General features: G+C 41.9%; 2 protein-coding genes and 1 non-coding gene across 6 annotated transcripts; 2 read left to right on the top strand and 1 right to left on the bottom strand.

The window, feature by feature from the left end:
- Positions 1-22,209: 22,209 nt before the first annotated feature.
- On the bottom strand, positions 22,210-34,971 carry LOC129082566 (zinc finger protein 583). Of its 4 annotated transcripts, none has more exons than XM_054588275.1 (5): positions 34,824-34,971; positions 33,272-33,372; positions 27,283-27,409; positions 26,898-26,996; positions 22,210-24,055 (listed from the first exon to the last, which is right to left on the bottom strand). In XM_054588275.1, the coding sequence occupies exons 2-5, from the start codon at positions 33,278-33,280 to the stop codon at positions 22,578-22,580; spliced, it is 1,713 nt and encodes a 570-aa protein (XP_054444250.1). In that variant the 5' UTR covers positions 33,281-33,372; positions 34,824-34,971; the 3' UTR covers positions 22,210-22,577. The 4 variants fall into 4 exon arrangements, 3 of the variants coding, with proteins under 3 accessions (XP_054444250.1, XP_054444251.1, XP_054444249.1); XM_054588276.1 differs by lacking the exon at positions 34,824-34,971 and adding an exon at positions 34,099-34,416; XM_054588274.1 differs by lacking the exons at positions 33,272-33,372; positions 34,824-34,971 and having other exon boundaries at positions 26,898-26,993; positions 27,283-27,564.
- On the top strand, positions 26,211-26,343 carry LOC129082639 (small nucleolar RNA SNORA71). The gene has a single exon (XR_008530433.1). It is a non-coding gene; the product is annotated as a small nucleolar RNA SNORA71 (small nucleolar RNA).
- Positions 34,972-40,408: 5,437 nt separating the features above from the next.
- On the top strand, positions 40,409-49,241 carry ZNF582 (zinc finger protein 582). The gene is made up of 5 exons (XM_054588279.1): positions 40,409-40,563; positions 42,304-42,392; positions 42,907-43,033; positions 43,289-43,384; positions 47,558-49,241. The coding sequence occupies exons 2-5, from the start codon at positions 42,384-42,386 to the stop codon at positions 48,877-48,879; spliced, it is 1,554 nt and encodes a 517-aa protein (XP_054444254.1). The 5' UTR covers positions 40,409-40,563; positions 42,304-42,383; the 3' UTR covers positions 48,880-49,241.
- Positions 49,242-71,853: the final 22,612 nt, after the last annotated feature.

The raw sequence follows: 71,853 nt of genomic DNA, 5'->3' as shown, positions 1-71,853 counted from the left end.
TTAAAGCTCTGTGATGGCAGGCGGGTCGTCTTCCCTCTTACCCTCACATTCGCTGGAAAACATGAACCTGGTGTGTCTGGCTTCCTCTGAAGATGAAAGGAGATCATGTGATGCGCATAGAGTGCCCAGCTCAGCTCTCACCCTGGCACTTGCCGTGAACCAGCAGGTGGCGTTGCCAGCTGGGGTTGACCACATACCACACACACGTACCACAACGCTTCTGCAGAGACGGACAGACAGCGCTCAGCACTGGCCCGCCACACTGGTAGCCACAGTGAGGACCGCAGCCTCCCCTCCCTGGGCAGTTGCCGTGGTACTGCCTTCGCTGCTCACAGCAGCAGCTGTCGCCTTTTCTTCGCAGGCGAGGGCATCAAGCTAAAGGCCCAATAAGTTCCAGTAACCTGCCCAAGGTCACACAGCCGCACACAGGCACATCAGTTAGCGCACAGTGTCCAATGGAGGATAGAAGTGGGGTCGCAGCATGTTTCCTGTGTGACGAAGTGGCACCCAGTGCAGGTCAGGGGGCTGGGACGGCTCCTTGAAGAAGTCCTGGTAAGGAAGGCATTCCCCGTCGGGCCATTCAGTCACTCAGAGCAGCCGTTAGCCAGCCCCTCCGTGTGCAAGCACCGGCCCAGGGCACTGGGGGTGCAAACTCTTGGCAGGTTTGCACACCAGCTGGTGGAGAGAGGCCATAATGTGGAGCAGGCACAGTAAGGAAACAAATTACGTAGTGTTTTGAGAAAAGCTCAGCCTTTTTCTTTTTTCCTTTTTCCTACAAATACTACCACTCAAAGCAGTTCTGACACCGTGTGTGGGAGTTTTCTCCACACCAAGCAATTCTGCGACCCTAGGTGGATGTCCTACAATTTAACTCAGTTCTGACACGGTCTACCTGGAAACAGCGTCAGATCCCACAGGTTCAGGGTCAGTCCTACAAGATGCCAGTCGTGAATAGTAGGTCTCCAGGTGACCCACAGCTTCCATCTGATTTGGCTGCAAACCAGAGATTCCTGGGACCCCCTATCTGTGTTGGATCAGGTCGCTGGAGCGGCTCACAGAACTCAGAGAAACACGTTCACAGTTTGTTACAGGATGTCTTAAAGGACACAGATGAGTGATCAGATGAAGAGATACTCAGGACAAGGTCTGGGAGGGTCCCGAACACAGGAGCCCCATCCCCGTGGAGTTGGGGTGCGTCACCCTCCTGGTACGTGGATGTGTGCACCAACCCAGAAGCTTCTGAACCTCATTCTTTTGGGATTTTTGTGGAGGCTTCCTCACATAGGCATGATCAAGCATTAAGTCCATTTCCAGCCCCGCCCCCCTCTGGAGCAGCTGGGGCTAGGGTTGGGGGCTGCGGGGGGCTAGGTGAAAATTCCAGGCTTCTAACCATGGCTTGGTCTTCGCTGAGCAGCCCCCATCCAGGAGCCATCAGTCTCCTCATTAGAACAAAAGATGCTCCTGCTGCTTAGGAATTTACAAGGGTCTGAGGAGCCCTGGGCCAGGAGCCAGAGCCAGAGCCCAGGATATTTTCTCCTATTATTTCACACATGGCATGTTAGACAGCAGTGAGAGCTGGGTGAGGGAGACTGGGATGGGCGGACAGGCAGGCCAGTGGCAAGTCGCAGTACTAAGTGGAATGGTTACAGTGAGCCTGCGCAGAAGGTGTGATTGGAGCAAAGGTAGAAGGACGTGAGGGACTGAGGCGGGGGAAGGGCCTTGAGGACCTGAATTTGTAGTACATGAGAGGCAAAATAAGGCCAAACATCACATACCAGCTCTTACTTCATCCTCACAACTCCAGAAGTAGTCCTGTGTGGTCCTTATTTAACAGGAGGAAACGTGGCATTGGGAGGTTAAGTAACTCGCCCAAGGTCACATGTTTAATTAAAATCATCGTCACACCCAGGTGGTCCCACCCCAGAGCGATGTGTTCAACTCAACACCAGGCTGCCCGCTCTGCCTTTAAACCCAGATGGTTATCCAGGAGTCTAGGAGCCAGTATCCGGGCCTGGATCCTGGCTCTGCCACTGTCCTGTGCTGGGGCCTTGGGCATGTGACTTCTACCCTGTGCATCCCTCTCCTTATCTGGAAATGGCATTGATAATAGTGCCTGACCCAGGGTCAGAGTAAGAATTGAACAGTGTTCTGCATGAAGAGGCACCTGGCCCATGTAAGCACTCAGGTTTATTCATCTTATTAAGTTAACCTGTTAGTTAATTCTCTTATTTACTACTGCTGTCCTCTTTGTAAACAGAGACACAGAGTAAGCCTGGCTTCCCTTGAACACTACAAGGCCATCTCATGATTCACATTCTGAATCGGAACATACTGTTATCTAACTCGGAACTTAATTACGATCTTGGTTTGAGTCCTCGTCCCTTCCCGCTACCCTCAGGAGAGAAAAGAACTCAAACATTGAGAGAGGGAAACATCTGTAATTCCATTTCCCAGACTGCCTCCAGCTGTACCTCGCTCATAGAACAACCTCAGAATGTTCTATGACGTGTCCACTGTTGTTTGCGCGGGTGTAACGATGGCACTCTCCATACATGTGGGCTGAAGCGTTGAGGGGTGAGCTGCCATTGTGGCCACAACTTACTTTGAAATACTTTTTTTTGTTTCCTTTTTTCAATTTTTTTTTTAAAGTAAGGAAAATATGAATATTGGGTGAAGAGTGGCCAGGTGTTCATTGCACTATTATTTTCTCTGGATTTCAGATTTTTCAATGAGTGTAAGGAATAAAAAGTATACCCCATGTTTGCCTTTTGCAGACCGGCCCTTCTGCAAAAGGCAAGTTTAGAGGGCTGAGGGCAGAAGTGCTCTGTGAAGCAGTGTGCGCATGGTGCGGTTGACCCTGCCACTCACCACCCATGGGCTGGAAATGTCTGGCGCTGGTCCCTGAGTCAGTCCACACGGATTCCCTGCACACCGCTCTCAACCCAGTAGGGGAGGGCAGTGAGCAGGAGTCAGCCTCCTGCCTGGTGGAGTGCTTCCTGGTGGGGACCCGTGTGACTACACACATAGACAGGGAGCCGCAGGTCCTATGATCAAAAGAGAGTGGCGGAATGGTGTAGGCTCCATAGGACGGGGCAGCACTGTCCCCTGCAAACAGTGCAAGACAGTTGAAAATTTCCAGGAGCTACGTGGAGAAGAGTAAAAGACAAATTAATCATTAAAGTTAATTTAATAATACATTTTATTATTTAACCCGGTACATCTGAAACATTACAATTTCAGCTTGTACCCAATATAAACAGTTACCAGTGAGACAGTTTACATGCTTTTTCTCATATGAGTCTTCAAAGCCAGTGTGTGTCTTACACGCAGTAGTCATGTTCACTGCAGATATTGGATCTGTATTTAAATTTCATAAAAGTTGATCGTTAGAGACGTAGATTCACATCCCAGTTGTTCTGAACCTACCATAAATTTTTCCAGTCACTGAATTGAGGATCCATTTTCAATTTTAGATAAGATTAAAAATTTTAATCTTATAATTTTCATATTTTAATAATAAATCAATGGACATATCATAAAATGAAACACTCCATTTCTCAGTTGCATGAGCCTTGTTTCCACGGCATACTTGTCACACGGGCTGGTGGCACTTGTGCAGTTCTTGTAGAGACTCCAGGGCCACCCAGAAGGCCAGCGGGCCTCCTGACTGCTCTCCTCCCGCAGCCCCACCTTCCCAGAACACTGCCCCTCCCAGACGAGGACACTTAGAGGGGAGGAAAGGATGCCTGCCAGGGGGCGGAAGGCGAAGGCCAAGGCAAGCAGCCCTTCGTCTTCCTTCTTTCAGGAAAGTTCCATCTTGTGAGCCGTGGACCATTTGCTTTCCCTCCAGACACACTTCCTGCCCAATGGAGACCCAAGACCCAGTCCTCAGTTCCCTCCCATCACCACAGAGGGTGGGAGCTGAGAAGGGCCCACTCTCCTTTTCTCTCAGTGTGCACGTGACCACTGCCCTGTTGGTTCAGCGCCTCGAGGGGCCCTGCCAGCAGCATTGGGAGAAATGCCCTCCCCAGAGGAAAGGTGACAGCCCCCAATTTCCCGCGGTGGAGATGCCCACCCAGGCGGGACCCGCTGAGGCAGAGGCGGATTCCATGTTGCTCCCCAGAGCTAAGCTCCTAATGTCGCTTTGTTTTTACATGTACAGCCCATTTCACGGGGAGGAAATCTCTCTGACTCTCAGGGACTTGCGTCGCTGTTCAGGCGGAGTACGTGGAGCCAGGCTGGTGAGGTGGGAGCATCAGCCTCCTGTGACGAGCGGGCTTCCCCACTCAGAACAGCCTACGGATTTTCTGCACTGTGTGTCCGGAAGGCACTTTCTCTTGACAGACAGCTCCGCCCTCTGAGTTAGGCGGATAAGTATTCGTTCCCTGTTGCTGCTGGTTACCGACAGCAGGCATTTACTATCGCCCAGGTGTGGCCTGAGTTGGGGCTCAGGCAGGCATGGCTTAGCTGGGGACTCTGCTTTGGGTCTCGCAGGCTGAACTGAAGGCGCCGCTGACTGCAGCCTCACCTTCTCCCACTTTCCATGTGGCCCCTTTCTCCACCTCCAGACCAGCAGCAGGTCAGACCCCGCTCACGCCTTAAACCCCCCTGACTTCCCCTTCTGTCCTCTTCTGCCACCAGCTGGAGAAAAGTCTGCTCTGTGGGCTCTGTGGTTCCCTCCGGCCCACCCAGAGATTCCACGCTCATCTCCCTGCTTGAAGGGCCACTCAGTGGTAAAGTGTCCATGACGTCGACAGCGTCTTGCTGTGTGTACTGTGTTCACAGGCCCTTTAGGGAGCGAGTGGTCGGGAGTCAGAGCCAGGCTGCACAGCGCCTCCATTTAGTAGCTTTGAGAATGTCAGTAAATCCCCGCATGTCCCTGTCCTCCCTGTCCTCATCTGTCACAGTGCTGTCATCCTCTCAGCAGTGCTAGTCTTTGCCCATCTGAGCACTAAACGGGCCAGTGCATTGGGTGCGTAGGAAAATGACTGGATTCAGTCAGGGCCCAGTAAGTCCAAGGTGATAGGTTTTATGCAACACAGTGTTAAATATCACACCACACTGTGTTCTACTGATTTTAATATACCGGCCCCTTCTGGCCTCAGCACCCCCAGGTGTGTCCTGAGTAGCTCCCTGGCCCCTTGTCTCTCCCGTGTTTGGGACAAGCCCTCTGTATGCCCCAGGCACGTGGGAACACGAGCCCACCGTGACAGGACGTGGGATTTTCCATTTCAGGCACCAGTGACATTTGGAGACTTGGCCATCTACTTCTCCCCAGAGGAGTGGAAGAGGTTGAGCCCCACGCAGAAGGATCTGTACGAAGACGTCATGCTGGAGAACTACCAGCACCTGGCCTCTCTTGGTAGGGCTCCCCGACAGTCCACAGCTGCCGTTTGAGGGATGGGAGGCAGGCAGTCTGGCCTCGAAAACAGGAGCCACTCCAGTCTGGGTGTGTTTTCTTTTCAACGCCTTTATTGAGATATAATTCACATACTACAGCTCACCCATATCAAGTGTCCAACTCAGTGGTTTTAATTGTATTGGCAGAGTGTGTGTCCCTCAGCACAGTCATGTTAGAACGTCCCGCCACCCCCAAAGAACCCCATGCCCATTAGCATCGCTCTTCATGACCCCCTGCCCACTAACCCCACCCAGATGAGGCAAACACTCCTCCACTCTCTGTCTCTGTGGATTTGCCTGTTCTTGGCCTTTCGTAGAAATGAAGTCACACAGTATGTGGCCTGTGTGTTTGGCCCCTCTCACTGAGCGCCGCGTTTTTGAGGTTCATCCACATGCACTGTGTGTGAGTGCCTCATTACCTTTTATGGCCGAGGAACATTCTGCTGTGTGGATGGACCGCATTTGTTTACCCATCTGTCAGTTGATGGGCATTCAGGCTGTTCCCACTCCTTAGCTCTTAAGCATACGCCGCTGTGAACACTTGTGTATGAGTTTTTGTACGGATGCATACTTTATTCTCTTGGGTATGTACTATGAGTGGAATTGCTGGCTGGTCATATAGTAGCTGTGTATGTAACATTTTGAGAACACCTCGCTTGTGTCATGATAGAGAATTTAATATCAAGCATTGACAGGTATTGGTAAAAGGTAATTAGTGGACACTAGGGTGACGCAGAGATGGTGACACAGGACGCAGCCCCCCTCCCAGTGCAAGGAAAGAGTCTGGGGCTCCCGGAACTCAGAGGCACACAGCCTGTGCAGGAGGAGAGGGCCGTGCTGCCTGGTTCTCTACTCCCGATGGGGCCAGACGAAGCTGGCCCTGGGGCGGGGGGATGGGAAAGAGGAAAGCAGAACCTAAAACCACCGGAGCCCCTCACGGTGGACGCTCTCAGGGCACAGCTGGCGAAGGAGACGGGTGGGATGCGGAGCCCCTGCGCCAGAGACAGCTCAGAGAACGGGGTCCGGACTTGAAAGGCGGCAGCTCAGCGACCAGCCTCAGGAGCTTCTCCTGCTTTTCAGGAAAACAGTCGGCTCTGTAGAGTTAGGAAGGAAAAACCCTGGGGGCTGGACCTGGATGTTCACCCCCTGGTTCTCCAGCTGCCCTTCCAGTCCTCTGAGCACCCTTTATGCTGGTGGGTCCCCATTCCGGCTGTTGACACAGAGCTCAGCTCCAATGTCATGACGCCCACGTCACATTTAACTCCCTTATTTGTCCTGTGTGCAGGACTTTGCTGTTGGAAGCCAAATGTGATCACCTTGTTGGAGAAGGGGAGAGCTCCCTGGATGGTGGAGCCAGCGAGAAGACGGGGGGCCTGGGTGAGTGACAGAGCGGGGCTTAGAAGTTCTGTGTAAGAGCATGTGCCACTGGAGGGGGCCACCCCATGAGATAATACCTGAGAGCCACTTCCCCACCTCCTGGGCAGAAAACTAAGTCTCTGCGGTATGGCCCATCCCCACCCCAAGGGACAATAACTAACATTTTATAAGCCTTTACTGGGTATCAGCCGCCCTTCTAAATACACATTTCTCTCAACAATGCTATAAGGCAGGAACTAGTACTCCTGTTCTATAGACAAGGAAACTGAGGACCAGAGAGCTTTAATGACTTGCCCAAGGTTGCCCTGCTAGGAGGTGGCGGCAGAGCTGGGTGTGAACCCCAGTTTCTGGTCTCAGGAGCTGAGATCCCAACACTCTCATCCCCACCTGCCACTTTCTGTGCCTCAGCTTCCATATTTCCCCTTAGAGAAGGTGCGCTCCGACCTCTTTTATGATAGCACCTCTAATGGTAATGAGCCAATGTGAATTTTCTTTGTCCCTCAAAAAAAATTAAAAATCTTTTCCATAACTGTTCATTTTTACTACTTTGTTAGAACTCATTCCCTTTTCTAACAGATTCCTCTTTGGCTGGTCAACTTGTGTGGGTTTGGTTTTGTTTTGTTTTGTTTACACTTCTGTGAGGTTTTTTAATTGTGGTTATAAAAAAAACAACACAGCATAACATTAAGGATACAATATGAACTATTTTTAAATGTACAGTTATGTATTCACATTGTCATACAGCAGATCTCTAGAGCTTGTCCATTTTGCAATACTGAAAGCCTGTGCCCTTGGTCACCAGCTTTTTTCTCTCTGTTTCTACAATTCTAACAACTGTGGAAACGTCATATGAATAGAATCACACAGTATTGGACCTTTTCTGACTGGCTTTTTTACTGAGCTTAATGTCCTTGAGGTTCATCCATGGCGTAGCATGCGACAGAATTTCTTTCTTTTTAAAGGCTACATAATATTCCATTGTATGTATATTTAGCCGGCCTTTCGTATTCTGTTCCACATTCATGCACTTAACCAATTATGGACTGAAAATATTTGAAAAATATGTAATTAGGCCTCCGATGGTTGCATCTGCACTAAACAGTGCAGACTTTTTTCTTTGTCGTCATTCTGTGAACAGTACAGTATAATAACTTCACACAGCATTTATGTTGTTTTAGGTATAGTATGTAATCTAAAGGTGATTTAAAGTGCACAGGGTGATTTTATAGGTTATATTGCAAATACTGCCATTTTATATAAGGAACTTGAGCATCCATGGATTTTAGTGTCCTTGGGGGACCCAGGACCAATCCCCTGAGGATACTGAGGGATGACTGTACCACTTTTTAAGTCCATTCATCTGTCAGTGCTTCCACCTCTTGGCTATTGTGAATAATGCTGCAGTGAATGTGTGTGCAGATATCACTTCGAGATCCTGACTTCAATTCATTTGGATATGTACCCATAAGTGGGATCACTGGGTCATATGGTAGTTCTAGTTTCAATTTTCTGAGAAACTTCCACACTGTTTTCAACAGTGGCTGCACCATTTTTCGCTTCCACCAGTGGTGCTCAAGGGTTCGGGCTTCTCATCTTGCCAACAGTTATTTTTTGTTGTTGGTTTTGTTTTGTTTATGGTGGCCATCCTTACAGATGTGAGGTGATATTGTGGGTTTGATTTGCATTTCCCTAGTGATTAGTGAGGTTGAGTGTCTTCACGTGCCGATTGGCCATTTGTCTATCTTCTTTGGAGAAGTGTCTTTTAAAGTCCTTTGCCTATTTTCAGTAGGGTTGTCTTTTGTTGTTGAGTTGTAGAATTTCCATAATGTATTCTGCATATTTACGCCTTATCAGATTTGCAGTTATTTTCTCCCATTCCTCAGGTTGCCTTTTTCTCTCTGTTGATTGTTTCCTCTCACATGCAAAAGTTAAGTCTAATCTAGTTCTATTTGTCTATTTTTTATTTTGTTCCATGTGCTTTTGGTAGCATATCTAAAAAATCAGTACCAGATCCAAAATCCTGGAGCTTCTCCCCTGTGTTTTCTTCTAGGGGTTTAATAATTTTAGACCCTATGTGTAGATCTTTAATCCATTTTGAGCTAATTTTTGTATTTGGTGGAAAGTAAGGGTTCTACTTCATTCTTGTGCATGTAGGTATCTCGTTTTCTCAGCACCATTTGTGGAAAGAGACTGCCCTTTCCCATTATGTAGTCTTGGCACTCTTTTTGAAAATCATTTGATCAGATTTGCAAGTGTTTTTTTCTGGGCTCTCTATTCCTGTTGGTCTATATGTCTGTCTTTATGCCACAACCACACCATCCTAACTACTGTTGCTTTGCAGTATGTTCTGAAATCAGGAAGTGTGAAGCCTCCAACAGTATTCCTCTTTTTCACGACTGTTTTGGCCATTTAGGGTCCCTTGAGATTCTATAGGAATTTTAGGGATTTTTATCTATTTCTGCAAAAAATGTCATTAGGGTGTTGACAGGGATTGCTTTGAATCTGTAGATTATTTGAATTATTTGGTCACCTTTACAATATTAAGTCTTCCAGTACACAAGCATAGAGTATCTTTCCCTTTAGCTATATCTTCTTTGGTTACTTTTAGCAATGTTTTGTAGTTTTCAGTATATAAATCTTTCACCTCATTGATTAAATTTATTTCTAATATCTTTCTGATTTTATAGTAAATGGGATTGTTTTCTCAGTTTCCTTTCTGGAGTGGTCATTGTTAATGTATAGAAATGTAACTGACCTTGGAATGTTGATTTTGTATCCTACCATTTACTGAATTTATTGGTTCTAACAGTTTTTGTGTGTAGAATCTTTAACATCATGTCATCTGTGAACAGAGAGAATTTACTTTTTTTAATAATGTCTTGTATTTCTTTTTCTTATCTAATTGCTCTGGCTAGAACTTCCAGTGCCATGTTGAATAGTAATGGTGAAAATGGGCATCCTTGCCTTGTTCCTGATCTTGGAGGAAGGGTTTCAGTCTTTTCCCTATTTATTGTGATATTTGCTGGGGGCTTTTTAATTATGGCTTTTATTATATTGAGATAGTTTTATTCTAGTCCTAGTTTGTTGAATGTTTTCATTATGAAAGAATGTTAAATTTTGTCAGAAGCTTTTTTCCTGCATCAGTTGGGACAATCATGTGGTTTTTATCCTTCATTTTGTTAACATGGTAAGTTATGTAGATTGATTTCCCATACTGAACTATCCTTTCAGTCAAGGTATAAATTCCACTTGCTTGTATGCATGATCCTTTTCACATGCTGTTGAATTCAGTTTGCTAATACAGTTATCCTTGAAAAATATAGGGGTTAGGGACATCGACTTCCTGCATAGTTGAAAATCTGCATGTAACTTAAGTTGATCCTGCACATCTGCAAGTTCCAACCACAGATCAGAAATACTGTCTTTGATCTGCAGCTGATTGAATCCATGGGTACAAAATCCAGGGATATAGAGGGCTGGCTGTGTATTTATTGAAAAAATCTTTTAATTTTCTTCTGATTTTGTATTTAATTTACTTTTTTTTCCTTTTCTAAGGGAGCAACTTAGATTATTGATTTTAGGTATTTATTCTTTTCTAATATATGCATTCAATGCAATGAATTTCAGACTAAGCACTGGTTTCACTGCATCCCACAGATTTTGATGAGTTATGTTTTTCTTTTAATTTAGATCAAATTATTTTTTAATTTCTCTTGAGATTTCTTCTTAATCCCTGTGTTATTTAGAGGTGTGTTGTTTACACTCAAGTAATTGGGGATTTGCCAGTGATCTTTCTATCACTGATTTCTAGTTTAATTCCATTGCAGTCCAAGAGCAGACACTATATGATTTCTGCTCTTTTGAATTTGTTAGGGTGTGTTTTATGGTCCAGAATGTGCTCTGCCTTGGTGATTGCTCCGTGGGAGCTTGAGAAGAATATGGTTCTGCTATGGTTGGATGAAGCCATCTGTAGCAGTAATTGTACCCAATTGAATGATCGTGTATTTGAGCCCTTTACTGATTTTCTGTCTGCTGAAGCTGTCCACTTTCACAAGGGCTACTGAGGCTTCCAGCTATGAGAGTAGATTTGTCTGGTTCTCCTGGCAGGTCTGTCAGTTTTTGTCTCAGTTAGGTTAGGCACACACACATTATGAATGGTTATGTCTTCCTTTTGACTCCTTTATCATTATGTAACCTCCCTCTTTATCTATGATAACTTTCCTTGTTTTTAAGTCTGCTGTGTCTGAAATTGATAAAGCCACTACTGCTTTCTTTTGATTAGTATTAGCATGGTATATTTCTCTCCAACCATTTATTATTAATGTCATGTATCTTTATATCTAAAGTGCGTTTCTTATAGACAACATAAAGTTGGTTCCTGTTTTTTGATCCACACTGACAATTTCTTTTAATTGGTGCATTGAGACAATTTACATTTATGGTGATTATTGATATAGTTGATATATAATATCAAGTGAATATATAGTAACTACATTTGTTATTATGCTCTATTTATTGTCTTTATTCTTTGTCTCTCCTTTTGCCATCTATTCCTTTTCTGCCTTTTGTGGTTTTATTTATTTATTTTTAATTTTTTTTCATTTTACACTATTTTACTTTCTGTCTCTCTTAGCATATCAGTTATGCCCTTTGTTGTTGTCACTTCTTTTTAGTGGATGCCCTTGAGTTGGCAACATACTTTTACAACTAACCCAAGTCCACTTTCAAATAACACTGTACCACTTCATGGGTAGTGTGAGTACCTTATAATAACAAAATAAAGCTAATTGCTTCCTTTTATTCCCAGTATCATTGCTTGCATTCACTTCATTTAAATAAATGCATAAACACACATAATCGAATACATTGTTGTATTATTATTTTGAACATACTGTTATCTGTTAGAGCAATTAAGGATAAGAAAAATAAGAGGGTTTTTTCGCTTCACTATTCCTTCTTTGGTGTTCTTCCTCTCTCTCCGTATATCCCAGTTTCTGATCTCTACTATTTTCCTTCTCTCTAAGGGGACCTCTTTTTTAACATTTCCTGCAAGGCAGTCTGCTGGCAACAAATACCCTCAATATTTGTTTGTCTCAGAAACTCTTTTTTTCTCTTTCACTTTTGAAGTATATTTTTACAGAGTACAGAATTTGAGATTAGTGGTTTCTCTCTTCAAAAGAGTTGCCAGTGACTCTTGCAAAAATGGGAATTTAGTTAAAATCCCACTCTGCCTCAAATTTAATCAGCCTAATGAAACTCATTTTCACAGTATTATTTTTTCTTAACATTAATTAGGGCAAAATATCAAAAGGGTTCAAGTAGTTGTAAACTCCTCTTCCAATACTTCCCAGTTTTCACCACTCTTAGCATTTCAGAGAGCTACTCTAGTCATCTAAATGACTATTAGTTTTTATATTCAAAAAGAACATGTACACTTCAAAAAAATGAAAAAAATCCAAATGAAGGAAAATATTACTATGATCCTTTTTCCCAGAAAGAATGCTTTCTACTTAGATGCACAGCTTTCATATATTTTCAGCGTATAAAATGGGATGATTCTTGCAGTAACATTTGACAAACTAATTCGTCACTTATATTCTAGGAAATTTTCTATTCCAGGTCAACTTAGCTTCTTACATGATAATTTAAAAAAAATAAGAAAACAAATATTTAATATGTTGGTATCTTCCATATTCAGGGTCTGAATGTGAGACCAAGATGTTACATCCAAATCAGTGAACAAACCTAGGCAACACATCTATCAGAAACCAGTTTCCGCAGCACAAAATGGCCTCCCAGGAAAAAGAGGCTGCAAGAAAAATTCAGCCCTAATAAAACCCAAGAAAGTGCGTCTAGGGAAGAAATCTTTTAAAATGTAATGACTATGGGAAACTCTTTAGTCAAAGCTTATTTTTTAAACTCCATCAGAATTCTCATACTGAAGAGAAGCCTTATGAATGTAGTAATTGTAGAAAAGCCTTCAGACAGGTCTCAGCTCTCATCCGTCATCAGAGAATTCGCAATGGAAGGAAAAGCCATGAATATGGTAAATGTGGAGAAAGCTTCATTCATAGAATGGCCCTGATTCTCCATGAGAAAATGCATGATGGAAATGAAACGTTTGGCTGTGGAGAGGCCTTGAGTCAGTGCCTGTCTCTCAGTCTACATTAGAAAATCCACCTTGTGGAGAAAACCCCCCAGTGCAGGAAGTGTGGGAAAGCCTTCATTCGAAGGTCGTCCCTTTTACTTCATAGGAAAACCCACAGTGGAAAGAAAATACGTGAATGCAGTAAACATGCGAGAGGCTCCAGTAAGAGGTCAGTCCTTATCATACATAAAAGAATTCACACTAGAGAGAAACCCCATGAGGGTAAGAAGGCCTTAAGTCAGCAGGGAAGTCACCTTTTAGAGAATCCTTATAAATGTAGAAAACGCAGGAAATCCTTTAATAGGATTTTATCCATTATGCTTCATCAGAGAATTCATGCTTCAGAAAAACCCTACACATGTAATAAATGTCAGAACGTATTCAGGCGGCTTTCAACCCTTATTCTACATCTAAAAATTCATAATGGAGAGAAACTGTACAGATGCAACAAATGTGAGAAGATCTGTAATCAGCATTCGTCCCCTGTTCAACACCAGAAAGTTCATACAAGGAAAAAGAAACTGTTTGAATGTAAGGAATGTGGGAAGATGTTCTCTGAAACTACCAACCTTAAAATTGATCAGAACATTCATTCTGAAGAGAAACCTTTCAAATGCAATAAATGTAGTAAAGTGTTTGGCCACCAATCATTTCTTTTTGAACATCAGAGAATTCACACTGGAGAAAAACCCTACCAAGTGTGAGGAATGTGGGAAAGCCTTCAGCCATCGAATATCTCTTACTCGACATAAGAGGATTCATACTGAAGACAGATCATATGAATGTGATCAGTGTGGAAAGGCCGTTAGCCAGAGTGCACACCTCGCCCAACATGGAAGAGTTCACACTGGAGAGAAACCATACACATGCAAAACATGTGGGAAGGCCTTTAGTCACTGTACATCCCTTATTCTACATGAAAGAGGTCATACTGGAGAGAAACCCTGTGAATGTAACGAGTGTGGAAAGGCCTTCAGCAGTGGCTCAGCCCTTATCCGGCATCAGAGAAGTCATTCTTCAGAGAAACCCTATGCATGTAGTAAACGTGGGAAGGCATATAGTCGGAGCTCATCCCTGATTCGACATCAGAATGCACATTCAGAACAAAAAGCCTAACATTACAAAAACAAAGACAAGGCTCAAAGTAGCAGAGACAGAGGCATGGGGAAAATGCATTTGTCTCTAACATAAATTTTGCAAAAATGGGACCTTTTGATGATGGATCCCAGTTTGAAAGCCAAACAGCAAAAGTCCTTGGTAACTTTGATATGAGAATTTGAAATTAGCTGAGGCAGTGATCTTATACATCTTAATCAAGCTCAGATTATTGGATCCTTCATTTTTCATAAAGACCATTCTTCATTTGATAAGAATCACTGATTTTTTTTTCAATGTAGTTTTAAAGCTATTTTCTTGGTCATATACTACAAAGTGGGATTGTAAAGTTCATCTTTGTGGATGGGGCTTTGAGCCTGATTTAATGTCATGTGAAGAAAGAGTTTGGGTTTGTCCTCTGGAACTAGAACTATTGCATTTAAGGGACTTCCTGGAAAACCAGGGTGACACTTCCAGCTGACAGAAATTTGTGGGTGATAATAAAGAAGAGTAAAATCCTTGAGTGGATAAAGACGACACAATTGTATGGAACAAGGAAACAGCACGATGCTATCTCCATTGATAGGAAGTTTTATGACCTTTGTGATGTGAAAATCTAACAAGCCTGACAGGCTAATGGAGAGGGGAGAGTAGGGTGGGAACAGGATATACTGAAAACTGAGGAGCTTTAGAGCAGAAATTATTTGTTGTTTTATTTGAAAATAAATTTGTCTATATGTATATGAACATTGGTATTTTCATGTAAGAACACTGGCATGCAATAAGTAATTGGTGGAGAATGGGGTCTTGTGGACTGAATGTGTTTCCCCCAAATTCATATGTTGAAGCCCTACACGCCAAGGTGATGGTATTTGGAAGTGGAACCTTTGAGGAGTAATTGGGGTTAGATGAGGTCATGAGGGTGGAGCTGTCATATGGATTCGTGTCTTTAAAAGAAGGGGCGCCAGAGAGATGCGCTTTCTCTCTCTGCCAGCTCAGGACACAAGGTGAAGACAGCTGTCTATAAGCCAGGAAGCTAACCCTCCCCAATACCCAACTGTGTTGGCATGCTGATCTTGGACTCTCAACCTATAGAGCCATGAAAAATAAATTTCTGTTGTTTGAGCCTGCAGTTTGTGCTACTTTGTTATGGCAGCTGAACCAATAAATATATGGGAAAACCCCTGGGTTTGTGTACCAGGCTCTTCCCCTGTGAGCTGTTTACCATAATAGTGTTCAGTCTCTTTCTAGCTTGTGCAAAATACCTAAGAAATGAAATCAAAGTTCATTTTTGCAAGTGGGTTATGTACAGTTGGATACTTCTGTGTACATTTTCCTTCTGCAAAAGCTATATTTTCAATTTTTTATTGATTTTTTTAGAGAAAAAGGAGAAAAACACTGATTTGTTGTTTCACTTATTTTTCTCTCAAAAAATTCATTTTTGGAGAAAAAGAGGATGAGAGAGAGAGAAACATTGACTTGTTCCACTTATTCCATTCATTTTATGCACCCTGGCCAGTGATTGAACCTGCAACCTTGGTGTATCAGGATGATGCTCTAACCAACTGAGCTACTTGGACAGGCTTGCAAAAGCCTTTCTTAAAAACACCCATGTCTTGTTAAGACAACTTTGTGGAATGTATGACCACATGGGTTAGATTGCTCTAACTTTGACCACAACTGAGGAAACAACCACCACATTTGTGAAGTGTGATCATACATGCAGTATAATGTATGACAATTAATTTTTTATTTAAACTTTTCACAGCCAAAAAAAAAAAAAAAACAACTTTTCACATCAGTTCTATAAAATCAGCATTAAAAAAATCTCCAAGATTGATTTTTATCATATTTATTATTTCCATTCTTATGTTAATTCTGGTGTTCATTGCTCTTCACTTTCTAATTTGTTAAGGTGGAAATTGAAGTCATGGACTTGAGAGCTTTCTTTTAAAACTTAGGCAGTTACTGATATATTTTCTTTTAAGTACAATGTTACACCTTTTGATAGTCTATGTTCTAAGTTTCATTCAATTCAAATACTTCTATATTCCCTTTTTTGGTTTCTCTTTTGACCCATGGGTTACTAAAAATTGGGCTATTTAGGTACAAATATTTGGGGATTTTCTAATTATCTTTCTGTTACTGATTTCTAATTTAATCTAGTCTGGTCACAAAACATTTTGTATGACTTGAACCTTTTTAAATTTATTGAGACAAGTTGTAAGGCCTGGAATATGGTCTGTCTTGGTAAGTGTGCTGTGGGTGCATTTGAAAAGAATGTATAGTATATTCTGTTCTGGGGTGGAATTGTTTTAAAATGTCAATTAAGTCAAGTTGGCTGATAGTGTTGTTTAAGTCTTCAATATCCTTACTCGTTTTCTACTTGTTCTTTTGAGAGATGCAAGTCGAAATCTCTTACCATTGTGGATTTGTCTGTTTCTCCTTATAGTTCTTTAAGTCCTTTCCTTGACTCCAGGTAATTTCCACACACATGTGTTCTGTTCCCTATTCTGATAAAAACCAGAGTTTACTCAGGTAAAAAATTTTGCAGATGTCTATATTGTTTTCTCTCTAAGAGCACTCAGGCCCTTTATCCTGTGAACTGTAGCCACCTCAGTCTCCTGGACTCCCAGCTCCATCTCCTCTCCTCAGAGACCGCAGCCTGGAACTCCATGCTCAGCTCCTGGGGAGGTCTTAGCACAGAACTCACCTCATTCATGTCCCATGTCCCAGGGATCTCTGTTTCACTGCCACATGTCCAGTCTCTTCAACACAAAGGTTTTATGTATTTTGTTCAGTTTTTTTCACATTTTAGGTGGAAGGGTAAACTATTCTCTCTAATTTCATCCTCACCAGAAGTACAGATCTCAAATAAGCATATAGTGAAGGCAGGGATCACTATGGGTCTAGGATCTATTTTCAAACAATGATGTTGCAATTAACTTTCTTGTACATATGCTTTTGTAAGGTTTTTTGTTTTAAGATTTTTATTTATTTGGGAGGGGGAAAGGAGGGAGCAAGAGGGAGAAAAACATCCATGTGCAAGAGATACATGGATTGGTTGCCTCTCACATGCCCCCACCTGGGTACCTGATCTGATGCCCTGGGTACCTGGCATGTGCCCTGACTGGGAATCGAACTGGCGACTTTTTGGCTTGCAGACCGGCACTCAATCCACTCAGCCACACCAGCCAGGGAGCTTTTATGGCTTAGGTAAAGTTTTATCAGCATTTTTGGAGGATGAATTCGTGGATCAAAAGATAGGCATATTTCAATAGATATTGCCAACTGGCCTTTGCTATTTAAACTACTATCTATGTAGAATGAAGGATTCTTAGAGGAATTTTAGGCACCTTCATCCAGTGCTACATCTTGCCCACCAAATTGGGATATATTAGCAAGGTATTTCAGAGTTTCTTCTGCCTGCTTTTTCTCCATTATGTCGCTCTTCTCAGAGGGCTGAGGGTGCCAAAGATCCTGGCATATTCTTTTAGTGTGCTCCTAACTGTGGTTTCTCTATTACACTTTTTAAAAATCTTCACCCGGAAGATGTGTTTTATAGATTTTAGAGGAAGGTGGTGGAGGGGGAGAGAAACATCGATCTCTTGCCTCCCCCATGTTCCCCAACTGGGGATCAAAGCATGAACCAGGAATCGAACCTGAAACCTTTTGGTGTATGGGATGAAGCTCCAACCAAATCACGGGGCCGGAGCTGTATCATGCTTGAATAGTGTGTGATATGAGGTGATATCACTTCCCTATTTTAATGATGCTGGCATATTTATTTTTTTGTTTTTTCCATTTTAGAAAAAGGAAGTTGGGTAAGGCTGAGTCTACCAGTATATCCTAGGGCCTCTGCAGGGCTAGAATTTTAATTTTTTGAATGAGTAGAGTTCTTCCTGATTTAGCTGTTTATCAACAGGCAGTCATCCAGAGTAGCAGGAAACTTGTTTTAGTCCAATGATTCCCATATTCAAATCACCTGGGGGATCTTATTTATGAAAATGCAGGTTTCAAATTATCAGGTCAGGGTTAGAGCCCAGGATTCTGGAACTCTAACAAATTCTCAGGTGATACTGACACTACTGCTCGTTGGTGGCCTGCAATCCGAGCAGCAAAGATTTGGCCTTTACTTTGCAGTCCCTGCTTATCATCAGTCAAGGCCTAAGTCCTATTATCAGACCCCATGCTTCTCCTTAAGCCCTCTGGTCCTTGTCCTGCCACTACAACTGTAAACAGAGATAGGGAAGCTCGTAAAGCCAGATTTTTAAAGCAAAGCTATGGCTGCAATTAAGGAATCAAGGTAGGGGTTTTTGTTTTTGTTTTTTGCTCAGATACCCCACTGCTTTGGAGTAATTTTGTGCTCTCAAATGTAAGACCAGCTTCCTCCCAGGATCCTCACCACATTTAGCAACATTTCTTTGCAGGTTTTGAGTCTCAGAATTTTATGTCTCAACTTCATCCAAGATGGAGCTTCCACATCTGATTCTTGTTCATGTTACTTTTCCTTGGTTTCAAAAAGGAGGGACAGATAGAGACACCTTGGTTCCACCACTTAAAATTCAGAAGTTAGTAAATACATTTAAAGGCTCCTCATTACATAAATTCGAATTTGCCTCCTCGTGGGTTCACCACTCTTCTGCAGAGACTGGGAGAAGGGACGGGGAAATGAAGTTTCCTTTCTTGAAGCCAGTTGTCCTTGTAGATAAGATCCGTCCTTCATGGGAGTCTTACTTCCTGGTGGTTGGTCTCTACCAGACACCTTCATTGAGGGCAGCCGCCTTTGGAGGACTTTGAAAGTAACTCCCCTCACCCTGGCTGAGTGGCTCAGTTGGTGGGAACATTGTCGTCACATACACGAAAAGGCTGTGTGCTCAATCTCTAGTCAGAGTGCGTATGGGAGGCAACCAGTTGATGTTTTTGTCTCACATCAATGTTCCTCTCTTCCCAACCCTTTTTCCTCTCTCTCTAAAATCAATAAACATATCCAAGGGTGAGGATTTTTTTAATTAGAATAATATGGTTGATTGTCCTAGGTAGATGGCAGGCAGTTCTTCAGATACTCTCACTATAGATCTGTTTCACCAAATGGCAAGGGTTACTGGGATCTCTGTATGTTACTGGGAAGGGTTGGGAAGTCAATGAGAGATTCTGCAAATTCCAAAAAAGTTTCAGTTTAGGCTGCTAACTCTCTTTGTAGCTGCTCTAGTTCACACTAAGTCCATTCCATTTCTTCATACTTTTAAAAGTCATACTATTACATTCTTGTTTAAAACGTCTAATATTACTAACACTAAATTATCTCTTGACCAGAATGTCCACTCTCAGTCCCCTCCCCAGAAGAAACACTTACCGGTTGAATGTGTCTATTCAGAACTTTTTCTGAGCATTCACATACTTACATAAATGTACCAGAAATGTATTTTAAAAATATAGTACTCTGTATTCTGAAAAATTTGCTTTTTTCAATCAATGTCTTTTAGTTAAATCCATGTCAATATTCAGTACATTCTTTTAAACTGTTGCTAGTATTTCTACTCATTCCTCTTCCAGTGTTTCATATACTACCCATACTGCCTTCCAAAGGGGCAGTAGTGAACATTTTTAAAACTTCATTGCCTCCAAAGTGGCCATGATCAGAGTAATCTTTTCTCCCCACCAGTGACAATTTTTAAGATTACATTGTTTAAATTTGTGTCACAATACTAGCAGGGTTAAGCGGGGACTCATATTTACCAGCCATCTGTATTTCTTCTCTGATTTGCCCATCCTTATCCTTTGACCACTATTATACATGTTTTGTTGTCCTTTATTAATTTCTTACATCTCTCCCTTTGTGTTATTTCCCTTTCTGTTGCCCTTTAGCTTTGTTTAAAAGCATGCTGATTTTTGGTACCAACTTCATCAATCTTCCTTTATGGCTTTCATTTTGTCTATTTTAGAAAGATATGCCCAACATCAAAGTCAGAAACATACTTTACTACATTTTCTCCTAACTTCTGCTAATTCATTTACTTTCATATTTAGGACTTTATTGTACAGGAAGTCATTTTTGTGGGTGATGTGAAGTAAGTTCCATGAGTGTACTTATAGAAGAGAGGGTGGAGTGGGAAGCTGCCAGTAGGGGTTACTAACATAATTTTCACGTAGAAAAGAACTTTACAGTCCTGTAATTGTCTCCTCTGTACCTCCAGCCTCCATACAAGCCAACTCAGAGCCTGAGCCTCTGTAGGGACCTTTGCAGATGGGTTCCCATTACTGAATCCCTTACTATGCGACCATTTCAGTTAGCAGTTTCTTGTGCTACATTTCACACTCTTCTCCCTTTTGCCTTTTGCCAAATTTATCTCTTTCATCCACTAATGACCTTCTTTTCTGCTTTGTGTTTGCTACCTTTTACATTGTTTTATCTGTTTATTGGGCTATAAAGGGGAGATACACTTGTGTAACGTTTAACTGCAAAGAAAACCTTGGTTTGCCCCATGAAAGTTCTAATATTGACAGTTGCCTTTCACAAAAGTTGTACAATTCATACTTCCTCACCCAGCAACACAGAAGTGTCTCCTTTCATGTGCTTTTGCAATGCAAGTAGTTCATTGTTTTAACTTGTATTTCTTCTGATCCCAGTGAGATTCAGTACTTACCAGGTGTTCATCAGTCACCTGTTGCTTCTTCATACCCTTTGTCCATGGGGAAAGGAAGTGTAATTGTAGGAGCACTTGTATATTAAGGATATGAATTTCATGAGTTAATGATTTCCTCTAATTCTGATGTTTAAACCTTTTGTTCATACTATCCTTGACTATATAAATACTTTATTAAATAAAGTTCTGACAATCAAACCTAGAATCTTTGTGTGTGTGGCTTCTGGATCCACATCGTATTTAGGAAGATTGTTCTCACTCCATGATTATAAAGTATGTTACAGTATCCTCTCATCTGTTTCACATTTGGATAAAAGAATGGTGGGGTTTTGTTCAGAGCAGACAATTTTACCAATACTGTTAAGCCACTGGCATGAAATGTCACCTTTATTATATAGTTTCTCTATATGTATATCTGTATGTATGTATGTGTTCACACAATCTTTCAAGCCTTAAGAAATTCTTAGGTTTTTGTTAGGTACAAGGAATCTTTAGATTAACTTGGGGCTTACTAACGTAATACTGAGTCTTCCCCCTACAGAAGGATGTGTCTTCAAGTCTTTCTCTTATTCTCTATTTTCATCATTTTTTGTACCTGTATTCATGTGAGTTGGTTAGTGCATTGATTGCATTCTCAAAAAGTCAGGAAGTAATAAGTATAAAACAAGTCAGATATAAGGGAACAGGGAGTGGTTTGAACTGTGGTGAACTGGAAAACATATGCTCACCTGAAGGGATTCACATTCCTTCTAAACTTGATACACCAACAAACGTGTGTAGGCAACAGTTTATGAATATTGACCTATAGTTTTGGTTTCCTTTTCTGTCTAGTTTTAGAATTACAGCTTGGAAGCTCAGGAACTTTAATTTAAATGACAGGGGTAATACAATGCATTCACCGGGGATTAGGAGCAAGGGTCAAACTTAGACTTTGTTTTTCAGTCTCCTTTGGTTATTGATCTTTTCCAGTTTTCTTAAGTATCTGTTTTGTCTCTTGTAAATGAAAAATACACCTCAGTACCATCTACTTACCACAAGTTGATTTTTAAAAGCTGGCTTCTTAGAACCGTTGACTATGTAGTGAAGCTAAGTGGTATCCCTGTATGTTCAAGCTGAACTAGAAGCCACCATCTCCCTCTGTGTTATGTACTCTAACCTCAGTTCTGCTGTATTAGATTCCCTGGTCACCCACCTTTAGAACAATGACCACTGTTCCTGATCAGAAACCTTTACAGCCTCTTGAGTCCTGAGCTGCTGCTTTTATTTCTCAGCTGATCATTGTCAAAATGATCATGTCTTCTTTGTATAGCATGGTATTTTTTTATTTTACATTGTTTATTGAGTGAATGCTTTATGTCAGGCACTCTGCTGAGCAACTCACATGCATCATCTCACTTAATACTCCTGTTAACTTTCGAGGTAGTACCATTATTATTCCCATAACATAAATAAAACGGAAGCTTACAAAAGACAAAATGTTTCTCCAAAATTAGAGGGCAAAAATGGAAGAGAAAAGATTAGAAGAATCAAGATCTACCTGATGCTGGAATATGAGTTTATAATTCTGGACAAGTCTCCAAAGAATGAAATGGATACTGGCAATGAGATGGGGCTTTGTAAGGTAGACTGGAACAGGGTATTGGAGGAAGGTCTTTTAGGCTATTTTGAGGAACGTGTGCTTTAACGTTAACAACTATGGGATGCCACTGAGAGGTTTTAATGAGAGGAGTGATGTGATCAAACTATTTTTAATACAAGTTTGTCTGCAGTGTGGACAACTGACAGAGTAAGTGGTAAATACGGGAAACCAGTTAGAAAGCTATTTCCATAGTCCATGTCAAGTAGATTATTGTGTACTGGACAAAGATGATGGAATGAAAATGATTAAAGGAGCGAGATTCAAGGCATATTTAGGATATAAAACCTACAGGTCTTGGCAACTGGCTGGACATGGAGGGTGAGGGAGAGGAGAGACTCAAGAATGACTCCATAGTATGAATTCTTTCATGATGAGCCAAGTGTGCACGCTGCCTGAAAGATTTCCTGCAGTCCTTGCATTCATAGGGCCTCTCTCCAGTGTGAATTCTCTGATGCAGAGTGAGAGAGCCACTGTAGCTGAAGGCTTTCCCACACACATTACATTCATAAGGCTTCTCTCCTGTGTGAATTCGCTGATGCTGAGCAAGGCCTGCATTCTGGCTGAATGTTTTCCTACATTCCTTACACATGTAAGGTTTTTCTCCAGTGTGACTTCGCTGATGTTGTGCCAGCGATGAACTATTGCTGAAGGCCTTCCCACATTCAATACATTCATAGGGCTTCTCTCCAGTGTGGACCCTCTGATGCTGATCAAGGTATGCAATCTGGCTGAAGGCTTTCCTACACACCTTACACTCATAAGGTTTCTCTCCAGTGTGAACTCTCTGGTGTTGAGCTAAGTGTGCGTACTGACTGAAGGCTTTCCTGCATTCCTTACATTCATAAGGTCTCTCTCCGGTGTGAATTCTCTGGTGTACGATTAGGTAACCACGGTGGCTGAAGGCTTTCCCACACACGCTACAAACATAAGGTTTCTCTCCGGTATGAATTCGCTGGTGCTGAGCAAGAAATGAACCATTACTAAAGGCCTTGCCACATTCAATACATTCAAACGGTCTCTCTCCAGTGTGGATCCTCTGATGCTGGGTCAGATGGGCAATCTGGCTGAAGGCTTTTTTACACTCGTTACACTGATAAGGTTTCTCTCCAGTGTGAACTCTCTGGTGTTGAGCAAGGTGTGCATTCTGGCTGAAGGCCTTCCTACATTCCTTACATTCGTAGGGTTTCTCCCCAGTGTGTATTCTCTTATGTTGAGCCAGATTTGCACTCTGGCTGAAGGTTTTCCCACATTCAACACAGGCATAGGGTTTCTCCCCAGTATGAATTCTCTGATGAAGAGTAAGGGATGAACTCTGGTTGAAGACTTTCTCACACTCATTACATTTCAAAAGTTTCTTCCCTACATAGACTTTCTTACGTTTCATTTCCACAGATTTTTTTCGGTAACTTCTCTTCTGTGGCTCATGCTTATGTACTCGTTCTTTGGTGGGAAAGCCCTGTTTTAGAGCAAATATTGCATCCTGGTGGAAAGTTTGCCAAGATTTAGTGTATTCATTACTTTGATCTTCAGTGCGGATTTCTTTATGAGTGATGATCAGTTGACTAGGATGGACCTCCTTACTTCCCAACTTGTTCTTAAACCAGTCCCCAGTTTTACAGTCTTCTCTTAAACTGGAGCAATCAAGGTTATAACCAAGATGGCTTCTTCCCATTCTCACTACTTTGGATGATTCTTCATAAATAACTTGCTTTGATGAAAGTTCACTGTTTTTAAATGCATACTCCCAATCTAAAAGATAGTAAGAAAAAAAAAACCTTTTGTGTTTATGCAGTAGCAGAGAAGAACTTTTAAAACAAAAATCAGTGAATAAAATACATAAGTTTGAGGATTTAACAGCTGTTAAATGCAGCCTAAAAAGTATGATATTATAAAGAACGAAAACTTAAGAAAGTTAAGGACATAAATTAATCATACATAACCAGTAGGGTAACTATCAGAAAAATTAAAAATTGAAGAGATTATTTAAAATCACAATCATCATTTTGTATCTACGTTAATATAACAGTCTGCAAACACGCTTCCTCTCTTGCCTCAGTTTATCCTGCATTCATGATATGTTCATTATCTTTAGTTAAACCCATTCATATCAGTGTGGCTATAAAACCTCCTGAAGATCCCCAGACCCAAAGGCACACCAGGTACAATTAGTTTCCTTAAGCTGTATATGAAACTCTGTGGTTAAACTTTTGCAGTCGGAGAAAGGGCTTCCTGAATATAATTTTCTATGAGGTATATTCCAACCAAATGTAAAATTTCAGTTAATCACTGAAGCTGAGATCCCTTCATGTAGAAGTAATTTTGTATCAAATTATTTATTAACCTGCCACAGGCTTTGATTTGCCTTTCCCTTTCCATTCTCAAATCAAATCACCTATTCTGCTCAAGATTTCCCAATGGTTTCCTACCACTTTCAAAATAAAACCAAAATTCCTATCATGGTTCACAAAACCAATTTAGCACATGAACATACATGGAAAACCTTTGATAACATTTCAGCAAATCAAATCCAGGAAACTATGAAAGCACAATCATGACCAAGTATAGTTTATCCCAGGAATGCAAAGTTGGTTTACTACGTTAAAACCAATCAATGATCACTATATCAGCAGATTTAAGATGAAAACCATATATCATTTCAATAGATGTAGAAAGAGTATTTTACTAAATTTATTAATAAAAATTCTCAGCAAACCAGGACTAGAAAGGAATTTTCTAAAACTGAGAAAAGATATTTAAGCAAACTAACCAACATCAACTTAATTGTGAAAGACTGAATACATTTCCCCTTAGGACTGAGAACAAGGCAAGTATATTTGCTCTTACCAATTGTATCCAACATTGTACAGGAGGCCCTAGCAATTGTAATAAATCAATAAAAACAAGGCATAAGAATCACAAAGGAAGAAATAACAATGTATTAGCAGATAACATGATTGTCTATGCAGAAAGAACTCAGGAACCTACAAAAAACTACTAGAATAACTACTGGATGAATCTAGCATGGTTATATAAAATATAAAGTTAATATAAACGTCACTTTACATTCTTGCATATTAGCAGCAAACAATTGGAAGGAGCTTTTAAGAATTCTATGTATAATAGCACAAAAAAATAAAACTCAGAAAAAAACTTTTTAAGCTAGTAAGACCATTATGTTGGATACTACAGAATATTACTAAGAGAAAGAAGACTAATAAATGGCTAAGTAAACCATACTCATGAGCTGGAAAACTCAATGATGTTAGGATGTCAGTTCTCCCCCCAAATTGATGTATAGCTTCATCATAATTCAAATCAAAATTTTTGGGTAGAAATTTTCAACTTCATTCTAAAATTTATATGGAAATGCAAAGATCTAAAATAGCCAAAGTGATTTTACAAATTGAAGTATGTGATATCAAAATTTGCTATAAAGCTACAGCTACCAAGACAGTCTGGTAATGGTGAAAGGACATCTAGATTAGGGGAACAGAATGGAGTTCAGAACCAGACCCAGGCATTTCAACTGATTTTCAGCAAAGGTGCCAACCAGGCAATATAACAGGGGAAGGAGAGTCTTTACAACAAACAGTACTGTAGCAACTGAATGTCCACAGGGAAAAAAGTGAACTTCAATCTTTATCCACATAAGACACAAAAATTAGTTCAATGGATCATATACCTAAATGTAAAAACTAAAATACAAAATTCTAGGAAAAACATGGAAGAAAATATTGGTGACTTGGGATTAGAAGAATTTCTTAGATATGCCACACAAAATCACTAACCAAAACAAACTAATTGGTTGGACTTTAAAAAAATTGAAAACTAAGGATGTTCAAAAGACAGCAGCAGAAAAAAATAACACAAACCACAACTGGCATACATAAAAATGACAATGGACCCCTGTATTCGAAAGTGATCATGGGCTGCCCGTGCCCTGGTCATTGATAGTGCAGGGAGAGGAACTGCTGAAAGCATTTCCCCGTGTTTGGAGGGTCCGCCCTGTCCCTTCTAAACCCTGGAGCTTTTGCACATGTTAAATAAATAAATAAATAGCAAAGGACTTGTACTAAAACTATCTAAAGAAAGAACTCTTACAACTCAAGAAGAAAACCCACTAAAACATGAGCCAGAACTTGAACAAACACTTCACAAAATATATATGAATGGCCAATGAGTTCATGAAAAGATGCTCAACATTATTAGTAAAAGCATAATGAATAACTAAATAAATAAATCTTTTAAAAGAAATGAGTGGCTAAAAAGGAAAAGCAGAGGCATTGCTGTGTCTGGATTTCTTAAATGTGATGGAACAACTTGTGCAAAATTTAAAGGCAAGGACAAGGAGGCCCTGTCACATCTGTACCCAGAGAACAGGACAGGTTATCAGAGAAGACAGTAACATGTGAGAGAATATATACAAGGAGTTAAGTTGGGGAGCTCATGCTAAGGACACCTCAATGTTCGTCCCAGGCCTGGAGCATTTAGAAAAGCTATCCAAAAGGTAACAGTTGCCCATTGGAACCTTTCAAGAATGGCAGAGCTTGTTTTCCTGGAGTGGCCTCACCTCCCAAGTCCTCTCACTCACCAGAGCAAGTGCCTCCTGTCCCCACCTCCTTCACCATCCAGGGCTCTTTCCCTTGTTCCAGCAGTGAGATCACCTCTGGCTTAGAAACTGAGACTCCTGCTTGAAAGAAATAAAGGAGGCGTTAGCCAGGCCCTGAATCAGATCAAGTTTCTTGGTCATCAGGAGGTGAGGTCATTATAGGGGGAGTTATGGAAGAGAAAGTGTTCTGAAGAATGCCAAACAGGAAGTTCAAGGAATAGTCTAATGAAGTTGCCGATTCTACAAAACTCAGCTTGTTTGCAGGAGCACGAGAGAGAGAAATTCAGTGAATTATATCAGAGGCTTCTCAAACATTAGGTTGGAGAGCAGCCCTACATGCAGATTATGAATTACAGGGGGGCCTTACCCAGTGACACCAGGTTCCTGTAGTTCTCCAACATCACCTTCCTGTACAAATTCCTCTGAGCAAGATTCAGCCATTCCCACTCCTCTTGAGAGAAATCTATAGCCACATCCCCAAATGTCACCAAATCCTGAAATGACATAAACATACTCCAGTCCAACTAGTGTTCTTACCCTCACATTGGCATAGTTTGAAGAGCTAAATCGTCTATACTTTCGGAAAGAAATATTACACATAGTGCAATTTTCTAGTAGTGCCTTGGGTTCTGAGCAACACATGTCAAGTAATTGCTGGATGACTTCTCTGTGCTTAGTTTTGATATTGCCATGGTAAGTGTACAATTTCATAGTCTCTACTGATGGAGAAAAGATTTATAACACAAAAATGGGCATTAACAATCAAGGGTAAAGTAATACTTTATTCATACTAAATTCTAGTGCATTTCTCAATAATGGAAAATAAGACTGGATTGGGGCAGTGAAGAAAGGCTTCAAGGACAACACAGGAATGTGAGTTAAGCCTCTGAAGATGTATGTGGTCTAAACCAGCATTTTCCCAAACTCTACAGTGGAATGTTCCAGATATATCAATAGGATGTGTATATACACATCACCCTATGCTACTGATCTAGCATAATATGTAATAACATAGTAAACAAGTCTTATAGTGATTTTGCAAAAATATGATTTAAACAAGTGCAAGCCGTCACAGAGAACAAGCAGGGGCAACAGAAGATTATCTAACTGCTCTTACCCCAGTGAGTTTCGATGACAGTTGGTAACCTATCATGCTGCCTAAGAGACACATGCCTAGGTTGCAGGCCAGGTCTCCAGTGGAGGGTGTGTGATAGGCAAGCATACATTGATGTTTCCCTCCCTTTTTTCTCTCCCTCAGTTCCCCCTCTAAAATAAATAAATAAGTAAATATTTTTTAAAAAAGGCTTCAAGGAAGGAAGGGAACTTGGGTCTGAAAAGACAAACCTTGTGCTAGGCAGAAAATAATGGTAATTTCAACCACTGCTCATTAACTTAAATAGTGAACATTTTCCATGTGATTATGAAAAGCATCAAAAATACCTACTACCCTCACTGGAGGGACATACCCAGCTTCACATAGCTAATGAGCGAGAGTTATTGCTGTGTGCTGAACTAAGGATCTTATAACGTGGAAAGAGACCTAGTCTGGTCATTAAAAACTCAAAATGTGTTGTCTTCCTAATGAGCTCCACCTGCTCCGGACTTTCCAGGGCTTGCCGGATGGTTCCATACATGGTTCTTAGGTCTGGTGTATCACAGAGCGATGCCCACTGTTAGCTGGGCCAACAGATGGCACTCAATGGGACACACCTGGATAGCTGAACTGACTGGTCAAACCCTGAATGACCAACTCACAGGCTGGTGAACAGCCACTGCACTGGGTCTGGCTGGCAGCCATACCCGGTCTTCCCTCAGTCCAGCAGCAGAGTGGCGAGCCTGGCACAGCACAGCCTCTGGGACCCCAGCTGGAGTAAGTTCTGGTGTGTTCCACAGCCTCAGTGGTTGTCAAATACAAACATCACTCCTATTCTTCCCATGACTCTGTAGAGTAATGCTCTCACTGAATGTAAGTACATAATTTCCCACAAAAATATTTTTAATGGAAAAAAATGAGTCAATAATATGAATCACTAATGCCTGAGCAGTGGACAAAAATGTTAAGTAGCCTATAAGGGAAGCAAAAATATGACTCTCAGAAACATCAGTTACACGCATCAGCTTCCATCGCTAAAACATGTCATAATCCAGGGTAATCTGAGAGGTGAGTAAAGGCTTCAAGGAAGCCCAGGCTGGTGTGGCTCAGTGGATTGAGTGCCAGCCTGCAAACCAAAGGGTCGCTGGTTCAATTCCCAGTCAGGGCACATGCCTAGGTTGCAGGCCAGGTCTCCAGTGGAGGGCGTGTGATAGGCAAGCATACATTGATGTTTCCCTCCCTTTTTTCTCTCCCTCAGTTCCCCCTCTAAAATAAATAAATAAATAAATGAAATATTTTTTTAAAAAGGCTTCAAGGAAGGAAGGGAACTTGGGTCTGAAAAGACGAACCTTGTGCTAGGCAGGGTGGGGGTCACTGTCGACCATCAACTATTAAAACGCAGACTTCCAATACAAACTCTTTAAACTTTTCTGCAAGAAAAGTGTTCCTCACACATCATTTCTTCTGTAGATAGAGGCGAGGTAGGTTTTGCCAGATAAAGTTCTTAAAGGCATTTTTTTTAGCTGTACATACAAACTAACAGATTCTAGGTTTCAACGGTCTTACTGACATTTTTATCTTCACCAATGAGACTTGACTACCTTTAAAATATTTTTACACTCATTTTGGTTAGATCAAACAGAATTTTCATACAATTTTGTCATTATAAGGAAACTCAGAAGATGATATTCAGTATTTATACCTCCATTGAATTTTTTCCCTTTTCAAGTTAAAGAATCAGAAGTCCTCCACCCACCTCATGTCACCCTGCCTCCTAGGAGCAATCAAAATATATAATTAGTATATATTTGTTTAAATGTTTCCTTATACAGACATACCTATGATTATCTGTGCATACTCATTTACTTCTAAGTTTTGCTGGATGGATAATATTACATAGTATAAACATGCTGTATCTCATTTACTAAACTCCTGATTACTTTCAGTTATATGATTAACTTTTCACTCTGATTCTGCAATGTCTTGATTTCCTTAAAGTTCTAGATATTTTTCTCTCCCTTGAGACTAGAATTTCCCTGAATTGTTTAACTTCAAAAACATTTTAAATTACACTGTTCTGACCCAGCAAAAATAGGAACCAATGAAAAACAGTTGATGCCAGGAGTCAAATACTGACCTGGACACAAAGAAATCGTAATAGGGGTTCTTCAGGCAGAAGAAAAATTAGAGGAAATGGAAGCACAGAAACATAGGAAGAAATTAAGAGCCCAAAATAGTAACTATAAACCATATGTAACATCTAATAATAAGTTACCTTGGAGTTATAACACTATAAGGGTCTTGTTCAGGAAGTGGTAAGAGTACTAATTATAGAAACAACATTACAGGAGGAAGAAAGAGAATTATTACCTAATGATTAATGGATACATATTCAAGAATGGCTACTAAAAGAATAATAATGTACAGTTAACAAGGTAATACGGGGAAAACACTTGATTTATCCAAAAGAAGGCCAAATAGAAAAGTAAAGGAAAAGAACAGATGGAATAAGTAGAAAACAAAATGCAGTGTGATGGATTTAAACACAAATACATCACTAACTGCATTAAATGAAATGTACTAAACACAAATTTAAAAAACAGATTATCAGCCTGGATTTTCAAAACCCAACCAACGTTTTGCAGGGAGACACAGGGACTGTGAGAGGCACACAGGGCCACCGGAGACCCCAGTGTGAGCACAAGGCGGGAGGAACACCAGATACCAGAATGCTGCTTACAGAGGCATACTTTCCATGCAAGCTTGAGAGGCAGAGGTTCTCAAAAAGTGCGCATCAGCACCGTCCTGGGGCTCCATGAAAATGTGGTTTCGTAGGCCCCACCACCAGAGACCGTGACTCAGGACGTCCAGGGAGGGATCCCAGACAGAGCACTTAGGGTGATGGGCTCTGTCTGTTCCATATATGCTACCCTTGCTTTTTCCTCCCATTACCAACTCAGAGGCAGCAGAGGAGAGGTAGCTGGCTCTGGCCTCCATGGGATTTATGCCTTTGTTCATTCACAGGTGAATTTGGCACATACAGGGTGCGGCCAGAGTAGGCTTACAGTTGTGAGTATGCGAAAGTTTATTGTTGAATTATTTATTTATTATATTTCCATACAAACAACTGTAAACCTACTTTTGCCCCACCCTGTACTACCTACAACAGTTGTAAGAGTTGGGAATACAAAGGTGGACAAAATATAGTCCCTCCCCTTGTGGAGTTAATATTCTAGCAGAGGAGAAAACGTTAAATAAAACGTGATACAGTGCCTGGTAGTGTTAACTGCTCTGGTAAGAAAATGAGGGCGATTGAGAGTGCCGGGGATATTTATTTTAGATAAGCTGATCAAGATAAACTTAAAGAGGTAGTGTCTGAACAAGAATCCAAAGAAAGAAGGAGAGCAGGCCACACCAGTGTCTGTTCAGAGAGAGGAAACAGCCTGGATTGTCTGAAGAACAGCAAGTTGACCAGCATGACTGGGGCAGAGGGATGTCAACCCTTGCAGAAAACGAGGTCTGGGGTAGCCTGGGGCTGGGCCATGTAGGGCATGAGAGGCTGTGATAAGGACACTAGATTTCATTCCAGGTAAAATGGAAGCTAGTGAAGGCTCTGGGCCAAGGAACAAAATGACAAGCTCCATCGGTGGGCACACCGCTCGACAGTGTCCTCCCTCCTTGCCTACCACCCTTTTCAAACCCTCACTCATTACCACCTATGTTCCTGACCTTCATCACATACTGTAGTTTCCAATAACCACACAGTCACCAACCAGTGACAGAGATATGTTCCCTTCCTCCCTTGGACAAACTCACCCCTCCCATTTCCTTCCTGGCTTTATCATTTGATAAAGCTAGAACCACATGTAGCCAGTTAAATTTATCTTATTTTATTTTAAAGATTTTATTTATTTTTAGAGAGAGGGGCAGGGAGGGAGAAAGAGAGGGAGAGAAACATCCATATGTGGTTGCTTTCCACCCGCCCCCAACTGGGAACCTGGCCCGCAACCCAGGCCTGTGCCCTGAGTGGGGAATAGAACCAGTGACCCCTTTGATAGGCAGGCTGGCACTCAATCCACTGAGCCACACTAGCCAGAAGCCAGTTAAATTTAAATGAGTTAATGTTAAAAGTTCAGTTCCTCAGTCACACGAGTACAAAAAGTGCTCCATAGCCATGTGTGGCACATGTCTATCATCAGTTGTCACAGGAGGGTGCACCGGCCAATGCTGATTTTTGCCTCTGGCTCATCTTCCTCTTTACAACCATCCTCCATGTTTTCCTCTATCAGTTTGCATGGTTTTATTTTTCAGAATGAACCTGCACAATGTAAGGAAGAAATTTTTTTTCTAAATGAATGACCCAGCCTGCCTCCACTAATTTAACATCATTATATTATAGTATAACAAACAAACTAGTAGACACTAAATTCCGGTAGACAAAGACAGAGTATGTTTTTTTTACCATAGCGTTGCCAGCACTTGGTATAGTAAGTCTTTAATAACTATATGTTTAGCGAATGAATCGGTATTCTCCATTCTTATTTATACTTGCATTTGTTTCTTCTTGCTCCCATTCCAAACTATTTACTGTTAAAGATGTACATAGCCATTTTTAAATGTGGATTCAAGTACTCCCTATTATCATTCTTTTACTAAAAATTTCCTGGTATTTTTCCATAGTAATTCCACTAATCTTAACTGGATGACCTAGAATATACTACCTGTAGTACCCTACTCACTCAGGATGTCCCTAAAACAAGACCTCTTTACTCCCATGGAATGCTACTCCTCAAAGCCCACAGCATGCCTGGAAAAAAATCCCTGCCCAGCTGACCTATGCTTTACTACGCAAGACCCAACTCCTCAAAATCACCCCGAGCAAGAGACCTTGTCTGGTATTGTGACTAAGACTACCCAGCAGCTCACATCTTGCCTTCCTTTCAAACCTGGTCCCATGGTGGTTACATTTGAACGCACACCTTGACCTCAGTGAATCAAGTCCCTGCAATCTAGGAGTGGTTTTTTCCTGGCTTAACAGTTCCTTACCCAAGGAGGTGCTAAACTATTTCTTGAATGAAGATGAAAATGCTGAGAGGAAGCTCACTGGGCTCTTGGGGACCTCCTTTTACTGGACTGAAGAGCAGGAGGACCACGTCACTAATAAATGGGACTTTGTTAGGCTGGGGAGTTTCAGAAGAAAACCAAAACGTTCACATAAAACCTGAAAAACATTTCAGGGAAGGGAGAAGAAATGCTTCCTTACCTTGGACATGGCTTTAAGAACTTAAGAATTTATGACAGGTTCTCTGTCTTTTTCCTTCAGGCTCCTCTCTGGTAGAAGGGCAGTGTCCGGAGAAAACAGAGCTGGAGGGGGAGAAAGAAACCCTGCCTCACCAGCCGAGGAACCCCCCTGCCCTCCCCCACAACAGACATAGAGTAGAGGTTATCACTGGATCTGTCATTCCTGCTTAACTGTACAGCTCTTTCTCCCGTGTGCTCTAGAGCTCAAGAACCCAATATAAACTTTCTCTGCACACGATAGCTCCTCCTCTATAAACAATAACAGTATCAACTGTTCAGAATGGCACTGCCATGTAAGGACCACCCCTCCTTCACACATGAAATTATTCAGGGCTTCATGGTAATGAGTAATTGAGCCCAATGGGAATCCAGGTCCAACTTTTAATCTTTCCACCAGATGCTGATATTGAAAGGAAAAATGTCTACATAGATGAGAAATAAGCTACAGAGTGACTGCCTCTGAGAAAGCATCTTTACACAGACATCAGAGAGGTCATGTGCTCTGTAGGACACTGGACCGGAGTCAGGACTCAGTGCTTCTGGCCCTGGCTTACAACTAACTGCATCGGAAAACAGTCTATTTTTCTGAGCAATTCCTCAAGAGAGACAGGGGTCAGAGACTACACATGAAGAGTCACTGAAACGCCTTAATCAAGAATTAGTTCCCACTAACCTGCAGCCTACTTAGTGTAACAACCACTAAGTTTGGGGATCAAAGTGCCTCGAACACCCGATCCCCCACCACTCACTAGCTCTGCAACCGCCCTCGAGTTTTCAACCACTCCGAACCTTAGTTTCCTCATCAGAAAAATGGGACCTCCAACTTATAAGCTGTCGGCACGATCTGGAGACGCTCCACGTAAAGCACTGAGCGCAGTGCCTGGACACCGTTTTTGACCTCCTTTGTGATCTATCCCTGTCAGTCGTCATCCCATTTATTTTCGGTAACAGCACACAGTAGGTTCCCCCTTTCTGTTCCAGCAACCTGGACTTCTGCTGTCCAGGCCTGAGGCTGGCGCTGCTCTGTGTTTCCTCCTCGCCCTCCCTGTCTTCTTTGCCGATTATCCATCTCTGCCCCTTCATCTCAACTCTGTTCCCAACCCTGGGGCATCGGCGTCCCCGCACCGCGCAAACCACAGGCCTCCTTCTGGCAGCTCCCCTGCAGTCCTCCTAGTCGGCCCCACAAAGCCATTCTGGGTCCACGGTCACATTGACACACAGTGTCACTAACAGACTCACTAACAAAGTGTCACAGTCCGAAGGCCACACTCTAACGCGGTCTCACGTGACCACACACCCAGCCCCACAGTTGCCCACTCATTGTCATAGGCAGGGTCGCATACGTTCTCACGCAGTCACACTGTAACAAGGGCCTCACTCTGTTGCAGACACACACACACACACACACACACACACACTCGGTGACGCCTTACACAAGATCGCCCCCGGTCCCACTTTGTTCCCACGCGCGGTGACAGGCCCCTTCACGCGCCCGCCCGCCCGGGACTCCTCACCGCCTCCTGCCAGCAGGTCGGCACCTCCCTCCCCGCGGCGGGCAGAGGCCGGACGCCCAGCATCCCCGCGAGCCAGGGAAGGAACTCGATCCCGGAGCGGACTAGCGGACTCACAAAAGGGCCGGGGCGCTCAGGCGGGCAGCCGGTGCCGGCCGCGGTGGCCGCTGGGAAATGGAGTTCAGGGCGGGACGCAGCGCCGAGCATCCTGGGACTGATCGCTGGCGTTCGACGCGGCGGTCCTCCCTCCTCCTTTTCGAGAGTTCTCGGAGGCGCTCCTCTGCCCCCGGGATCCACCCTGAGAGGCCGCCCCCGCGCCGAGGCCCGCCCAGGCCTAGGCGGGCGACTGGGACTGCGCAGGCGCAGCTTGCTCGAGTCGCCGAAGGCGTCCAGGCGCAGTTCAAGCGCCAGGCGCACGCGGCAAACGCGGCTCTGATGCGCAAGCTCCGTGGACCAGCCCGCGAGAAAAGGTTCCGCAGACGGTGTGCGAGTGGTTAAAACATCAAGTTGTCTGGGATTTCTTTCCTTTTTCTTGTTTCTTATTCCCCCCACCCCTTTCTCTGTAGCCATTTATTGAGCGCTTCTTTGCCAGGCACCGTCTTGGGCGCTGAAGACACAACTGGAGCATGCAAAAATACCCCAATTCTAATGAGGGAGAAATTCAATAGAAAAGAAAAAAAAAAAGGATAGTGATGTATATTCGGAAGTGATACGTGTTACAAGGAAAAACATAGCGGAGTTTATAGGTTATTCTTTTAGTTCATCATTCTTTCAATAATACCCTCTTATTCATAATGAACCTGTTTTGAAAATATTTTATAAACTGCCTCGGTTAATCTTTCATTCATGTCTCAGCACTTCCAAAATTGAGTTGTACACTTAAGTGCTTCAATAATTTGTTCCGCCAAAGTCACCAATGACAAAAACACATGAACTGGGAGCTTTTACATGGAGGAAATAAATGTAACTGAAGCCCTGGCTGGTGGCACTCAGTGGATTGAGTGCCAGCCCGTGAACCAAAGGGTAGCTGGTTCCACTCCCAGTGTAGGCAATTCCTGGATTGTGGGCCAGGTCCCCAATAGGGAGCATGCAAGAGGCAACCACACATTGATGTTTCTCTCTCTGTGTCTCCTTCCCTTCCCCTCTCTCTCAAAATAATTAAATAAAATTTTTAAAAATATGTTACTGAAGCACTGTTTATAGTAATAAGTTGTCGATATAAACAATATGGCTACAAGTAGAAGAATGATTAAATACGTAATCTATCCACTTGAAACTATACAATTTATAAAAAGAATAATTGTCTGATGAAGCAATACGTGAAAATACATCTTAGGTTTTTGTTTGTTTTTTTAAGTAGGAACAAAACTGTTACAATTGCATTAAGACTCAATATTGGAAAACTTCCTATGTGTAAAAAGTTAAAGGAGCACAGTCCACAAAAACAATAGTGGGGAGAGACCTGGTTCTTGCTGACGCATGTAGAGAATTACAGATCAACAAATCTCTTAAGGTGTAATCAAAGTTTATTAGTGATCCACTCCCATGGAAGAGAACGGGTCTAGCTAAGGTGGGGCGGGGGAGGTGGGTGAAAGGCAGAGGCTCAGGGCAAAGCAGGGTGGCAAAAGTAAGGGCGGCTGAGGGCCAGGGTGGGAAGCCCCTGGATGGCCAGAGGCTGGGCAGCCAGAGAGCCAAGAGCATTAGTCCTTTGTTCTGAGGATTTACATAGTTGGCCGGATGGGAGTAAAAAAGTTACATATTCATTGACAGGTAAACGTGGTGCTAGCTTTCCCAGGGGGATGTGACTACTCAAACTTAGGTGTGTGTGGGGGTCTGCTGGCCTGAATCCTTATCTTGCTTCAGACCCCATTTGTTGATCTTGTTGCAAAAAAGATATGTGAGGGGAGGCAGTTAAAGTTGCGGCAGTTGTCCAAAGTTATTTATGGGCTCTCTCTGTAAGCATTAGGGGCTCCCTCATAAAATAGTGACCAGAGATAGGCAATTAACCAAAGTTGTTTTATGGGTTTCTTTGGGCTCTGTGGACCCTCTCCCCCATTTCAGGCCTTGGGATGAAAGCATAGTGTCACGGCCTTCTTTCCCAGATAGTGGAAATGCTACATAGGATTTCAAGGGCATCCCTCTTTCCTTGCTAACATAGCAAGGTAATAAATAAATGTTTCTGGTGGTGGGTGTTGGAACACCTGGCAATATTATCAGACCAGGCTCAGGATTGCTGAATTAGTGGGTGAGACACGTCTCCCTCCTCCTCTCTGCCTTGGTTTACTACTCATTTTACCTAAGTGCTAAAAGGTGCTTCCTGGCAACCAGGGTGCTCACTAACAGGATGGTAGTGAGAAGGGGTTGGATTCTTGTAATGCAGGAGGTTGAGCCTGGGGATCTCAGCTGTCTGTTCGGATAAGCCAAGAAAACCACAAGGAGGACTGGATGGAGCACACATATCCTTTATTACATTACAGGAAGCACCAACGGCGCAGATTGGTGAAGCAGGGCCACACCTCCCTGACTCTGAGACTTAAGGCGTCCCAGACAAAGGGGGCACGGTCTTGTGTGTGATTGTAAATTACATTACCTCAGTGTGTACATGTAGAAAGAAAAAGGTCAAGAAACAGTCACAGGACAGGAACTACTCCCAAAGGAGGATAAGGAGGACATTAATACATATTCAAAACAATATACATTCCTTCTGGCCAGGAGACCCTCTGGCCAGCCTTCCATTACGGGTGTTAGAAGAGCCATATCCAGCACGAATCCACAATCTGAGGAGCTGACAGGATTTGCTAATTTATAGGGTAGAGTAGGACAAGAAAGAGCAGTAGTCAAGGATAACTCCTGGGGATTCTGAGCTGAGTAACCCGGAGAACAGTAACAGCAATTACTGAGGTAGGGAGACCTGGAAAGGAGTACATTTGTGGAGGTAAGATCGGGCATTTGGTTTGGAATGGGATAGACTGAAATGTCTGCTAGATGTACAAGTAGAAATATGGAGTATCACATTAGGGGATGAGTCTGGGCTAGAATATTAAATTAGGAAGTATTAATATCAAGTAGATAGTCAGAACTGAAAACTAATCATGTTGAACACCTTTTAATTTGTGTGTCTTTGGAGAAATATCTACTCAAATCCTTTGTCCATTTTAAAAACTGCTACTTGTGTTTTTATCAGTCGCTTTAAGTGTCCTTTACATATTCCAGATACAAGTTCTTGCCAGCTGTCTGAACTGTTTTTGACAAAGGTACAAAAGCATTATAATGGAGGAAGAATAGTCTAAACAAATAGTGCTGGAGCCATTACACATTCTTCCTCCACCCCCGTCCCTCCTCCCCATCCCCAAAGAGGGCTTTGACTCACACTTATTTACAGATATAAACTTAGAATAGATCATAGACTTAAAATTGCTCCATACTAAGCCAAAAACAAATGTATTGTATCTTCATTGTGCCTACTGAGGGCAAAATAAATGCATTTGGCTCTCAGGATTCCATATTTTATTTCCAGTGCTCAAGATTATGTAATTAATTATTACATCAAACTTAGATACCCTGGCAGACATGTTTGCTCATTGCCAATTTGGAATTGATAAATGTGGTTTTGTGTAAATCCAAGTCAGTCTTTTTTTTTAAGGTTTTATTTATTTATTTTTGGTGGGGAAGGGACGGAGAGAAACATCAATGTGCGAGAGATTCACTGCGAGAGAAACATCAATGTGCGATCCACCACCATCCTGTTCCTAGATTAGACCTGAGGTGGACGTTCAGTGGAAGAGGGAGATCACTGGCTCAGAGTCATGGTCACTTCTGGGAAATGTGCTCAAGCTCCACAGGTCAGGGTAAGCAGAGAAAACAGTCCAATCTCTGGGCCTGAAATCTGAGTCCAGTCTGATCATACTGGCTGGCCACAAATGACCTGCCCTTACTCTTTGACCTCAGGTTCCTCACCTTCAGCCTCATTATGCCGTGCTTTGTGATCCTGCTCAAATCTGTTCCCAATTATGCTGTGGAGAAGCCAGATGCTCTGCCTAAGGACTGACCAGAAGCTCTGATGTTAATTCCATCTCTTGTAGTCATTTCTTCAAACTGTCTAGCCCAGAAGAAGCCTGGAATGGTCCAGTGGCCTTTTATGGCACCATTGTACCCTATCTCCTCTAGGTCCTAGTGCTGGGTCCTAGCCCTTTGTTTCTCTGTTTCCGTGAGGCTTCGTTGCCTCTGTGACATCATCTCTTCTGTCTCTTGATACTTTCTCCAAGACCCCACACTGGTTCACCCACCACTCAGAAACCAGAGGCAGCATTTCCTCCACTCATAAGTACTAAAGTCTTATAGCCACACTCTGCCACACAAATTCCAGTCACTTGTTTTCCCAAATTGTGTTGTGTCAACTGAGCAAATTGGTGCTCTGCCTTGGTTCCTCCTCTCTGCTCTGAGGTCTTGAATATGCCTTCAGAGAGAAAGCCAGTGTGACTGCAGAACACCTTTATTTCCCATCTTGCACTACCAGTTGTCCAATGCCTGAAAAGACTGGTTTCTTACACATTATCTAGTTTTTTGTTTAGAGCTGGCTGGCAAGTTTAATACAATGAAACCATTATAGTTGGAAGCAAGGAATCCTCCTTGATGTTGTTGAAGCAGTTCCCGTTTTGGCACAAGAAGATAACATACTCAAACTGTCTATTTCCAAGGGGGACTGAGGAAGTGGCTCTGGGACTAACTGTATGCAGAGGGATGGTTTCCTCATTCAGAGTCCAGGCATAACAGGGCTTGACCAGCATCCAGAACATGGGACCCCTGACCGCAGGGGGCCACACTGCCTCAGGATGTGTGAAGTCCAGGAGTCCCCACGCTTCCACACACAGAAATTGAACTGCCAGTGGCAGTAGGGAACTCGGCGTAGGTGTCGTCTCATTTACAACATTTTTGCTGATTTTGCATTCCCATTCACAATCTACAAAACAAATCCACAATTTATTTCAACGTAAATATAATGTTTAAAATTGGTTATCAGATAAACTCTTGGTTTTTCTCCCCCTCCCTCAAACCTTCTGGTACGGTGCCTGCTCCACGTAAATGGTGATTTACTAGATGAGACAATTTTTTCACACAAACATTCTTTTACTCAGTCGCACACAAGCGCTGAATGGTCCTGATTGTGGACGAACAAGGGACCACTAATAACACTGACAAACTCAGGGTAGGCCTGCATGGCGACCTTACAAACTCAAGAGACCGAAAGTAACCGCGTGATGATCCGAAAGTAACAAATGATGACAGAATTAAGGACCAAGTCAGAACCAAACACGACAAACTACGTCACAAGAACCAGCGCACAAGCAGTCACGGCCACTCACACACCCTCAAGCAGAGATGAGCGCAAGAAGACACCACGTCCCACTCACAGACCTTCACACAACAACCCTCTGAACAGAACCCTCTCCGTCCTGTCACAGACTGCTCCCACCTACTCCTGCGTGTACCTTCAGGTCCCGCCCACTACGAAACATCGCGAGATCCAGCCTCACAGCTTGGCTACGGCTTTTACACCTAGAGACTACGTTTCCCAGAAGACTCTGCGATGCAGATCCAATCGCGACCGAGCATTGGCGCGGCTTTGTGCGTCTGCGCCATCTTCCGGCTCCACGCAGCGAGTCCGCCGGTACTGAGAAGGAAGCGCATCTGGGTCTGCGGGGGAGCGCAACCGCGGTGGCACCTGGACACGAGGAGGCGGCAGGTGAGGAGCTCCGGAGGTTTCCGGACGCTCCGGGGTCATTGAGGGAACCGGTGCCGCGGCCGGGCGGGTCTCGGGCCAGGGAAGAACTGGAATGTCTCACCCTAGTGTCGGTCTGCGGGTTCCCGTGCTCTGGACTACATTTCCCATCGGCCCCCGGGGTGCGCGCCCTGTTGTCCCCCCTTTGGTGTCACGGCTCTTAATCCGGGTCCCTGGACCCCTTAGGTGGGTGTGAAGGGGTCCCGACCCCGCGAAAATGTTTGAGGGTGTTTTGCGTCCCTTCTTACGCATACCTTTTAAAAAAAAATCTGGGCCGAAGTCTTGTTCCATGAGATTCACAAAGAGCTGCAAGTCCCCCCAAAAGATTTAGAAGCAGACATATACTTGGGAACATTTTAGGCGATTTTATTCAAAATCTGTGTCCAGCAGTGGGGAAGGGGTCAAGGAAATCCTGGGGCACTCATGTCGTAAAATGTTGCAGATAACGCTAAAATAATATTCATAGGAGAAAAAAGTCATAACACCATATCAAGGGACGTTTGTAATTATCTCATTCACACATTGCTTACAATGTTTGTAAAAGAAAAAGAAAAAAGAAAGAAATATTTGTCATGCGTCGGGCACTGTCCCGAACTCCTTCATAAACAGCTCAAGAAGTGATTAAATGACATCATTTTTAACGCTTGGATTTTTTTTTTCCAATTTTTTTTGTGGTGGCTTTTTTCCTTTTTTACCCCCCATGTGTCCCTAGGGGGGTGGGTTTAACTTCTTTTCCTGATTATCCAGAAATAGTTTTTTAGCATTATCTGTAAAATTTTACAAAGGGTCCGCTTCTGAATGTCTTTCGTTGTCAGTTAACATTGGTCATTCATCTGGGCCCTCATTGATTCAACCACTTGCCTATTTGTGAGCTGTTAACGTACTGATTTCTGGTTCTGTGTTCCAGCAAATACTCTGTGCATGCAGCTTCACAGTTATGCCTATGCAGTGGCCTGTCTCCATCTAATTTGCCCCGTGCAACCACACCCCATCTGTTGACTCAAGATGGGGTTCACCAGATGGTGTCCACTAGGCCTTAAGTAGGGCTGTGGGGCTCTTTGTGAATTTGGAAGTTGACGAGAATGCCGGGAAGACTTGTGAAGGCATTACATTGTGGGCGTGCGGGAGTTAAATGGTTAGGTTCTGGGAAGACTTTATTCTTGGCTGGGTTGATTTGGGTCAGTCAGGTTCTCTCTTCTTCTGGCCTGAGGACAACCTTCCTTTTTTTTCTTTTTATTTCTTTTAATTAAAAAAAAAAAATCAACTTGAGAAAGAAAGCGAGCGAAACATTGGTTTGTTGTTCCACCTATTTATGCATTCATTGGTTGATTCTGACTGGGGATCAAAGCCACAATCTTGGTGTATTAGGATGACACTCTAACCAACTGAGCTACCCAGCCAGGATGAGGAAAGCCTGCCTTGTTCTTGGGACGCCATGTGGTCTCTCTCACTGGACCAGGTCTAAGCATCCCCATCTCAGATTTCCATTAGTGACAAGGTGGAATTCTCTGGATATCTAGGGGAAATGGGAAAGGCCCGTGGTTTCTCTGTGTCCTTGCAGCATCTAAAGCTGAGCTTTTTGAAACTGGGTGAGGGGCACAGTTTGTCCAACTCTCTATAATTTGTTGGTAGGTGGCAGTTAGAGGGGTTCTAGGGGGTGCGAGGCAAGCCTGGTCCTTTCATGTTTGTTCTTTTCTCCCCCAGTTCTGCCATCTCAGGATTCTGCTCTTCCCCAAGAGAGGAGCCAGGAGGAGGCCCCATCAGCCCATGAAAGTCTGAAAGTCATGTCCATCGTGAGTTTTAAGATCATGTAAATACTTTCTTTCCTTATCCTGAAGCTTCCTTCCCACCTGGTTTCCATTTGCGAATCTTGTTCTCAAAGCTTCCCATTTTCAGGAGTAGAAGGACCAGACAGCTAGTATCTTCTCCCATTGCCCTTTTGTATTAAAAAGTGTTTGTTTGGGAGTTTTTTTTATTCCATAAACGTAGAAATTCTAGGTGTCACATGGACAATATAATACATGCCAGGGACAGAGTAACTCACAGTTGGGAAAACTCCAGTTAGCTCGATTTTAATTTTCATCCCAGACTTGTGTGCCAGAGCTTTGGTTTGTAGTAAAAAGGGATGTTCTGGAACACCTCACTCACGCCCTCGTTCTGCCATCTGCTCGCAATGGAGGCCTGCAGCCCCAGCCTTCTTTTCCACCAGAACGTCCCATTCCTGCAGAGACCTCCTCTACCTCCTGTCATCCCGCCGAGAGACGCTTCCGAGTTGTGTGTATGTGACATGCCTGCCTGTCGTTGCAGGGGTCAGACCTGTTCAGGGATGTGGCCGTAGTCTTCTCCCAAGAAGAATGGGAGCGGCTGATGCCTGCTCAGAGGGACTTGTACAGAGATGTCATGCTGGAGACCTACAGCAACCTGCTCTCACTGGGTAAGGGCCCTGCTCTGGGAATTCGTAGGTCCCTGTTGGGCATGGCTGTCACTTCCTTTTCAGTTTCGGGGTACCCTCTGAGTGCCTAAGGGGCAGCTCCGTGGGCTGAAGCTGCATTATCCCCAGCCCTCAGGTGACTGTCACGTCTTCCCCTGTCCCTTCCTGCCACAGCCTCTTGTTCTTGATAACCAGGCACTGGATCCAAATTCTGGGCCCCTCACCATAACTGGGTATCACATTCTTTCTTGCGTTCAGATCTTGCCATTTCCAAACCCGATGTGATCTCCTTCCTGGAGCAAGGCAAGGAGCCCTGGAGGGTGGAGGAGGCAGCGACCGGAGGCCTGTGCCCAGGTGAGTGAGGCACGTGTGAGAGGAGGGAAGCCACCGCAGATAACTAGTGAAACCGTCCAGCTGGTCGGCAAGGAAGCAGGCCCTTGGAGGTAGAAAATTTTTCCTTCAAGTCCCTAAACTCAGAGGTCAGTTCCCAGGCATCATCTCTGGCAGCTGGTCGGCAGCATTTGACAAACGTGGTTTCTTTCCTGAAGCATTTGTACATTTGGGTCATCACTGCCTCTCTCATCGCCTGGCCCGTTAAGCCACCCTCAGCCTCCTCTGTTGGATATTCTACCTTCTCCGATGTCAGGCTCGGACGTGGGCCTCTTCCGTCCCGTTTCTTCCCACTCCCCAGGACCTTCTCTGTCACTGTTCATACCTGGCCTGGCCTGTATGGCGCCAATGCACAGTCATTGAAATTTAAATTAATTACAATGAAATACATTTAAAACTTCAGTACCTCAGTTGCAACTGCCATATTTCAAATGTTCAGGAGCCACTTTCTGGCTCGTGGCCACTGTATTGGACAGCACAGATACGTAACATCTCTATCATTGCAGAAACTTCTGTCCCAGAAAACAGATCGCCTTTGGATTCCCTTTGCATCTCCCTTACCCTCCATCGACTCACCCAGCTGCCTTCTGATCGTGGCCACCAGGGCATTCACCAAGCACACCAAAGCGAACAAGTCCCAGAAGGAGTCTTTGACCCACCCTGACAAGTCTAGTTTTCCCCGTTCTACATTTCGGTAACAGGGCACTTGATTCTTCAGCTTGCTCGAGTCAAAAACTATTGATACACCCTGGCCAGGTGGCTCAGTTGATTGCAGAGTCTTCGGATACACCAAAAAGTTGCAGGTTCGATCCTAGGTCAGGGCTCGTATGGAAGGCAACCGGTTTATGTTTCTCTCTCCTTTCCTCTCGCCCCTCTCTGTAAAATCAATAAGCATGTCCTCGGATAAGGATTTAAAAAAAAAAAGTCTTGGTGCATCCTTAACTTTTCTCTCCCACACAGCAAATCCTGTTTTCTCTACTTCCAAATATGCCCAGAGTTTAACCACTTGCAAGCAGCACCCCTGCCACCGCCACCCCCCCCACCATAACCTTTGGCTTGAACTGTTGCAGTAACCCTCTCCCCAGCCGTCTATTCCCACTCTTGTTTTTTCAGTGAGGGTGTGTTACATCTCTGCTTAAAACCTGTCAAGGACTTCCCATCTCACTCAGGAGAATCTCCAGAATCCGTAGCAAGGCCTACAAGGCTTTATGTCTGTGCTGTCCAGTACAGTACCCTCCAGTCACACGTGCTATGCAAATTTTTACCTTAACTAAAATTAAGTAAAGTGCGCCCTGGCTAGGTAGATCAGTTGGTTAGAGCATCGTCCCAATATAGTAAAGTTGTGGATTCGATCCCCATTCTGGGCACATACAACAATCAACCAATGTATGCATAAATAAGCGGAACAACAAATAGGTGTTTTGTTTTGGAGACCAAAAACGTCCCCAGACATTGCCAAGTGTTGCAGGTGGAGTAAAATCTTCCCCGATTGGAAACCAAAGTCACCGTGGGACATGATACCAAGAACATACCCATAAACAGTTTCTACAATGTGGAGTGTATTATAAGAGAACTTCAAATGGGGAACAAAGAACTAAGCCTCCCAGGTGTGGTGGGTTCTTCCACACGGAAGTAGCAGGGAAGAAGCAGTCTTGTGGACTGAGCCCTTGACCTGTGGAGTCCAACATTCTCTGTAGGAACTGTCAGAATTGACTCTCTAGGACACCAGGGAATTGGAAGAGTCGTTTGGTGTGAGGGTAAACCGACAAATGTTTGGTGATCCAAAGTGTCAGAAGTGAAGAGAGGTATTGAGAGGTTCCCCAAAAGGAAACCCTGTACCCGTTTAGTGGTCACTCTTCATTCTCCTCCCCCGCACCCCTAGCCCCTGACAACCAGCAATCTGCTTCGTGTGTCTATAGATTTGCTTACTGTGGATATTCTACATAAACGGACTCATACCGTGTGTGGCCTTTTGTGTCTGGCTGCTTTTTACCCAGCATAATGTCTTTACAGTTTATACCCATCATAGCATGTGATAGTGTTTCCTTCAGTTTTTATCCATTCATCTGTCAACAGACTGTTGGGCTCTTTCCACCTCTTGGCTATTTTGAATAATGTTGCAGTAAACATAGGTGTGCAAATATCTCTTTTAGATTCTACTTTCAGTTCTTTGGGTTAAATACCCAAAAGTGGAATCGCTGGGCCGTACAGTAGTTCTACATTTAATTTTTTTAGGATCCATACGGCTTTCCACAATGACTGCACCATTTTACTAACAGTGCATAAGGGCTCCAATTTCTCCACATCCTCACCAACAGTAGTTATTTTCTTTTTTGTTTCGTTTTTTTAATAGTCACCATGCTCGTGGCTGTGAAGTAGTATCTCAAAGTTTTGATATGCATTTGTCTAGTGATTAGTGATGTTAAGCATTTTTTTCATATGCTTGTTGACCATTTATTATATCCTCTTTGGGAAAATGTATATTCAGGTCCTTTGCCCATTTTTTAAAATCAGGATGGGTTGTTTTTGTTGAGTTGTAGGAGTTCTTTATATAGTCTGGGTATTTATCTGTTATCAGATATATGACTTGCAATTATTTTCTTCCATTCTGTAGGTTGTGTTTTCACTCTGTTATTTCCTTTGATGCCCAGTTATTTTTAAGTTTCATGTAGTTCCTTTTGTCTATTTTTGCTTATGGTGCAGTATCCAAGAAAGTATTGCCAAATATAATGTCATAAAGTGTTTTTCCCATGTTTTCTTCTAGGAGCTTTATAATTTTGGTTCTTTATTTCAGACTTCAGTCCATTTTGAGTTAATGTTTGTATTTCTTGTGGGTTAAGGGTCCTGCTTTATTCTTAGGCATGTGGATATCCAATTTCCTCAGCACCATTTGTGGAAAAGTAGTACTGTTGTCCTTTCCTCATTGTGTGTCCTTGTCAAAGGACATCTGAGCACATGCATGAGGGTTTTCTTCTGGGCTCTCTGTTTTGTTCCATTGGTGTACATGTCTGCCTCTGTACCAGTTTCACACTGTTTTGATTACTGTTGCTTTGTCATATGTTTTTGTTGGGGGTTTGTTTTTGTTTTGTTTTTTTAGAGAGAAAGGAACGGGGAGAGAGGGGAAACATTGATATATTCATCCATCTGTTCATTCATTCGTTGGTTGATTTTTGTATGTGCTCTGACCGGGGGTTGAACCCAGTACCTTGGTGTCAGGGACAACACTCTAACCAACTGAGCCACCTCACCAGGACTATCTTATGTTCTTTATGAGCACCTCCAGGAGCACCCATTATCTCCCTGCCCCCTGCCCCAGGTATTTCCTTGCTGTAACCACTTCTTTATTAGCCAGGTGGGTGGCTTTCTGTGATTGCAGTGAAATGGGCCACCGCAGCCAAAGTCACGTACCAGGTGGAAACAAGATCCATTACACTATTCAACTTCTTCTTGCAGTTTGAATGAGCAGTGGAGTATTCTGAAAGACACCACTCCCGTTAAGTTGGGGTCTGCCTCTATGATCAAGGAAGCAGGCCCTTCTTTTTCCCAGATCACCTTTAGGCAGTGGAAAGGACCAGGAGAGAGAGGTCCTGTTGACAGCAGCTCCAGCCTTGGTGTTCAGCTGACGTTCAGAGATAAAAAGCATCCCAGTGGAAGACTGTCTCTGGGTTCTTACAACTTCCAGGGGACATGTGATAATAGGTCCCCACATAGCACCACAGCCCCCACCAAACAAGATACACCAGTGTTCCTTTGGGTAGATGAGGATCCAGCCACCTTTGCCATCATTTCTTAAAATCCACTTTATTGAGGTTATCATTTATATTCAATAAAATGCATGTGTTTAAAGTTTAATATTTTGATGAGTATGGACAAATGTATATACATATAGCTACCGCCATAATTGAGATAGAGGGTATTTCCAAAAATGGCTTTTATAACCCCCTCCTTCATCACCTCACTCATCTCATTTACAGTATTTTCTCTTTCTCTGTACTGTTTATACATTTTCTAATTGCAGCCACATTCAGGAACCCATAGGTATTATCTTGAGTCTAAACGTTTCCATTTTTCTATACAAGTACCTTTTTTTGAAAGAGGAAAAAACTGACACATTCTTGCTCTTTTGTTCATTTGCAGTCTTGGAGTCGAATTATGATACTCAGGTCTTATCTCTGAAGCAGTCAGTCTGTGAAGTGCCATCGCCCCAGTGCGAGAGAACAGAAAGCCTTACAAGTTGTAGTCTCCAGTGCTCGAGTTTCCAAGATGACTGGGAATGCAGAAACCAATGTGACAGACAGCAAAGGAGTCCAGGTGGACCTTTAAGTCAAATGATAATCAATCACGAAGAAATACCCACTTTCAACTCTCAAGCATCCCTTACTTTTTATCAGAAAATTCATCCTGGAGAAAAACCCTATGCATATAATGACTGCAGAGAAGACTTCTGGCCAGATGACTTCCTTATCAACCATCAAGGAATTCACACTAATGAGAAACCCTATAAATGTAAGGAGTGTGGAAAGGCCTTTAAATATGGCTCACGACTAGTTCAACATGAGAATATTCATTCTGGCAAGAAACCCTATGAGTGTAAGGAATGTGGGAAAGCCTTCAATTCGGGTTCAAATTTCATACAACATCAGAGAGTCCATACTGGCGAGAAACCCTATGAATGTAAGGATTGTGCCAAGGCCTTCAGTCGGAGCTCCCAGTTGATCGAACATCAAAGAATTCATACTGGGGAGAAACCCTATCAATGTAAGGAGTGTGGGAAGGCCTTCAATCGGATCTCACATCTTAAAGTACATTATAGAATTCATACGGGTGAGAAGCCCTACGCCTGCAAGGAATGTGGGAAGACCTTTAGTCATCGGTCTCAGTTGATTCAACATCAGACTATTCATACTGGCAAGAAGCTCTATGAATGTAAGGACTGCGGGAAGGCCTTCAATCAGGGCTCAACCCTTATTCGACATCAGAGAATTCACACTGGTGAGAAGCCCTATGAATGTAAGGCCTGTGGGAAGGCCTTTAGGGTGAGTTCACAACTTAAGCAACACCAGAGAATTCACACTGGAGAGAAACCCTACCAGTGTAAGGTGTGCGGTAGGGCTTTCAAACGGGTCTCGCACCTTACTGTGCATTATAGAATCCATACAGGCGAGAAACCCTATGAATGTAAGGCATGTGGGAAGGCCTTTAGCCACTGCTCACAGCTGGTTCAGCATCAGCTCATTCACACAGAGGAGAAGCCCTGTGACTATAAGGAACAGGGTAGGACTTTCCATTGTGATCCAGCTACTGTTCAGCATCAGAGAATGCAAAGTAGAGAAACACAGGTGAATATAATAAACGTAGAAAAGCCTTCCATTGGCACTTACCCCTTGTTGATCATCAGAGAATTTATGTTAGCCAGCAACCATATGAATGGAAGCAATGGGGAGAGCCCATTGGCTTAGGCTAATGACAGCTGTGACCTTTCATCTCGGAGAAAGAACTGAAGTACAAGTCAGAATGCCTTCGTTCAGAGCTGTCCTTTCTTCCGAGGCATAAAGTTCACACTGAAGAAAATTTTTATGGATGTGAATTGTTGGGGCCATGATAGTCAAAGAAACAAGGAAAGGTTGGAATAAATTGTCTCTAACACATTCTCGGTTCACTTTTTCTAACCACCATGTGATAATTTTAACAATAGCCAAGGTTTTCATTTTCTTGTATATTGAAAAGGAAAAATAAATAAAACAGCCAAATTACTATTGGGTTAACAAGGAAATAAATCATGCAGTTACCATAAATAGTAAAGAAAATGAATGAGAGGCCGTGGCTAGGTAGCTCAGTTGGTTGGAGCATCAACCTGATAAGCCAAGGTTGCAGATTAAATCCCCAGTCAAGGCACATGCAAGAAACCACCAATAAATGCATAAATGAGGGGAACAGAAAATCCATATTTCTCTTTCTCTCCAAAATTAGTGACAAGGAGAGTATTGTTTTGTTTTAAAATTTTATTTATTGTTAGGGGAAATGGAAGAGGGAGAGAAACATTGATTGGTCGCCACTTGCACACCCCCAACTGGGGACCTGGGCCACAAACCAGATATGTGTCCTGACCGGGACTGGGAATTAAACCAGTGACCCTTTGGTTCACAGGCTAATGTGTGTGATGCTCAATCTACTGAACCACACCAACCAGGGTGACAAGGAGAGTTTTTTTACATCCCAATAGATAGACTATGTGGCTAATTGCCACTCAGAGGAATTTATGTGACCTTTATGTGCATGTGAAACATGAAAACCTTTAAGATTATACTCAAATATTCTAAATGTACTATTCAAGAAGCCAGAAAAGAATGCCAAACATCCAGATGATGAAAGAACAAGTTAATACAAAATAATGAAATAGAAAGTGGATATCTTAATCTCAATTTTATTTCTTCCTGACCCAAGAGTAAACTAAATTTAGCAGATGGTTTCTTAATTTCCATGTTGTTTTATTTTGGGTTATCTTTAATAACTTCTGTTGCAAAGAGTATAGGTTAGGTGTTTACCTAGCAGCCATACCTAGTTCCCCTTGTTGGCAGCATCTGTGTCTCGCTTTAGAATCTGAAGGTGTCAAGTGGCTAATTTTCAGCCTTCTTTGCAGCTCAGGAAGGCCACTTTGTTCCAGGGACCTGCTGGGCTTCTGGGAAAGATTCAGAAGAGACAGATATGTTAGTAAGACTTTCTTTCCTCTCATTTTCTGCTCTTAAACATTTTCCTATGAGAATGTGATGTGTGGGGTTGCTGCTGCCATTTTGGAATCAAGAGGAGAAAACTGAGAAGCTGACCAACAGACCAATTCTGAAAATGTTTCTTTGATGCCTTGTTATATAAGAAAAATAAACCTTTATTGATAAAATTAATTTTAGGTGGATATCTTGTAAACTTGCAGCCATAAGCATCCTGAATTATAATACTTGAAATTGTATTATGATTGGTAAATATGGCTTGGAAATCAATACCTACTTTCTAAAATTGGACATTTTTCTTTGTGGCTAAGTAAAAGATTGATTTTGTATATGTTCCCTAACATTGAAAGAGACTACATACTCTTTTTTTTGTTCATTTGGATACAAGGTTCTGTTTAAGCCTGTGGATTATAATGATAAAATTCTCCATGTTCTTATATTATTTGGTATATTGGATCAGAATTTCCTAAAATTGAAATTCTTGGATCAAGATTGTGAATTTCCAGAGGTTTTTACTTTTTAATTTATATTGTTTGAATATGACTTAAGCCCTATTTATGAGTCATGCCTTTTATCATTATATAATATCCTACTGTGCCAGGGTAGTGACCAACAAACCAAATCTGGCCTGCTACCTGATTTATAAATAAAGTTTTATCGGAACAGCTATGCTCATTTATTTGTTGTCTACAACTGGCAGAGGTGAGTGGCTGCAAGGAAGACTGTGGCCACAAAGCCTATGTTTGCTGACTGGCCCTGAGGATAAGAAGTTTGCCACTCTGGCCGGTGTGACTTGGTTGGAGTGTGGTCCTCTACACCAAAAGGCTGGTCTGATTCCCAGTCAGGGCACATGCCTGGGTTTTGGGTTCAGTCCCAGTCAGAGCACGTAGGAAAGGCAACCAGTCTATATTTCTCATGTCAGTGTTTCCCTCTCCCTTCCCCGCTCTCTAAAATCAATAGGTTCTCCTTGAGTGAAGATTAAAGAAAAAACTTTGCCAAATATGATCTAGTGTAATCCTCTTTGTATTTTATTTCAATACTGAATAACACTAATAATGATCTATCTTTGTTTACCTGGTATGTTTTTGCCCATCCATTTATGTTCAACCCCTGTCATTTTAGTTCTTAAAAAAAAAAAAAAAAAATCACAACTGATTTTTTTAAGCTGAATTTTTGTATAAGGAAATTCATATTTTTATCTAGTGTGCTAATTCTACTTTTTTTCCTTTTACTTAGCATTGTGCAAACCATTTATATGATTTTAGTCTTAGGTTGGCTCATTATTCCCTTGTTCTCTTGCTAAATTGGAACTTCCCACTGTGCTTAAGGTGGTGGTGATCTACCCATTATTTTATTTTAGATTTTATTTATTTTTAGAGAGTAAGGGAGAGAAACATCAATGTGCAAGAGAAACATCAATCAGCTGCCTCTCACACTTCATCCCAGCCAGGCACCTGGCCTGAAACCCAGGCATGTGCCCTGACCGGGAATTGAACTGGCAGCCTTTAGGTTTGTGGGATGATGTCCAACCCACTGAGTACACAGTGACCTTCCCATTCTTATTATTTGGTCAGAATGAGAGCACTATTATACGTTCTCACCACAATTTTCTTCGCCACTCTCCCCCGAGAAGAGACACCACCCTTGTTTTCTCTTCCTGTCCCTTCCCTAACAATGAAAATTCTTAGTCTAACACTTTTACTTTTCCTTCTATTTCATTTATTTGATGCTTCCATTACTTACTGTCAGACCTACTCATGATTTCCATTTAAATTTAAGCATACTGAGTAACACTTTGCTGGCCACGATTTCTTGTCATTATTTTCCTGATCTTGAGGAACAGTTTTATATTAAATGATATTTGGTTAGACTTTTAGTACTTATGTTTATCTCAACAAATGGTATATAGCTGGTAATCTCAGAATCCTTACATGTCAAAAAAAGTTTCTTGTATCCTCACAAATTTGTATTTTTGGTTGGTAGAGCATTTTCAGATTATAGTTTTTTTTTCTCAATAATCCATAGATATTCCCTCATTGAATTCTGGCCTCCTAGAAGAGGAACCCAAAGCTGATCTGATTATCTCAGCTTATGTAGATGTATTTGTTTCATGTTGTTGCTGTAACAAGTTATCAAAAACTTAGTGCTTAAAACAGCATAGATTGCCCTGGCAGGAACTCAGTTGGTTAGAGCATTGTCCCAAAATGCCAAGGTTGTGGGTTCAATCCCTGGTCAAGCCATAACACAAGAATCAACCAATGAATGCATAAAAATGAGTGGAACAACAAATTGATGTTCCTGTTTCTTTGTCTTTCTGGTTCAAATCAACAAAATATTTTTTTTTCAAGTTTCTTTCCATCTTCAGAATCTACAAACTTAAACTGGGTATGTTTAGATGGTCTCACGTCCTTTTGTCTTTTTTTCTCTTTCTAGCCCAAGGAAATCTTTTTCTAAATAATGTTTCTTTAGTGCTCCTCAATTGTTTTATTTCTATTTAAAAACTTCAATATTTTGAATCAGCAATATATCCTCATGATTAAAAAACTCGAAGATGTAAAAAAGGTATGCAGTAACAAGTCTATCTTTTTTTTTTCCTTCTGTTTGTTACAGCAACAGAATACCACCTCCCTGCCTTTGATTCTCAAATTGTGAGTCAACCTCTCTATGCCCACCTCACCTCTTCTTTGAATGTCAGTAATCATAATTCTTCAAAATAACCCTGCAGTCAGATTGTATTCTATTTTTTAATCTTTATTTTTTAATTTTTATTTGTTGCTGAGAGAGAAAAATCAATTTGTTATTCCATTTATCTATGCCTTTATTGGTTGATTCTTGTGATGTGCCCTTATCGGAGACTGAGCCCACAACCTTGACGGATTGGGATGATGCTCTAACCAACTGAACACTTGGCCAGGGCAGATTATTTTCTTGAGGAGGTGAGGAAAAAAAAATAAAAAAGTCGAAAGTCACTTAACAATAATTATTCCTATCAGAGAATTCATACTGGAGAAAAGTCCTAGGAATTTAAGGATTTCGGAAAGGCCTTCAGAGGGACCACATAATTTACCATCAAAGAATCCATACTGGTGAGCAGCCATATACATGTAATGGAAATGAAAAGGTCTTCAGTCATCTCTCATATCTTCCTCAACTGCAGAGGACCCATACTGGTGAGAACCATTTCAATGTACTGAATGTGAGAAAGCTTTTAGTCACGACACTAGTTATTACTCAACATCAGAAGACTTATACTGGTGAGAGGCCCTTATGAATGTAAGGAATGTGGGAAAGCCTCTAGGGTTACCTCTCACCTTATCCAGCATCAAAGAATTCACACTGGTGAGAAATGCTACAAATGCAGAGAATGTGAGAAGGCCTTCCATCATTGTCCATATCTTCCTCAACATCAGAAAAACCCATGCTGGTGAGAAACCTTATAAATGTACATTGTGGAAAGGACTTTGGGCAATGTTCATAACTTCAGTGACATCAGAAAATTCTTTTTTTTTTCCTTAAGTAAATGAAAACAGCTTTAAGCTAGTTCTTTATTTCTTTCTTTCTTTCTTTATTTATTTATTTATTTAAATCCTCACCTAAGGATATGGCTATTGATTTAGAGAGAGAGGAAAGGAGAGAGAGAGAGAGAAACATTGATGTGAGAGAGAAACAACAATTGATGGCCTCCTGTTTATGCCCCGACCTGGGATCCAACCTGCAACCTAAGTATGTGCCCTGACCAGGAATAAAACCCACAACATTTTGGCGTACAAGAGGACACTCCAACCAACTGAACCACCCAACCTGGGCAGAAAATTCATTCTTAATGTTTGCAAGAAATGTGGGAAAGCCTTCAGGCACTTTCATATTCCTTGATGTTAAGGAGTTCGTGCTACAGAAAATCCCCCTAAATAAGGGAAGTAAAGACTTCATTGGTCTCATCCATCAAGGAATAATCAAATAATTTATAATTATCAATAACCTTTTCAAATCTAAAAATGCTTTTTGGTTCAACTCATGTTACACTCATCAGCAAATTCATAGCACTCATCACTGAAGACCATATTAATATGATAATGTAGAAAAACTTCTCAACCTTGTCAGTCAAATAATTATTGGAAAATTTATGCCAACAAGAAACCATGTAAGTGGAAAAATTTTGGAAAGTCATCCTAATGCACATAAAAGAATGCATAAAAGAAAATCCTGTGAATATCACACATGCGAGATACAAGTCTAAAGAACTTTCATATTGTTTAAAAAATTTCATTTATTTATTTTTTGAGAAAGAGGAAGGGGAGGGAGAGAAAGATTAATCAGTTGCCTCTGGTACTTGCCCCAGCCAGGGACTGAACGGAAAACCCAGCCATGTGCCCCTACCAGGAACTAAACCAGCTACCCTTTACCTTAGGGGACAATGCCCAACCAACTGAGCCACACCAGTCAGAGCTCATATTAATTTTTTTAATTTAAGGAAAATCCATCCTGAAGAACGTACTGTGAGTAAAAGAAAAGCATTCAGAATTTATCAATTACTATGCATGAGAAAATAGTATGTAAAACCTTTGAGGGTTAAAACAACAGTTAAGTACTTAACTATCAGAGAAGCTGAGGAAGGTGTGGTGAAGTCTGTAACAAGTCATACAGGGCTGTTAACTCAGATAAAAATCTGATGAATTAGACATTAACAAAGTATTTTTATGTCGTATGTCCTGCTCTGTGAAACAATGAGAACACTATGATATGAATGAGGGCAGCATAGCCTAAAACCTGTCAGATGTGGCTATGTCTTTACTCAAAAAAGTAACAAGTTTATCCCTGGCTGGTGTGGCTTAGTGGGTTGAGCATGGGCCTCAGAACCAAAAGACTGAGGTTCAATTCCCAATCAGGGCACAGGCCTGGGTTGCAGGCCAGGTCCCCCATAGCGGATGCATGAGAGGCAACAACACATTGATCTTTCTTTCCCTTTCTTTCTCTTTCTCTTTCCTTTCCCCTCACTCTAAAAATACATAAAATCTTTTTTTAAGAAGTGACAAGCTTAAATGCATTTATATTTATATGCCATAAAACTATAACACCGGAAATAAATAAGGGGACCAGAGACCGTTTGAGAAGCCAGAAACTAAATATAACTTAGCAATAAACAGAATTAAAGAAAAAAAATGCATTAATGTTTAAACAGAAAAGTAGGTTTTATCAACCTGGAAGGCTTTTCTTTAAAAGGATAACATAAACATTTAGCAAATTGCATTAAAATACTATAGAGCAGCAGTCCCCAACCTTCTTGGCACCAGGAACGGGTTTGGTGGAAGGCAGAAGTGGGAGAGGGGAACAGGAGGTGGAGCTCAGGCGAGCTTGGCTCTTGGCTGGCTTCCTAACAGACCAGGGGTTGAGGACCCCTGCTACAGAGCGTTATTAAAAAGGAGGAGATTGTAATAGCACATATAAAGGGCATTTTAAAATGAGGTTAAACACTTCACATTTTGGTTGCCAATAAATTCAAATACTAGTTGAACTTCACTTCCTAAAATGGAAAAACTAAGTTTCCAGAATTGACTAAAGATTAGCAAAGGGCAGATTCTATAGGGAATCCAACAGAGTTTTTATCAAATATTTCTTACTTTTAGAGAGAGTGGAAGGGAAGGAGAAAAAAAGGAAGAGAAATATCAGTGTGTGAGAGAGACATTGATTGTTTACCTCTCACATGCCCCTGACTCAGGACCTGTCCTGCAACCTAGGCATGTTCCCTGACTGGGAATCGAACCAGAAACCTTTTGGTTCACAGGTTGGCACTCAATCCACTGAGTCACACCAGCCAGAGCTGAGTTTTTAAAAAATCTACTATTATCAGTTAAGACTAAAGATTTACCAAACTGTGAGGGTACAGAAAATATTGATACAAATTTGCAAGTTTGGAAAAGATGGAGATCTGATCAACTCCTTTTGAGTCTTGTGTAATCTCAATACACAAACTGAAACCTAAATATCCAGATATCCTGAAGCTCCCAAATTACAAAAAAATTGTCAAGTGCCTATGAGTGCCAGGCACTTTCCTACATGTGAATTTTTTTAAATTTAAATTTTAAAAATTGTAACTTCTAGAAAATTGATAATTTAATTTTTCTCTTTAAAATGTAAATTTTTAAACCAGTAAGATAATCATTGCTATATATTTTTAAATTAGATTATTGAGAATTTAGAACATACCTGTCTAAGGTTGGTTATTCCAGAGTTTAGGCTGCTTAACTAAAAAAGAGAAAAAAAAATTATTTATGTGTTTATTTTTAAAGATTTTATTTATTTTTAGAGAGAGGGGAAGGGAGGGAGAAAGAGGGGGAGAGAAACATCAATGTGTGGTTACCTCTCGCACACCCTGCCAACAGGGGACCTGGCCCCCAAACCAGGCTTGTGCCCTGAATGGAAATCAAACCAGTGACCCTTTGGTTCGCAGGCCAGCACTCAATCCACTGAGCCACACCGGCCAGGGCTAAAAAAGAGAAAAATATTTAAAAATCACTTGATCCTTGCAATGAAGAATGATATCATATATATAGAATTAAAATGTGATACCTGAAAATTATTTACCACACCTTAGAATCATCTGAAGGTCTCATTTAGGATTACATCCATAGGTGATAAAACAGTCTGAAAACCAGAGAATTGTAGCATCACTTTGTAAATGGGTCACCTGAGGTGCTGATGGTTTAAAAAGGAGGACATGCCATGAATTATAAGGTACCAGTGATGTTCCCCATCTTAGCTCAGGTGGTGAGTTCTTGAGTATGTATTCTTCTCTAGACTAGTGTGTGCATCTTATAACTGCTTTTACACACACATTTAATAGAGATTCAGTTTGGGAATAATTATCCTGAACATCTACCTATGATATCCCTCCTATTTGTCTCCAGAGACACTCCCTTCTGTCCATCAGACTTCTCTCAATTCTTGTTCATAGGTGGTAAAAACAGCAGTGAGACTTTTAAAATACTGCAACTGCAGAAAGTGTGGGAGAAACTTCAGGTGGTGTGGTGAGGTAATTCCAACATGCACTGGGGACCACATCTGGGAATTACGTAGTAACTGGTGGTTCTATCATGTTGTGTGATATCTAAGGCCCTCCCATGTTGTTTTTTTTTAAAATATTTATTGATTGATTTGAGAGAGAGAGATTTATTGTTCCACTTATTCATGCATTCATTGGTTGCTTCTTGTATGTACCAACTGGGGATCGAACACACAACCTAGGTATGTGCCCCAGCTGGGGTCGAACTCACAACTTTTTGGTGAACAAGAGGGTGTTTCAACAAACTGAACCACCCGACCAGGGCTCCCTTCTCACTTGTAAAAGTCCCAGTAATGCCGCACTGTGTGACTCTGTTCCTCTGAGTATGGGGTTCTGGTCACCAGAAAGGCCATCTCTCACCTCATTGCCTAGTGGGCCCAGCTCAGACACTTCCCCCAAAATGAATTCTCTGCTGTTCCTGCACTTGGCACATACACAGTGATGGATTTGTCCCTGGGATATGTGGTAGTAAATTTTTTGAAGATGTACATTTTTATATTTAAATATTAATCACAATATCAACAGAAAATTTTACCTCTATAGAGTTCGAACAAACTAAAAGTAAACAATTATAGTTGATATACAATATTAGTTTCAGGAGTACAACATAGAGATTAGATGTTTATAACTTACAAAGTGATCCCATCAATAATTCTAGTAGCCACCTGGCACTATACATAATTATTACATTATTGACTATATTCCCCATGCTGTACTTTACATCCCTGTGACTATTTTTATACCTGGCAATCTGTACTTCCTAATCCCTCTATCTTTTTCATCTAGCCCCCAAACCTCCTCCCATTTAGTGACCACCAATTTGTTCTTTGTATCTATGAGTCTGTTTCTGTTTTGTTTGTTCATTCATTTTGTTCTTCAGTTTCTACATGTAAGTGAAATCATATGGTGTTTGTCTTTCTCTGACTGACTGATTTTACTTTGCATAATATCCCCTAGGTCAATCCGTGATGTCACAAATGATAGGATTTTATATTTTGTTATGGCTGAGTAATAAGGAATTATTGTTTTCCATAAAATAGGTTTTCTGGTTCTTAGTGTGTGCGGGGGAAACACTTAAGATCCCAGTATTATTTTAACAGTCATATGCTTAGTTTTGTATTTCTCCCTCTCTTAGACAATCGCCGTGGCTTTTAAAGTACGGAAAACTTCTCATAAAGTCCGTGTTCCCTTTTTCTCTCTCCTGATGGGCCATTTCTCCGCCAGAGTCTTAGCGTTTTGTAAGGTCTGAAGAATGCTCTCCGTGGCAAGGCTGATGCCATTTCGTTCAGCCTATGCTGCCGCCTACACCTAATTGCGTGGGTGTGCACAGTTGCCTCGTGGGGCAGAGACCATCAGCTTTTATCTCACCCAAAATATAAATAATTCGGGTCCAGGCGTTTTAGAAGAACCTTAAAATAACCCCATGGAAATACCGTCTCTTTAGGAAGTAGAGAAAGGGGTAACATTTTCCAGAGACAGTAGCTGCCACCTTTTCACGTAAAACTGAGATGACGCCACCCCTGAATATACCACTTTCCTTTGACTAGCAAAGCTTTCTTAGTTCCTTGCTCTCTAATCATTCAGTCTAAGTTGTCCTGTCTCCGAGTGAAGGTGTCAGGAGAACGAAGAACACGAGGCCTCCCCCAGGAAAGTCTCAGCTTCCAGGATACGGAGCTGTGGTAGTTGGTGCTTCTGTCCACACGGTGGCACTGCTGCACTGCGAAACAGCCTAAGAGGACTCCCGCAACTGTATTTTCACGTAATGCAATCTTTTTTCCCCCCTTTCTTTAATCTGGGGCGTTTCATGGTGTTTTTTCATTAGATCGCCTGAGAAGGGACAGATATCGTTTCGAGGTGGGGAAATCTCGGAATAGAATAATCTCCTCTGATCTTTGGTGGGCATTAACAGGTCACGCATAGAACGCGTGCATTTTAAAAAACTCATCCATTCTACGTCTTGTTATTGATACAAGAGCCAGGAGCTGTTGTAAACAGAAGTAAAACAAACAGAACTATTCCCATGGAGCATACATTTTTAGCAAGGGAGTTAGACAAGACACACACATACAAGTAAATACAGAATGTCATATCAGACAGTACAATGACAATCACTAAGTATGTTAATAGAACATTATGGTAGATGGTGCTATTTTCTCATTACACATAGAATCAAGCTCACATTAGTTTTCAATCTCCATTGCAAACAATGCTTCAACTTTACCAGTTGAATTCGGACACCTCTTTTTTTTTCTTCCAAAGACAAACACAAACCCAAGTGTTTAACATATGCCTGCTGGGGGATTAGCTGTCCTCTGGCCGGGAGCTTGAAACAGCGCAGGAAGTAGGAGGGAGTGGAGTTTGGAGGGTGGGGGCAAAACGAGGCTTTTTGTCTCGTTGCCCTCCTCATCCCTACACTCCCACTACCAGCATTGCCACAATAGGAAAAATGGGAGAAAAAGAATTTAATTTTAACCTGCATCATTCTTTCCAAAAGTTGTTATCTCTTATTATTCTCCTTCAGCCTAAAGAACTTCCCTAACATGTTTTTTGGCAAGTGTGTTCATGAGGAATTCTTTTGGTTGGCTTTTACTTGGAAATGTTGTTACTTCATTAGATAGAGAATTCTTGGTTGATGGTTGGTTTTCCTTATTTTCAGCGCTTTAAAGAAATCCTTTCATTGATCTCCATTGTTTCTGATGAGAAGTCAACAATAAATCATACAGCACTTCCCTCATAGTTACAGTATGTCTACTGTCAAAATTTCCTCCTTATCTTTGATTTTCAGCAGTTTGCTTATAACATTCCTTGATGTGCTTTTTGTTGTTTTTATTCTGCTTGGATCTTCCTGTGCTTTTTGAATCTGCAACTTTATGCTTTCGCCAAATAGAGAACGTTTGGGTCATTATTTCTTTAATTCTTTTTGCCCTTTTGGCACTCTCTGGTGCTTTCAGGGAAATGTTTTTCATATTTTGTGCAGTTTATATCTGTTATCTGAGGAAAATTGGCCCAGGTTTTTTTTGTGTGTGGTTTTTTTTTTTAAACATTACATTTCTGTGGAATCTGCTAGGGGCTCTGCAGGGTAGAACAAGAGGTTGGGCTAGGAGAATGTAACCCCAATGCTTTCTGTAGCTCTCCAATAACAACAGTATACAATCTTCTGTAGTTCATACATCCCCACAAATCTGACCCCAGAAATGAATACTCACCACACATCCACACTGCACCAACAGGGGGGCAAGTTGGCTAAGACGGGACATATGGAAGCAGGTGAAGAATTTGCTCAGTATTCAGGACTTTGAGCCCAACAAAAGCCATTTATTTAAATCATTTCTGACAATCAAGAATTTTTACATTGTAATCCTTAAAAATCGAGTTAAAGAAAAATGCTTCATGATATGAAAAAGATGGTCCTGAGATACAATAGAGAAAAAGTGTTTCAAAAATCAGGTCCATATAATTAATTTTTTTCTGAATTATTTGGTTAGGCATAGAAATCTCAACCTGGTATGAAAGAAAAATATGTATTAAGTTACAAGCCAAAAATGTTCATCGCGTTAGCAGCAGCCCCAAGCTCTGGGATTCTGGATGACTTACATTCTTTTTTACTCCTTTACTCATTTCCAACAATAAACATTCGAATTTACTCTCTATTCCTCTTCACTCCTTTGTATTTCTCCATAGCCCTTTTCACCATTTGATTTACTATTGATTTTACTCATTCATTTGTGGTTTGTCTCCATCCACTTGAAAATAAGATCTAAGCAGGCGCGGAATTTTACCTATTTCTTCCTCTGCTGGAGCCCCTGAAAGGCTTCCCTCCCCCTTATTTGGTTCAACTTCCAATGAAGGTAATATGTCCCCTATACCAGGTACCGTTTCCACTCTGTTAAGGAGCGGAACGGGATTCCATCCTGGCAGTCAGGTCCCAAAGAGGTCCTCTCAGCCACTGCCTCCATCATCGTCGTCGTTGTCGTCGTCGTAATATTCCCATTTTACAGAGGAGAAATGTACTAATTGACTGTAATCACAGGATTGAACGCAGTCAACGTTTCCAGTCGCTGTTCTTAGTGTCGGAAAACAGCCCAGAAAGAAAATCACACTCCCAGGGATAGACTCGGGCCGCACTCGCATGGCACCGCGGTTTCGCAGACTCGGGTCACAAAGCCACACCAGGGCCACGCCAAGGGCGCAGTTGTCCAGCGCCCCGCTCCGCGGCAGCACTTGGCTATGGTAACTAAGGACGCTTTGGTCTCCAAGGCCCGGGAGCGGGAAGGCGGAAGAGGTCACCTTTACGCACCTGCGCACACCCGCGCGCCGCCTCGCCTCCCCCAGGAATCCCAGAGCCACGCCTTCGAGCATTGTGACGTACAAGTGCAGGCAAGCAAGCTCTGAAGCCGCGCTTCGGTCTCCCACTCTCAACGCCCCTCTCCTCTAAGCCACGCCCAGTCCCCGCCCACCCCTCGCGTCAGACTCTGTCTTAGCCCCACCACCTCGAGAGATTCGGCGCCTGCGCAGTCGGAGTCCGGGCGTCGACTCCCAAAATCCTGCGGGTGCGCGCGGCTGGCGCCCGGGCGGAGCCGGTGGGTCGTCCGGCTGGTCGCGAATCGGAGCCCAACGGCCGGGCTGGGCTGGGCCCTGAAGGCGTGGCGGGACGCGGGAACCGGGCCGGGAGCCGCTGCGCCGCGGTCCCTGAGCCGACTACATTTCCCAGAGGCCCGCGCGCGGCGTGTTTGGGTCCCGTCGTAGGGTGGGCGCGCTGAGGCCACTATCGATTCAGGTTCGGGGCCGGGAGTGTGGAGGCCGAAGAATGGGAAAGGCGCGGGTGAAAAGTCACCACGGAGTGTGAGAGGCCCGGGGAGACTGAGCGGGAGAGATCACGGTGTGTGACGGAGGCGGACCCGAGAGAGAGGTGAGCGGGAGAGACGGGCTGTGTGTCCGGCAGGTGAGCTTGCATGAGAGTGTGTGTTTCCGAGTGTGACAGAGACCTGTGTGTGTGAGAGAGACAAACAGACAGACAGACAAACAGACCTGAGAGACCATTGACGGGGAAGACGGTGTGTCCGGCATGTCAGGTTATATGAAAGTGTGTGTGTGTGTGTGTGTGTGTGTGTGTGTGTGTGGCAGAGTCCTGTGTGTGTGTATGTCTGAGTGTGAGAGACCAGTGTGTGTATTGTGTGTGTGTGTGAGAGAGAGAGAGAGAGAGACAGACAGACAGACAGACAAAGATGGAAAGAACAATTAGAACATAAGGGACCAGCCCTGGCGGGCGGGCTCAGTTCGTTGCCCTCCTGTGCACCAAAAGGGTGCGGGTTCTATCTTCCTTCGGGCGCGTTAGGGAGGCAACCGGTTGATGTTTCTCTCTCACATAGATGGGGTTTTTTTTTTTTTTCTCTTTTTCTCCCTCTCCCCTAGCTCCCTCTCTAAAATCAATAAACATACCCTCCAGCGAGGATTTAAAAAGATAAAGGATGTGTGTCAACTACAGCTCCTGACTGTAGGAGACACCCTCGGTTTTGGATGACAGGAGGGGAAACCAAAGAGCTGAGGACAGGTGAGAATGAAGGCGGCGGAATGAACGGGTGCTAAGGGATCCATTGTCCCAGGCGGAAAGGATGGTGAAGCCCATGAGGGTTTGGATCCGAGGGGGAGAACTCTGGCCTCTGGACTTCAGGAGTGAGATTTTCAGACTCTAGGCTGTCAAACCACAAAGCAGGAAGGGAGAGCAAAGTAGAGGAAATAGTAACTATTTCAAAGGATTATTTTAAAAATAAGTGAAAGAATATAATTTATACAAAAGTATCTTGCACACTTATTATTATTTTCATTCCTCCCCCGAGGATATGTTTATTGATTTTAGAGAGAGAGTAAGGGGAAGAGAGAAACACCAATGTTTTTATCTCACCACTGTGAGAGAGAAACATCTATTGGTTGCTTCCCATATGCGCCCCAACCTGGGATGGAACCTGCAACCTAGGTATGTGCCCTGACCTGGAATCAAACCCACAACCTAACCCACAACCTTTTGGGGCAAGGTTGATGTTCCAACCAACCCAGCTACCCGGCCAGGGCAATTTTTATTCATAATAACACTAGAGAATGGGAAGGCAACTTGTAGGAAAAAAACATTAAATTTTGGACCTCAAACATAAGAGAAACAGTTTTAAGTTACACTTGCCTCAATAGCCATAGATACCCTGTAATATCCTAGTTATGTGGGTGGTGGGAGAAAACTGGGAGGCAGGAGGGAAAGACAAGTGGTTATTCTGCGAGAGCAGAGCAGGCCTCCTCACTATCCTTTCTTTTCCCGTAGCTTTGCCTTCCCAGGATGCTGCTGTTCTCCAAGAGAAACCAGGAAGAAAAGGTGAAAATGACTGTTGAATTAGTAAAAACCATACCTCAGGTTAGTTATTTCCTTTCTCCTCCATGAAAGACATTCCTACTTCTTAGGACTTAGTAATGCCTCTTTTCTTTGGAAAATTCCTTGATGAACCATCTTGTCCAAATGCCTAGTGACCACTTCTCCTAGAGGACACAGAACTGGGTATGATGAGGCACAGAGCCTTCCCTTCTCACCTCATGAATACATTTTAGTTCATTGTTGTTTGACACTCGTGAAAAGATTTGGTTTCTGTTATACAGAATGAAGGGATCTTAGTCATAGTGAACTGGATTACAAGTTAAATATGCATTAAATAGCCCTCTCCTGTTCGTTGAATGCATCAGAATCATCCCTTTAGCTGAATTTTGTCCAAATCTCTAATTACAGCCCTAAAATCTTTTTTTAATGATATTTCTCTGTTTTTTTAAATCTTCACCCCAGGATATGTGTATTGATTTTTGAGAAGGAGGAAGGGAGAGAGAAACATCGATATGAGAGAGAAACATTGACCTGATGGGGAATCGAACTCCCAACCTATGTATATGCCCTGACTGGGGATCAAACCCCTAACCTACATGTGTGACCTGACCAGGAATTGAACACACAACCTTCTGGTGTACAGGATGATGCTCTAGCTCACTGAGCCACCCAGCCAGGGCTAGCCCTAAATTCTTAAAAGTTTTTCTTTAGTTTCTACATAGGATTCTCAGGCTCATTTGTTCACCTAAAAAATTTCATCCTACTTAATTTTTCCAAATTTGAAATTTAAATAAGTATATTTAGAACAAAATTCAAAGGTATTCAATCTTTCCTTTTGACTCCTAGTTCTCCTATCAGACAGTAACTTCTCAGCTTCTATTTCATTCAGGGCCACTCTATGAATAGAGAGATACCGTTTTCGTTCATGTTTTTTTGTTTTGTTTTGTTTAAAAAAACTTTCACTACCCCTAGGGTATGTAGGTATTTTATTTTTCATTTGAAACATGTGTTGTACCCATCACAGTTAAGTTTCTGATAAATTGAGAGTTGATTATTGTGAATTTTTTCCTATGAGGATAAGGCTCCAAATTACATTAAATTGAGTTTACATTAAATTGTTACATTAAATATTTAACCTATCATGATAAGTAAGGCAGAGTTTCTTTCTTTTTTTTTTTCTTTTTTCAGTTTACTGTCCAATGGACCCAACTAGCAGTTATTGAATAATCTTTTTCTCACTGATTTGGATTGGCACCTACATTTTGCATTAAATTGCTGCATATATTTGATTTTGTTGCTGGGCTAATTTCAGTTTTACTTGTTTTTAATCTTGTAGTTCAAATATACACATTTCACCCTGGCCAGGTGACACGGTTGGAATGTCATCCCGCAGTCCAAAAGGTTGAAAGTTCAATTCCCAGTCATGACACATACCTAGGTTGCAGGTCCAAGCCCTGGTTGGTGCGTGTATACGAGGCAACTGATCAAAGCTTCTCTTTCACATCGATATTTTTCTCTCCCCTTCTCTCTAAAGTTAATAAACATATCTTAGGTGAGGATTAAAAAAAAAATCATTTGCAAAAACTTGAATATAAAGGGAGCTCTGAATTTTCCAAATGAGTTAGTCCCCCAAAGAGAAGTTTTTCCCCATGGAAAACATACTTTTACTAAGATGAAAGTCAGTGCCCACTTACTTGTTTTAATTACACATTTTGTATTTAATTTTAAAACAGTGCTTCCCTCATCCACTGTCAGAGGTCATATGTAGCCTCTTGTAGGCTTTTGTTACTTAGTTTTACATTTTTGAGTTTTGTCCCTGTTGCAACATGTATCCACATTTCATTTCCGTTCATCCCCAATGGTATTTCATTAAAAGGTGTGCCACATTTTGTTCATCCATTCATCAGTTGATAGACGTGTGGGCTGATTCCACTTTATGGCAATCACAAGTAATGCTCCTGTCAACATTTAATGGGCATGTTTTCATTTTTCTTGGCAGATTAACCTAGGAGTAGAATTGCTGAGTCACATGGTAAATTCACATTTAACTTTTTAAGAAACTGCCGAACTATTTTTTGGAGTGGCTGTGCCATTTTACATGGTCAGCATCATGTATGAGGGTTGGATGTGTGGTAGACTGTTTGATGCTGGAAGATTCCTCTGCTTGCTTCCCAGCTTACTCTGGTATGGCATAAGATAAGAAATTGCATTTTAGGCCCTGGCTGGGTGGCTCACTTGGTTGTAGTGTCATCCCATATATCAAGAGGTTGTGGGTTCCATCCCCAGTCAGGGTGTGTATGGGAGGCAACCAATCGATATTTCTATTTAACATCAATGTTTCTCTCTCCCTTCCTCTCTCTCTCAAAGCAATAAAAACACATCCTTGGGTGATGATTTTTAAAAAATTGCATTCTAAGTATATTTATTATTTTTATTGTGTAAGAAAAAAAATCACCTACATCAATTCAGTGCTGTTCTTACCTGAACACTAAATCCCATAGAGTACCTTTTGCAAAGTATCACTTTAGATATTCTTTTGTTGTTGTTTTTGAAAGTTCCACCATAGGTCCTGCCTTGAAGCCCTGGTTTACTGCCCTGTGGCCACCTGTCCATAGTTCCTAGTGATGAGAAATGGATTAGTACAGTTGTATACAATGCAGTTTAACTCTTTAGTAAATGCTATATTAGGCTGGAGCCTGTGTTTAGTGTTTTCTTCTCTGGGGCTATTTCTAACATAACGTAGGGACAACTTAACTCTTCAGCTTGGAGTCATGTGTGGACATGAGCATTGGTTAATCAAGAATGTATTTGTGTCATTTCAGGACTTGGTGACATTCAAGGATGTGGCAATAGACTTTTCTCAGGAGGAATGGGACTGGCTGAACCCCACTCAAAGGAGTTTATACAGGAGTATGATGTTGGAGAACTATCAGAGCCTGGTATCACTGGGTGAGGACGTTATCCTCTGTGCATGATTCAGAATCTTTGCTTAGGGGCTCTTTACATTTTGAGTTATTAAAACTTTTTATATTGTGTAGGCCAGAATACAATCAGGGAAGAAAAAGGATATTTAGAAATGAGTGGAAATTTGACAGTTAGTGAATTTGATTGTCTATCAAATATTCCACGGGTATGCTATTTAAGCATTTGGGAGCACAGGCCATATTGTGACTCTTACAGTTCTCCTGGGCTTGCTTGTTCCATACTGTATTGTTGTCACCGTAGGCAGTAACAAGGTTCGCCAAGAGTATAGGTGGATTACTACGAATTTAGAATATTGATTTTAAAATTTGTACCTTTTTATTAACATACAACAAGTGAACCACTGAAGCACAAACTGTGAACATGACTTCACTTGTAATCAGGGAAACTAACATGGACCCTTCCCAGTCCTGGGACCATCTCATTGGGTAGACTAGTTTTCTGTTCTTTAGAGAAGAAAACTGAAGAACACCTTGTATCTCTCTTGTGACTCACTGAGCGTCTAAAACTGAATTTATGTTTTTTATTAAAATTGAGAAATTTGGGGCCATTATATTTTCAAATTTTTTTTAGCCCTCTTCTTCTGGGACTTCAATTACAAATGTGTTTGATACCGTGCCCAAGGAACTAAAGATTTTTTACGTTTCAAAATCGTTCTCTTTGTTTTTCAAATTAGATAATTTACTTTTGTATCCTTTTTAATATCTTACTAAGCCCATCTAGCAAATTTTAAAACTTCAAATACTGTACTTTTTAATTCAAAAGTTTCCACTTTGTTCTTTTTTATGATTTCTATTTCTCTGCTGAGAAATTATGACTATAATTTTTATATTATTGAATATAGATATAATAACTTTTATTTTTTTAAGACTTTATTTATTTATTTTTTGAGAGAGGGGAAGGGAGGGAGAAAGAGAAGAAGAGAAACATTGATCAGTTAGTTGCCTCTTGCATGCCCCAACGAGGAACCCGGCCCACAACTCAGGCATGTGCCCTGACCAGGAATCAAACCAGTGACCTTTTTGCTCACAGGCTGGCGCTCAGTCCGTGAGTCACACCAGTCAGGGCACAACAGCTGTTTTAAAATCCTGGTCTGCTAGTTCTTATTATCGCAAGTTGGATCTCTACTGATTGCCTTTTCTTCTGAATATGATTCACTTTTTCCTCTTCTTTTTATGTCTGGTATTTGGATTTCATCCTGGACGCCATAAATAGCACAATATGTGTGGAGACTCTGGATTCTGTTATATACTTGGAAGACTATTGACTTTTTTTTAAAGCAGTCAGTTAACTTGACTCAAATTTCAAACTGTCATTAGAGTTTCTTCCCAATATTCATTTACTGCTGTGAGATGATCCTCAGAAAATTCTGGGCTAAATTCCTGCCCCTGTCCCCTTAGAAAATGGTTCAACTTTATTAGAGTTCACCGCTGGCAGTCCCGCTAGACTACGGCTGAAGCTTTAGGTAGTATGTCCTAAAAATATGCTGTACCCCTTTCCTTAATCATTCCTATCATGTTATTTTTGTCAGCATTAAAGAACTTACTTTTAGTCTGAAATAACCAAAACATGGACAATTTTTATGTCTTTTTTTACACACAGGACTTTGCATCGCTAAGCCATATGTGATCTCCTTATTGGAGCAAGGGAAGGAGCCTTGGGAGGTGAAGAGTGTGATCACAAGCCCATTCCCAGGTTAGTATGGGAGAACCAGGTAGGGGAATCCTTTCTAGCTAATAGCTCAGCCATTTTCAAAGGTGATACCTATTCACTTATGCATCTTAGAAGTCTTCTTAAGCCTTCCAGGCCCTGGGGGATGGTTGAAATATTACTCCTTAGTACAGGCTTTTCAAATATCTTCTACTTGCTCTCCTAATAATTGATTTTGCAAAAATCTTTATCCTGCTCCTTTCTGTCCCCTCTTTCATTTTGCCATACAGACATATATAAGATTTTTGGTTTCTTAAATGTTTCTTAATCCAAAATTGGGTGCTGCTTGCAATTATACGCTGCTGCTTTAAATCTTTTTTTGGTTTCTCATTACAAATAATGAAAATCCAAACTCTATCAGGTCGTATGTGACCAGCAATTTTCTGCTTTGCCAACCTCATCCTTTCTCATTGTTTAGCTTTTCCATTATAAATTAGTCCAGAGTTTTCTAAACTATGCAAGGTACTAAGGTAATGCTTCAAGTACGTTATAGGTATGTTAAGGTAAGATAGGATTCTCTCAGCCTCTGAGACCAAAAGAATCTAGTGTTTATGTACATTTATTTCTTCTTCAAGGAATCATCTAGGTCATGGCTGGGTAGCTCAGTTGGTTAGAAAGTTGTACCAATGCACCAACATTGTGAGTTTGATCCCTGGTCAGGGCACATACACAAATCAACCAAGGAATCCATAAATAAGTGGAACAACAAATCAATGTTTCTCTTTTCCCTCTCTCATCTTCTTTCTCTTGCTAGAATCAACTTAAAAAAATGCATCACCTAGATGACAAGGCAAGAAAGATACTTGTCAGTAAATAAAAATGAGATCAATAATAGCGATGCCAACCTACATATTATTATAAAACTATTTTCTTCAGAAGCACACATGGTAAAATCCCATTAGGATGTGGCCTGAGAAGTGACACCTTTCTTGGTCTAGTTAAAGTGAAAAGATGGCTCTGGCTGGTGTGACTCAGTAGATTGAGTGCTAGCCTGTAAACCAAAAGTTCACTGGTTCAATTCCTAGTCAGGGCACATTCTGCCTGGGTTGTTGGCTGGGTCCCCAGTTGGGGCAAGAGGCAGCCAATCAATTTACCTCTCGTACACTGATGTTTTTCTTTCTCTCTTTCTCCTTACCTTCCCCTCTCTCTAAAAACAAATACATAAAATCTAAAAAAAGGAAGAAAGAAAGTGAAAAGATGAATGAAAAAATTACTTAATATGCAGCCTCAGGTTCAAGATGTTTGAGAAATGAAGAGAGCACTCTACTGAAGTACATGGAGATGGTTCACAGGGATACTATTTTCTGAGTACAAAGAAATAACTCCAGGAGTTCACCTAAATCTCAGGGGGACATCAAAAAGCATAAGATTTTTGTGGTTTTGGGGAATGCTACACATTTTTGAACATCAGTAGGAATAATATTGTGATGATATTCATATTTTAAAATGTTTAATTGATTATGCAAATCAATTAGAAGTGAAGAGAATTGAGGAAGGTAACTTACTTCGTTATGTTACATTTAATTTTCTTAATCACCTCTTTCACACTTCTCTATGATCTTTCAGTCTCTGGGATCTTCTTGCATATTTTTCAGTTGACATGCATGTATATAATACACTTTGTGGGATTCATTATTTTTGAATTACCTTTTCCATGTTAAATATTACCTTTGTTATAGTCTATGAAAGGAAACATTTGCTTTTTTGATATCTTTCAGATTGGGAATCTAAATACGAGTCACAAGAATTATCTCTGAAGCCATTCATATATGATGATGTGTTAATGGAGAGCGTTACAAGCTGTGGACTTGAGCATTACATTTTTGGAGAAAACTGGAAAGGTAGAGATTTTTTTGAGAGGCAGATGGTAAGTCAAGAGTCATTTATCAGGCAAGAAACAGTCACTGATAAAAAAACCCTTACAGATAAAATAGACCACAAACACAACAAATCTGGAAAACTTGTCCATCTAGATAATGCAGGAAAGAATGTTTATAATCACAGGTCTGATAAAAAAAGCTATTCCAAAAATTCCATGATAAGGAAACACAAAAGAGTCTGTGGAGGAAAGAAACTTTTCAAATGTAATGAATGTGAGAAAACCTTCACCCAGAGGTCGTCTCTTACTGTTCATCAGAGAATTCATACTGGTGAAAAGCCATATGAATGTAAGGTATGTGGAAAAGCCTTCAACCAGAGTCAACACCTTGCTCAACATCACCGAACGCATACTGGAGAGAAACTCTTTGAATGTAAAGAATGTAGGAAAGCCTTCAGCCAAAATGTACACCTTATTCAACATCAAAGAATTCATACTGGAGAAAAACCATATAAATGTAAGGAATGTAGGAAAGCCTTCAGCCAGCCTGCACACCTTGCTCAGCATCGGAGGATTCATACTGGGGAGAAGCCCTATGAATGTAAGGAATGTGGAAAAGCCTTCAGCGATGGCTCATCCTTTGCCCGACATCAAAGATGTCACACTGGCAAAAGACCCTATGAATGTGTTGAATGTGGGAAAGCCTTCAGGCAGAACACGTCCCTTATTCGTCACTGGCGATATTATCACACTGGGGAGAGACCCTTTGAATGCATCAACTGTGGGAAAGCCTTCAGTGATCATATAGGCCTTATTCAACATAGGAGAATTCATACTGGAGAAAAACCCTACAAATGTGATATGTGTGGGAAAACCTTCAGCTATGGCTCATCCCTTATTGTACATCAGAGAATTCACACAGGAGAGAAACCTTACAAATGTGATGTCTGTGGAAAGGCCTTTAGCCATCATGCATCCCTCACTCAACATCAGAGAGTGCATTCTGGAGAGAAACCTTATGAGTGCAAAGAGTGTGGGAAAGGCTTTAGGCAGAGTATACACCTTGCTAGTCATCTGAGAATTCATACTGGTGAAAAACCCTATGAATGTAAGGAATGTGGGAAAGCTTTCAGCATCAGTTCACAGCTGGCCACTCATCAGAGAATTCATACTGGAGAAAAGCCCTACACATGCAAGGAATGCGGTAAATCTTTCAACCAGAGGGCACACCTTGTGCAACATTATAAAATTCATACAGGAGAGAAACCCTATGAGTGTAGTGAATGTGGTAAAGCCTTCAGCCAGACTACCCGCCTCATTCAACATCAGAGAGTTCATACTGGAGAGAAACCCTATCAATGTACTGAATGTGGAAAAACTTTTAGTGATAGCTCATCCCGTGCTCAGCATCAGAGACTTCATACTGGCCAAAGGCCTTATGAATGTGTTGACTGTGAGAAGACGTTTAGGACAAAGTCATCCCTTGTTTGTCATCAAAGATGTCACACCGGTGAGAAACCTTTTGAGTGTGGTGCATGTGGCAAAGCCTTTAGCCATCGTCAGTCCCTTACTGTTCATCAGAGAATTCATTCAGGAGAAAAACCATATGAATGTCAGGAATGTAGGAAAACCTTTAGCCAGATTGGACACCTTAAACTACATAGAAGAGTCCATTCTGGAGAGAGATCTTATGAATGTAAGGAATGTGGAAATGTCTTCAGACAAAGTGCACACCTTGCTCATCATCAGAAAATTCATGCTGCAGAGTCTGCCCAAGCA

This window comes from Pteronotus mesoamericanus, unplaced genomic scaffold (genome assembly GCF_021234165.1).
Source record: "Pteronotus mesoamericanus isolate MK-2021 breed Mesoamerican mustached bat unplaced genomic scaffold, CSHL_Meso_final scaffold_128, whole genome shotgun sequence".
NCBI lineage: Eukaryota > Metazoa > Chordata > Mammalia > Chiroptera > Mormoopidae > Pteronotus > Pteronotus mesoamericanus.
This window is presented reverse-complemented; position numbering and strand designations above follow the sequence as displayed.

Coding starts and splice junctions, on each gene's coding strand:
- LOC129082566 (XM_054588274.1), bottom strand. CDS start 27,427: ATGTTTATGTCATTTCAGGATTTGGTGACATTTGGGGATGTGGCTATA. Junction 26,994..27,282: donor CAGGAACCTGGTGTCACTGG/GTAAGGCCCCCC, acceptor TCTTTCAAGCAG/GAGTCTCAGTTTCTAAGCCA. Junction 24,056..26,897: donor GACAGGAGGCACTTGCTCTG/GTGAGTGAGAGG, acceptor ACTATCTTTTAG/ATTGGGAGTATGCATTTAAA.
- ZNF582 (XM_054588279.1), top strand. Junction 43,034..43,288: donor CAGCAACCTGCTCTCACTGG/GTAAGGGCCCTG, acceptor TCTTGCGTTCAG/ATCTTGCCATTTCCAAACCC. Junction 43,385..47,557: donor GACCGGAGGCCTGTGCCCAG/GTGAGTGAGGCA, acceptor GTTCATTTGCAG/TCTTGGAGTCGAATTATGAT.